Source organism: Mugil cephalus, chromosome 17 (genome assembly GCF_022458985.1).
Source record: "Mugil cephalus isolate CIBA_MC_2020 chromosome 17, CIBA_Mcephalus_1.1, whole genome shotgun sequence".
Taxonomy (NCBI): domain Eukaryota; kingdom Metazoa; phylum Chordata; class Actinopteri; order Mugiliformes; family Mugilidae; genus Mugil; species Mugil cephalus.
Window position 1 is genome coordinate 6,876,108 of NC_061786.1, and position 68,455 is coordinate 6,944,562.

Sequence of the window (68,455 nt, forward strand, 5' to 3'; positions counted from 1 at the left end):
TGGTTCTGGACAGAGGGAATTAAAATTCTCGACAGAATTGATAACAGAAGCTTGTGAGGACAGATAATCTCAACTCGAGTCATTCTAACAGACACTGCCCCCTAGTGGTGTCGTGGTTCTGGTGAGTCTTGAAAGTCTCCCAAACAGAATGAAGCCAAGTTAACTATTTTACGGATGGATTTAAGTTTGGTTAAAAACATAAGAGGATCCATGTTTAGTTCCCGTTCAGAAGGTGACTTAAGAAAAAATTGAATTATGGTTCTGGTGTAGTCTGTCATTTTACCATTACATCTCAGTAAAGCTGGGAGTCAGGTTAAATAAATAAGTGGGCACAAAAGAAGCAATAGAGGATGAGGTATGTTGGGTTTCCCATAATGCATCTCAAGAGGTTTTCAACACTTCATTTAGGTCTGAACCCAAAGTGTCATCAACCACGTCGGCATCCACCGCAAGGCGAGTGAAGTGAACCTGCAACTAGGACACGTCAAGACTGCCTGGATGTTTTGAAGAAGCCTCGTGAAGGTGACGGTGTCAAGCAGAGAAAAGTCAGTTTGCAAGAAAAAAAAAATGTTTATTCCTTGTAAACCTCACAGAGCGAGAGCGCAGCCAAGGTCAGACCTGGGGAAAAACAGAACAGTGACTGTGGGCATAGAAAACAAAAAACAAACAAAACACTTCTCTATACTTTCAACAATCAGTTGATCAAACAACCGACTAAACTGTTATTTTCACATCTTCATGAAGCTGATGACAGTGAGCTGAGTGTGGGGGGAAAACAAAAAAACAAAAACAAACCAGAGTCAAGCAATTTTCTCCCTGCAGCAACAGAATAGTAAAACCAGAAACAGGAGGCAGGGAAACACTTTGAAAACGGTCACTTGCCCAATGTTGCAAATACACATTCACGAAAAGAAATTTGACTTTCTAGTCCCTTACTTTTAACAACACGGTCTACTACGAACAGGTGACCACTTCCTCTACCTTCTTAACAGAAACTCTCATGGCGTGGTACTCAGCTGGATGTTAGAAGATTTGCAGTACATTCTTGAACACATTACTAGAGAAACAGGCGTTCCAGTCTTGGCACACGAACTGAAGTGGAAGATTAATTAAATTATTTCGACGGCAACATTAAAGTCGCCATTTTCAACGCTTTGTTTACATTGCACCGCACCATCTTTACAGTGTTCCCTTTCGAATAGTTTTTGATGAAATCAAGAAAATAGGGCACAGCAGTTAAACCAAAGGATTTGGGGTTTAACTGCAGCGGAGACGAGCCTCAGTTAGGACTTGTGATGAGCTCTATGCTAAGTGGTGGCTACCATCATGTCAAGAAACTGACACATTATGCAAATAGAATCAATTAAAACTCTGTAATTTGTCGCCGTCCCGTGTATCTAGTAAATTTTACTTGTATAATGAGGGAGCAGCTTCCCAGTCAGTGGCGAAATCAGTAGGCAGTCCCAAACAGAAAAAAAAAAAAAAAAAAAAAACTTATCCCACTCCACTGGCTGGGGTCAAATTCTTATCCTTTCCAGCTTAGCCAGATGTTTCACAACTAATTAAGAAAGTGCGGGTGGGATTTCATTATCAAACTCACTCTATGTTCTCAACTCAAGGCACTGTGATCATGACAGCTGATGAAAGATTCTGCAGAGCACTGAGGAGATGTACACAGTCACTCAACACTCTTTCAGAAAATACAAGCAGGTCCGAGTGTCGGGTGAACCAAAACGTCGTCACTAATGCTCAACATTTGCAACCGCTTGGGTTCACCGAATCTGAAGTTTCTGCCTCCGACCCAAGTTCCTTTCCACCTCGTTGCAATCAACGCTTCCAGCTTGTTGAAACCAACACATGAAATTTAAAGTGAACAAAACAGAACCACACAATACACTTTAAAAACTATTAACCGCCACACCCCAAAGCAGCTGGGAGCAGGGATAATTTGGTGCCTGATTGTGAATTAAAAGAATAAATTAAACGGAACTGTGCCATCTTTGCACTACATTCAGCTGGTTGTGCAGATGTTGACATAATTTCTCAGGAGAACGACAAATCGGTTTAAATCAACCGGATTACAGGTCAGGCTGATGGAGAAATGAGAACTCTCTTTCCAAATTGAGGAGGGAATAATCAACCTAAAATATACAGCAGCTACCCCCCCCCAGGACCAAAGAGCTGGTAATTGGTTGCGGTGTTGACAAAAGTGAGCGCAACACCTTTGAGATGAAGATACATACCCGATTCTGTGAGGTTTCACTAAACACTTAAGAGAAAAAAAAAACCTGGGCCTTCCTAGTTGAGATGGGATGTCCATTTGAAGTTTTTTTTGTCTTTTGTTTTAACTACAACAAATACAGTCACACAATACAACATCCTTCTGACCTGGCAAGGAGAGAACAAAAACCAAGAAAAAAAAAAAAAAAAAACAAAGTTCTCAGCCGAAAGGTGGTGGGCCAGCAGGAAAACTAAAAAAAAAAAATGTTGGGAAGATGGATGGAGGGGCGGGAGAAGCAGGGTGAAGCGTTCACTTTTTGAGTGGCTGGTAAACGGAGGCGTTGGGGTCGAGGCCGGAGGGATTGGTGTCCATGAACTTTGAGGAGTAGTGAGGGGTCACGGGGGTCATGCTGCTGGTGTCGGCTGTGTAGGAGATGCTGGGCATGACGGCCATCACTTCGGCTATCTTCTGCTTCAGGTCTTTGATCTCCTGGTCCTTCTGCAGGATCTGACCTGAGAACACATCAAGTCTGGTCAGTCTGAGAGAACTCTGACCACAGGTTTTATCACAATATTTCTAAGAGCATTCACACGGTACAAAAAGGTGTCTTCATGAATATTTTGTAAACCTTGTGCAATCTCCAGCTGTCTCTTGGCGTCTCCGAGTGCAGAGAAGAGGTCCAGTTTAATCCTGGTCTCTGCGCTCAGGCTGTTCTCCAGGTGCTGGGTTTTGTCTTGCATTGCTGACAGGGCTGACATTAGCACCTCTGTGTCTTTTTCATTTTCCTTGTATTTATGAAGCTCCTGAAAGAGAGAAGAGATCAGGACTGGAGGTTAACGTCTACTAACGCTTTGTTTTCTTACCAGGCAATTACTGCACACTGGTAGCACTATGCACAGTGACATTTGCCCTAGTGGCATTTTCAAGTTGTTAGATGAAAGAACATGACAACTTCCATGAACAAAATGAATAGAATATTCATAAAGAGAGAAGAAGTATTTCATTATGAACTAGTCTGTAGACGTGGCAATAACTGGCTCCTCCTGGTAGGTCTGTGCGAAACTGTCCAGTAATCTGTTGGTGGCTGCTTGTTTAACTGGCTTTGATGCTGACGATGACAAAGAGCCATTCTCATTTAGGTTCAGCCCGATTGGATTCAACTATTCATGTTTGATGCATGATTCTCATCATAGCGGAAAGCAGAAACAGATAACTAATGCAACAGCTAAAATATTATGTCACAACTCTGTTCATCTAGACCTCAGCATGAAAAATGTTATTTTTTGCGGTCTCACTTCTTCTGTTTTTCGGGAAGTAGGTTTTAGTGCAAGACGAGCTGCAGACATGTAGATTTGCTCTAAACCAATATATACTGGAAACAGGGTTCCGAATTAATTTATTCATTTAAATAAATACACACATACCTGCACTTTTACTTCAAGCTCTCGGATCTGGTCCTCCTTTAGCTTAATATCCATTGTTAATTTCTTACATTCTGTTTCTAATTCAGTGATCCGCCGCCGCAGCGTGTCTGTGCACTCCCCTCTAAAAAGACAAAGAACGCACAAAAACAAGGTGTTAATGATGTACGACGAGCCCTCTCACTCAGAACTTAATTTCCAATGTTAAATGTATCCCACTGTACCTGGATGCTGCTGCTAGTGCTACTGCTCTGGCTGCTGTGGCCTCCTCTAACTTCTTTCGCTTCTTTTCGTCTGCGAGCTGCTTCTCGGCAGTAGTTCGTGCCTCCTGCTCTGCCTTGAGCCTCTTCTCCAGTTGGCCCACTGCCTGTTTGTCCTTTTGCTTTGCCTGCACAGCAGTATGGAGCCTAGCGCACACACACACACACAATCACAAACATATTACAGCACAGCACATTATCAGAAAGAAACCAAGGAGAGGCTGGTCAGCGTGTCAAACTGGTGACACTGACACGTATCCATCAGTGCATCCCTTGAATTCTACATGGGCAGATTTTATTTTAGCAACCTAAGTTAATTTTATGTTATTTTGTTCCGTAGATTAACATCTTTTCACCAATTACCTTCCAGGCAGACACTCTAACAACTAATGAAGGCTGCAAGACAAGAAACCAAATCATAGTCTCCAGCTAGTAATGGTCTAATACCATCCTAGCCTTGAAAATACTCGCTAGATAGTGTGGCACCACCTACTTGTTCTGTAAAAGCTCATTCTCCTGGCGCAGCTGGCCCAGTTCAGTGCGTATGGAGCGCTCAGCGCTGCCCAACGAGCCTATCTGGCTGCGTAGGTCCTGCTCCACCTGCCGGCTGGCCTGCAGGTCTGCCTTCAGCTTTTTAACATCTTGCTCCAGTCTGTTCAAGTGGGGATATGAAAAAGAAGAGACAATCACACATTAAGCATGATGGAAATACACATATAGACCTTAGTATCAAATACATGTTATTGGTACACGATTACAGATGTTGTGGTCTAATGCTTCAGATAGACATGGCTGTTGCTGTCATGACATGTTAATATTTACTTTACTAGACTTGGAGTAGGCTATAAATAACAGGAAGACGAGCTTAAATTTAGGGCTACAGACATTTGTCTGTGTGTAGTCCTTACTGGAAGGCCTTAAAGTGACATACCAGCATTACAAAGACAACATAAGCTGACCTGATGGAACATACTACGTGCTAGTAGCTCGACGTTTCACTGAACAGAAGCAGACTCTGGGAAAACATTTGTCCAGATACATGACAATCTTACTGCTCACCAGAAGCATTCAGTTCAGATGCTTTTTGAAGTAATAACCTAAAAAGTGAGTTTACTGAACCAAATAAACAGGAAGAACAGGAAGAGTGGCATCAAAAAAAAAAAAAAAAAACACAACACAAACACTCATGCTGCATAACAGTAAACCAGTGTTCATTTTAAGAGCCATTTTTGATTTAATCTTAGTCTTCAGACTGAACTGTTTTAGACATATTTTAGTCATTTCTATCTTTCATAGTTTTAATAAACACTGCACATCACACCAGGAACAGAAGGTCTGGGTTTGTTGTTTACGGACACCACCGAAAGCCAAAGTATAAAATAAACAAAGCCTAAAAAACAACAGCCTGCCCATGAGTTTTGTTACACTCAAGTCCGGGGGCAAGCTATGCAAGACACTCTCTACGCACACAACGTACAAACACACTTATACAATACTTTGAAAGTACCGTTACTAAAAGGTTTTGTTGTATTCTGTTCACGCAAATGTTAGCTAGTTCAAACTTCCTGCCACACTAGATCCACACCCACACACCTTTGACTAGATATAATATACAAAATACTATGGGCTACAGGACGGACAATAGGAAAACTATTACAACAACTCATCAAAAGCTGTGATGTACAGAATAAAAACGACATGCCCTGACCAACACGCCTGTGTCTAAGCCCGTTTTTCTTACCTAACAAGTGCTTCAGGTTTGCTCAGCTGGTTGTTGGGAATACAGTTATCTGTGGGATCCTTGTGGGACCCACCTGATGTCCCTTTCCCCACTGGTAACTTGTGCTTCTTCTCATTCTTCCCCGTGGAAGAGGAGGATGATGCAGGTGTGGGCACGCTGCCGTTGGTGGCGCTGTGGCCACGGGGCGAGGAGTTGATGGTTGCAGCATTGCTGCCAGCGTTTTTGTAATTTTTGGAGGATGAGGATGATGAGGAGGAACAGGAGGAATTGTTGTCCTCTTTAAGCAACAGGTTCTCTGTGCTGCCCTGGTCTGTGGTCAGTCTCTTGTTGTTCATATGGTTCTCCATATACTCCATCTCATGGAGTTTAGAGTCCACTGATGATGGGAGGATGTTGTTGGTGTTGTGTTGCTTTTTAGCCTCCCCGCCACCTCGTCCCTCTTTCCCTCTATACTCTAGCTCTGGTAGTGGCGCCGATGTCTTTTTATTGGCTGGGCCGCCATTCTGTGACACGGGCGGTGTGTCTACTTCAGATATTCCTTTACCTGCTGCTGCGACTGGTGCTGTTGCATGAATAAAGACGGAAGTGGAAGAGATACAAATTAAATTTGATATGGTTATAGTTTATACTTTCTTTTGATAGACAAGTCCCAATATTTTCTAAACATCCCTTAAGGTAACTGTGAGCACGGAGACAATTCACATGAGGTGATTTTTAATCAATTTGAAATTAGGGCAATTTTTTTCTCACGGTACAAGAAATCTAGATCTACTTTGACATCTTTACCTGACCACACCCAATGGTTAGAGCCTCTTGTGATCATTGTGTACACTGTGTTTGTTTAAACTGTGAGGCAGGTGCACCTGCAACCACATACTTTGGATAGAAATGAAAAGCTGCTTAAATTAATGAGGGCTCGTTTGAGAAGACGGATGCATGACAACTCAACAAGACCTTGACAAAAGAACGGTTGAGATTAAAAAAATATGTTTCAATCTAACTGCCATCCAATCACACCTCAAGGGAAACTGTAGCTGGATAGTTCTGGCTGTATGAAATTTAAAACCCAATTCAAACATGCGATTATCAGTCCTAATCAGCCCTTTTACAAACGAGATGTAAGTGTAAAAGTGAAGCAGTGCCATACAGGACCTTACGAGACCAAATAACTAAGCAAATGTCCCTTCCTTTTCACAAAACAGCCTGATTACTGTCTGCCATCTCAAACAGTGGCACAGGACAGAATGAGAGGTGTTTCAGTTGCTATCAATGAGTTATCACAGACTTAAGGTAGTGAGCTAGCAAATAGGGCGGCGGAGTAATCGGATAATTCAATAAGCCTTGGCATGTAATCACATAATGTGATTTGATTGGTCAGTTCTAGAAGGTAGTGCACCTGAACCAGGTGCTTCATTTGTCCATACAGCATTGACTCTTACCTTCTTCTGCTTCTCGCTCTTGCCTTTGAAGCATCTGTTGCTCTGGAGGCAGAGCCTGCTGTAGGAGCTGCATGTAAAACTCATTCTCCTTCTGCACCTCTTTCTGCTTCCGGAGGCGCATCTTATAGCTTACATAGCTCTTAAAGCCAAAGCCCAGTGTGACCACAGGGTAGCCAATGCTACAGAGATGGACACAAAAAAGCACAATACATTCATAAAAGTAAAATCATAAAACTATCCAGGAAACTATTATATATTAGTATAATATAAATGATAACTAACCTACAATGATACAGGTTAACACAGCCAAATCCAGCTCACAGTCTTATTTTCATAATATTAATATTAAAATTGTAGAGGTAGAAGTGTAGATTTTTTTCATTATGGTAGAGAATGGTAAGAAAACCGTGGTTTTAAAATGACTCTACATCACTGGTAGAACAAAACACGCCTTTAAAAACGGCTTAGTTGTTCCTATTTGTACAATAAGCCACAATATATGCGACAGTGTAACTGACGTGACTTTACTGAGTTTATGTGTGGTATAGCAAAGACTAAAGCTGTGTGATGCTATGTGGAACCAAGTTAATTTTGATTTCTTCATTTAATTCCGCTTTTACTCTGTATCAGTCTGACACATTTAGTCAGCATTACACACACACTTCTAAAAATTGAAGCCCATTTGTGACTCACCAGTGTGCAGCAAAAGGACGACATAAGTCCACATGGAAGTTCTTCAGGTCTTTGAATCTGATGGCTGCCTCTATGTAAACAAAGAGTATCCATAGAGACACGGTGGGTAGACAAACCCCCCTCTCTGTGAAACAACACAAAGGGAAGCAGCACAAAGACGTTAGAACCAGGCATCATTATTTATATAACTTTAACACTGTCAAAGCCATAATTTTAACATGCATCAACATGTATAAAAATACATTTGCTCCTTAGGAAATATGACCGGATGGCCCAGTACAACACTATTATTCCAAATAATTCCAAATAAATCACAAAATTTAGAATACACGGGATTATCGAGTTTACTTCCCTATAAATTGAGACCATTTGTGGCATGAAACTTCCTGAATGTTCTCAAATGTGACTTTCAACAATGCGTCCTAGTCAGTGGAGAAACCAAAAACTTAAAAGTAATGTCAGATTTCACTTGAAATTAACCAGCAACTGCCCAAAATGTAACCAGGATACAGACACTAATCATTGTCTCCTTGGCTGTATTGCATTCAGAGGCTATGGAGTGGTCGGCGATATTAATACTCCAGTGACATCCGATGGCTCTGAATATCACTGGTGAGTAAAGTTGGAGAGCTCAAAAAGCAACTGAAGGACCACCCTGTTTCTCCCTCCCCCAACAGGCACTAGGATTTCAATCCGACACCTGGCTTTTGGTCAACACAGGGGGATGCCGCTAAATCAGACTGACAACTAATCCGCAGAGCACAGATCAATTACACACGCGATGTAAAATTCTAAGAAACAAGCCAACTATTTCCAAATAAGACGTAATGTGCATGGGCACATTGCAGATTTCACACCTGCTTTTCTGTGAAACTCTAAGTGGAAGTTATTCTACGAATTAGTGCCATCCATGACTAACAAGAATTTATTTTAATGTTATGTAAATAAACAGAAAGACTTCACTTTGTGTCTAAATCCTTTCTGGTTACTACTGCAAGCAAAAGTCAAAGTCACAAGGTAGCTTTTACTGCCATCTTACTGTATAAATCTCTAAAAAAAAAAAAATGCTTGTCAAATCTTATGTGGCGTGGTGTGGTTTACCGTTAGAAATATCAAGACAGCTAAACACAGCACAGCCTTACCTGTGTGCCAAACATACTGCACCCACACATAGGTACTGGCAGCAAAGAACAGCCATTGCACAGGGATGAAGAGGAGGCAAATGATGTCCGAGGTAAACGCCACACACACGAAGAATACTGAGAAGGCCTGTTGGAGAGAGAAGAAGTGATTAAGATGCACTACACAGAAAGATAGATGTAGGTTACTTGGCCGCGTTAGTATTTTACATTCAGTTGAAAAGATCAAAACATAAACTGCTCTCTTATGGTTTGCCAACAGCTCACCTTACGCTGCTGGACACCATTAGACAGGTGTTGAGTGCACATTCTAACATAACTAATGTATAACAGTCTAATCTGGTGTTAAATGATTAAATTCCACATATCACTGATGGAAAATAATGTCATGATTTCATGAATATGACGTTTTTGATGCCCTCTTTCCCTCTACAGTATTTATGAGACACATCCACAACGACAAAACACACACCTACACAATACATTTCAAGAGCCAGCTGTCCAATCTCAATAACAGACCCAAGGTGAAATAAAACTATGATAAATGGACATCGTATATGTAGATATCAGGTAAACTAACACGTAAGATTCTCATTGGATCTGTGATGTACATGTAGCATTTTGATGAATAATGCAGCACACAACATGAAACAAGCATGTCCTTCTTGAGACTGAAGGAAATTAAATCCCTAACGATGCATCTATGGACACACACAAAAAAAAAATCACTGGGATCAATCAGGTGGCGCAGAATGGTATCTTAGGATCAAAGATAAGTTTATTAATAGTAGCCAGTGCTAAAATCACTAATTTGGCGAGATGATAAAAGTGGCGTAAGAGACCTGTTGTTTTACATTTTGCAATACAACACCCTTTAACGGTTCACTTGCGAATTATTTATACATTGCACACTTTCATGTTTAGGTTGGTTATAAATTATTTTGAATCCACAGATGCAACACAATACTGTGTGCGCCATTCTGCTCGTTACACCCCACTGTTAAAGCAACGCCCTGTAGTTCTTCTTTTTAATGTACATTTCAGCAACCAATGCGTACAGAAACTACAAAGTATATTCATCCCTTCTCCTCATCTTATACACTCAGAGAAACCCCTTTATGCTCATGTGACATTTAAAAAAATAACATATTGACAAACTTTATAGCAGTGTTGAGGACGGACCAAGTATGGAAAAAACAAAAGACCAATGTGCAAAATTGAATTATCCTTGTAGTCTATCTATCTAAGCATCTATCTATCCATCTAGTCACCTCTGAGACAGTGAGTCCCAGCACTCTTCTTTCTTGTCATATGTTTAAAAATACTTTACCAGTTTATTTTAAGTATAATTCCACAATGCTCTTTCTCCATTGTTTTGAAAGCATAATAAATGGAAGGAGGTAATTACTCACCAGCCCCTGGTATCTAAAGGAGTCGTACACACTCCGGATGAAGAGCCAGAATGGCCAGAGGTACTCAAATCTGAACTCAAGAACAAAGTCTGCCAGTAGCACCAGTGCCCACACCACCAGGAACTTCAGGTAGAGAAAGGTACTAAGGGCAAAGAAGAATTAGAAGAATTACATTAAGAAAAAATTGAACACTAATATACACTTTTAAAATAGACTTGTTTTAACAAAAATGTTCCTCATCTTTACCCTCTACACTAAATATATAGCATATTCCCATTACTTGGAGTGTGTGTGCATGTGTGTGGGATGGACTGAGTGTATGATGCATGTCTGAAGCGTACTTCTGCAGTTTGACAGATTAGATGCCATCTGAAGGCAGTCTGAAAGAGTTCTATAGCAGCACTTCTGCTTCTGGATATGACAACAGTGCCTAACCACAGTATGTTCTTATCATTTGTGGTATCAGTTACGGCACGAGCATATGGATACAAAATACTGCAATTTCTTGCGTTCTAGGTCATGTATTTAAAATAAATAAATAAAAGCTCAACGTGTCTGACCACTTTTTCTTTGTTCTTACACTGAGACACAAAGTGACACAGTGAGGGTGTTCTTTGATCTCAAAGCATGGCTGTTTTGCGGTGGGACACCTGTTCAATAATTCAGAGACTGCCCCACATCTCTATATCTGGATGCCACGTGTGTAACTGTTGGCCTTTCACGTTTGGCTCAACAGATACATAGGAAGCCACACAGAGGTGGAACCTATCAGGTGTGGCTAATAAGGACAAGCAAGCAACTTTTTTAGCTTGGACAGCTTTATAGAGCAACACGAGTCGGACCAACTCACTGCAGTCTAAACGGCTGATGTTTATAGTCAATGTTTACATAGCTTACATCAGTGTCGTATGAATAAATCTCATGTGCGGCCGGTGGCCACGAGAACACAAAGCTGCTAAAGCGCTGACCTAAGTTACCTTCGCTAACGGGAAAGCGGTTCATTTTGATAAAAGCAGCAGATGACAACTTGACGTGGGCAGCCGACGACAGACAGTCGTGGCTGTTTAATTCACATTTGAAGACAAAGCCACTACCACGCATGTCAAACGACAACAGTGTTGTAAAGCAGACCTTGCGACATACATGGTTCAAGTCAGGCTGTTTTGGGGGCCTAGCGCTATAGTTAGCCTAAGAGTTAACGTTACCTGCTAGTGTACAGTGAAAACACACGGCTAGTACACAGTGAGCTACCACTAGCAGGTAGCATTCAGTAAGCTACTATTAGCAGTTAGCATAAACTGAGCTACCACTAGCAGTTAGCACTCGATAGGCTACTGACAGCAGTTAGCACAAACTGAACTAATAGTAGCGGGAAGCATACACTGAGCTACTATTAGCAGTTAGCATACACTGAGCTAACAGTAGCAGGTAGCATACATTAAGCTACTAGTAGCAGTTAGCAGCTAGCTAGGTGAACAAGCTACCTAGCAGTGGCAGTTCATTGGCAACAACAGCACCCGTAGGACTGTGTCCGTTTTGCAGCTACAGAGTCACCAGCTAACGCATACAGGGCCCCCCCATTATTGTCGTGAGGAGGACGCCCCCCCTCCCATAAGTTACCTGCCGTATATACCCTCGGTGATTCGGTTCCGTTTTAACGGCCGTCGGAGTTTGCTGCAGTCCGCATTGCGCCGCTTCATCCTCCTCCCCTTGGCTTTGGCCTTCGAGTAACCACTGTAATCTTATCCAGTTTTCTTGTGTATGTGTACGGACAAAGACAATAAATGAAGTGCCTGCAGTATATGTCGCTGTTATTATTTTTTCCCCCACTGGAAACAAAGAAATAAATAAAGGAGTCTGTTCGGGAACCTCCTCCTTTTATGTTAGCGCAGACTCAATAAGCTCAAACCGCGCTGTATTTCACGTACGTGCACTTGTCAGACGGCTGGCACGTCCAATCAGTTTCCCCAGGTCTGTCCGTCGACGCCTCTTGTCTTGGCGGACACAGGAAAGGACCAATCATGTCTCACCGTGTCCTCTCACTCAATTCAGCTCCGCCACACACAGCGCAGGGAAGCGAAGGGGGCGTGGGACGCTGCTTGTGGAACGGCTACATGTCAGACCAATCAGAGGCCTCTGGACAAAACGGGAGTCACTCATCGACCAATCGAATAATTGCGGAGGCGGGGCTTACTTTCCTGGAGGTTTTTGCCTTCGGTTTGTTATGAGCTGAAAATATGCAGTCTTTGGGACAGGATTCCCTTTGTGACCGATACAAAGACACCCATTCCTGCGTACGTGGGTTATTTATACCAGTCCCTTTGTGTGTTGTTCATTGACAGACTTGCCCCAAGGCGCTGAACACCATCCATGTTTTGTTACTAGGTTAAAATATGTGCACGGTGCGTGCGCGCGTTTGATTTTTTAAAGTGAGCGCTGCTGTTAGTGCAGCATATAACCTGATGAACTTCACCATGAATGTTCTTCGTCAGTGTCTATAATGTAGTTGGTCAAGACATAATTAATAAGTAGTTTTTACAACTAATATTTATATGCACAGATGATATTCTATAACTCAAATCGTCTTTTAAAATGTATTATAATTTCTGCTGTTGGTTTGAAATGTCTATCTATCTATCTATCTATCTATCAGTGTGTGTGTGTATATTATTATTATATATATTTATTTATTGATTTATGTATGTATTTTTATGTTATATTATATAGTTATATTTATATAAACGTTCTTCTCTTATGCATAACCTCATGTTGCCCTGATAAAAACGAAACGCTGAGCTCTTGGGAGGTTGCGCCCATTTCCAAAGCGTTGGGGCACCTCTTGCGTCACTTGGAAGAAAAGTGCGCTGCAAACATCACCAATGGCTCCCAAATACGCACCTAGTCTACGCTCCCGTCTGGCACCTTTGTTGCTTTCTCTGCAGACAGCCTTTATCATCATATATGCTCTTTTCAGTGAGATAAAAAATGAGGAAAATAAGGATGAGAACACCTTTGGTAGCATATACCCAGGTAAGTTTTATTTTTACTTTTTGAGAGAGGGGGGATTTAGTCAGTGAAGATAAGCATTCAGGCTTAATTGACATTTGTGAAGAAAACATGTTATAAACTAACTTCTTATACATGCTTCAAAAGACACAATAAAGGAGAATGTGGGGAGTAACTGCAGTTATTACTGTCAGGGAGTGATAAGCTCATAGCTGTTGATTAGAGGAGATGTTGTTCTTCACAACAGGGCTATAGGGAACTGGGTATTGTACTGCTTTGTATTTTTTTTTTTATTTTTTATTATTATTATTTTTTATTTATTGTAATTGTGTGCTTCATTTGCAGAGTTCCAGGATGTGAATGTGGTGTTGATTCTAGGTTTCGGCTTTTTAAGCACTTTCCTGGTGCGGTATGGTTTCAGTGGCTTGGGGTTCAACTTCCTTGTGGCCGTTGTGGCCACCCAGTGGGCCATCATACTGACCAGCTTAGAGTCCCTGTATGACACGGGAAAGATCATCATAAATTTGAAAAGGTATATATATATATATCAAATGTATATCTTGTTTATTTAACTGGCATGTATTAATCAGAATCAACTGTTCCTCAAAATGTGAGCTGTAAAATTTTTTACTGTCTTCATTTTTCCATTATTGTTTCTAATGTTTGGTGTAGCTTGGTAGTTGCTGAGATGTGTGCAGCCTCTGCCCTTATCTCAACTGGAACCATGCTGGGGAAGATGAACTCAGTCCAACTCGTTGTTGTTGCCCTGCTGGAGGTGTCAGGGTTTGTCTTAAACACATGGGCCCTCAAGATTCTACTGCAAGTAAGCAAGCTGTTCTAGGAGTAAAGATCTGAGGTCAAGAATCTTCTCACCAAATACTTTAGTCTGAGCGTGCCATGTCCTCAGGCTTGCTCTGCTTGTCTGCTTCGTGTAGGTCCAGTCTCCGGACAGCATCATGCTGCTTCATGTCTTCGGGCCCTTTTTTGCACTCATGCTAACCTGGATGCTCTACCGGAAAGGCTCAGAGCAGAGATTTGAAAAAGAAAAGCTCGGGAAAAAATCTGGATTGTTCTCCATGTTAGGTGAATTGTATATAGGACTTTTCCGATTAAACTTTGAGATAAAAAGAAAAGGCTTCAGTTGGATATTTCTTAGTAGGCAGTCACTCTGGTGAAGCATAACCCTTCTACATCTTATACTCTCTGTTGTCTCTGTTCTCCAGGAGCCGTGTTTCTCTGGATGTTTTGGCCCAGCTTTAACTCTGTGCTTCTGGATGCTGGAGGCCCGTGGAGGAAGTTGGAGGCGATGTGCAGCACCTACCTGGCCCTGGCTGTCAGCACTGTGACAGCAGCTGCTGTGTCCGTCCTCTCCCATCCCAAGGGAAAACTCGACCTGGTATGATCTGACACTTGATATGTTAACATACAATGTCGTTACGCTGCTTCATGAGTAGAGTCAACACAAGCTGGGCTTAAGGGAGATGGTGTCCGGTTTTGGAGCATGTGTAGCACCAAAAACTGAAATAAGTCAGCCAGTGTGCTTGATGTTGGCGAGATCTAACCTAGCACATGTCTCCACTCCACCAGATCCACATGCAGTCATGCATCCTTGCCGGTGGTGTTGCTGTGGGAGTTTCCGTGTCAGTAGTTCGTGAGCCATGGGTAGCCATGACAATCGGATTTGCTGCTGCCATTGTAGCAACCATTGGTTTCCATTATCTGAAGGTTTTCATCAGACACCATCACCTCAACGTTTACCTTTAAATTAAATCATCTCTAAACCATCACAACTCCTGACACTTGCTTTTTTTTTTTCCACCCCAGGTGCACATGCTACTTGCATTTCAGTGCCATGACACCTGTGCTATTCTGGGCACGCATGGACTTCCTGGTCTGCTGGGATGGCTTGCGCGTCTCCTCCTGCAGATAAAAGACTCCGGTGATCACGAGGCGTAAGAATGTAACAGTCATGCGACAGAAGTTGAAAAGGCGCGACACCCTTTGTAATCGCTTCTTTGTTTTGTAGGGCTGTCCGGTTTGCCATAGTTGACATTTGTAGTCTCCTTTTTACCATCAGTCTAAGTTTGTCCATGGGAATCATAACAGGTACGTGTTTTCTTAAGTGTGGTTTTTATTATGCAGCAGTTTAGCATTATCATAACAGAAGGAAACATGGAGCAATGCAATTAAAGCATCTGCATGAATCAAATCATTTTACTTTGGAATAATTACGGGGAGTCACCTTAAGTCATCTCTTATTAAAGGCGTGTAAAAACATGTAAGATGACAGGTGTCTACAATTGTACTCCAATGCCGTTTAATACACTCACTTGCCAGCTGATTTACACTAGTGAGAACAAATTCATTTAACCATAACTATCCTACACTTAATCTGAATACCGCAGTCGTGAAGATAATGGCATTCAGACGTTACGGTTCATAGCAATATTAAAATGTATTGTGTTTATTATTTTGACAACAGGATTTTAGGCAGCAGGCTAGGCTAAATAACAGCAAACACATTTGTGTTTAATTCAATCACCACAAACTACATCTTCCAAAATGATCATCTAGTTGAATTATCACCTTACTGATGCATAAACTGAAGATGAGAATGATCATGAAACTAAGATTTAGTGCAGGACTGTTACAATGTAATGCATTTGTTTTTATTAGTGTACTTAATGAACTGGTAAATGAGTGTAAGTTATTTTCTGAATGACTATTGTCTATGTCACTGTTTAAAGGGTTCCTGCTGAAGTGGAACTTCTGTCGACCTCCTCAAAACAGGAAATGCTTTGATGATCAAGCGTACTGGGAGGTATGTGGTCCTGTTGTTTTTTTGGACAAAATAAAGTCTGTATGAGGACATTTAAATTAAGGCAAATCCGTAAATCCGCACTGTCGTGTTTTGCAGTTTCCCCACCTTTTGGTGCGCAAGTAAGAAGATGAAAACAGACCTGATCCCGGAAGTGCGAAACATTTTGCCGTTAGCTCACTGTACATCATTTCCTACAATTTTTCTTCTTGTCATGAACAGTAGATAATAGATGCTTTGTGTGTGCATGAGAGGGATGCAAATCACAGGCTGAACTGTGGAAAGAGGACCATCAGACTTGTTTACTGTTATGTGTGTTTAATGCTGTCAGTGCTGAATTGGGTGATAAACAAGTAAAATGAATAATTGTTGCATTTAAGATACAAATCTCCTCTCCTCCTTTGTTGACTTCTGGTCAGCAGTGTGGGCTACTTAAATTTCAATAATAAAACTTTATTACTGCAAATTTCAGAGCCGATGCAGTGTTATTTCAGGAAAAATACCAACAACCCCATATGGTTACATTCAGTAAATGCGTGTAAATTATGAAAGATTGCTGTCGATAATATTTTGTACCATTATATATAATTACAAACTTTCCACCCAAGATGGTTTAAAATGAAGGATGTTATACAAACAAGTCTACCGAAAATGAAATGTGGACAGTTCAGGGTAGCAGGGTACACACTTTTTGTTGTACACAACACAAGTTGTAAACCATGTTAACAACGTGGCAACGCAGCCTGAGTCAGAATATTCAAACTTTCCCAAGCTCTATGGAAATTTGTGCTTAGTAATGATTTAGCTCCTATACAGCAAATTATATAAATTAAACATGTTCACCTGAAAGCTAAGAAAGTTATATGTATAAAGTGAATAGACACAGAAGTATATTGTCTCGTATAATTACAGAAAGCAGGGTGTATAACCATAGACATGTAGAGACACGGAGTTCATTACTGCCAGAGATCCTCTGTACGCCCGAACTTGAAGACCAAACCCCTGAATCAGAAAAACACAAGCATAACATAATCACTATAACTCCTCTGACTCCATTGAAACTTAAGCATGGCATGGAACAAAGCTGCCACAGAGGACTCGGAACCTACCCAAAGAAAATGAATGCATTTTGGAAGAAGATGGCGATACCAGGGTAGACCACAGGTTTCTCTGCAAAGACAGGATTAAAGAGGATACAACATTATACATGGCTAACATAGCAGGTGTTTTATTTTCCGACCCACCTTTGAAATCAGGATTGTCACAAATATTCCCAAATTGCAGACATTACAGAATCTGAAAATAATAGTGGAACACAGGCTATTTTTTTTAGATTATATTGACAGGTCAGGGAGCACTGAATGCACCACCTGGTTTGGTCTCATGGGAAAGCGGATGTAAACAAAAAGGAGACCGAAGGGCAACATCTTGCTGTACATCTGCTAATCCAGAGTGCTGACTTTGGAGGACAGGTCGATGAAGGCCATTACTCTGGCTCTTCCACACCCAAAACAATTATGTTTACACTTCACACTGCAGTACACAATTACCCAAAACACGCCACAAAACCCCACAAACAACAAACAGCAGGGTACTTGATGGCCACAAAATGCATTCTGGGACACCCGGCTGTACCAAGTCCATGTGAGTTACTTTCCAATGTATCATCGCTAACTGTGAGGGGCAAGTAAACATCCAGATATTTGGACTGTACTTGGTCAGATGCACACTTTGAATTGCAGCTGTACTTGGGCAGCGACTGATGACGTTTTACAAGAACAGAAAAGAATGCACATTGCTAAACGTCTTCTGTGCCACTGTGAATATCTGTCAAAGGTAGCATGCTAGTTAACAGAGGGCTAGAATGTTTACCATTTCTTGTCAACACCATCAGCTGCTGTGTGCCATAGGAGACTAGTGGTTCTACACTGGTTGTTTTGAACGTACTGACACATTCATCCTGATTTTAAATCCTTCATGTATAACATGTTTATCACTCATGGGGCAGTCTAGATGCGTCTGCAAGCGGTTCAAGGTGTTTAAGAGAGAATATGTGAACTCTCTTGTGGCCAGACAACCTGTGAGGAACCTTGGCGCTGAGCGCGGTCAAAATGGATTTCTATGCCGACGGTCAGGAGGGACAATCTGAGAGTAAACTGCCAGGAAACACTTGTAATCCCAGATCAGTAATAGGCAGCATGTGGTATTTTGCATTGATCTGAATCAGTCTATACAACATTTGTCTCTCTTCATTGTATTGTATGTTCGACACTCTGGAGATGATTAACGCTGTAAAACCGCTCTCAGTGGCACGCCCCATAACTAGTCATAAAACGGTTAATCAAACTGAACCTTGGTGAACAGATAAACAGCACTTACGAGGCACGACGAATCCTCCAAACAGGATCCACATGGAGGCAATGAGGGAGCCAAAAGCCAGCATGAAGCCAATGAAGAGCCACACTCTAGCGCCTGCGAGAGGAGATAAGACAGGGCGGGTTACTAGGTGATGTGACACAGCACTTCTTTTTTGCTTCTTTGCTGCTTGTACAGCAAAAAAACAGAAATTAAGGTAAAAGTGAAACTGAGGAAAATAATCCTAAGAGGGAAGTTCATATCCTATATCATACACACCTGTCTGTCCCATGCAGCCTTCGCTGTAGCTGTCTCCTCTCACTTGGCCATTGGAAACAGCATTTATCCTAGATGGTTGAAATAAGATGACATCAGGAGCTAGTAAGTTACTTTTATCTGAATTACCAGCATTTAAACACTTTAATCCACAAGCCAAGGCCCCACTCAGCGCATGGAGATGTTCATTGTCATGGAGATGGATTAGTCATTATCACATGATTTAGGTATTCAAATTTCAGTCACGTGATAACAGATGTCTGAGGACACTAGACCAAAACACAGCATCAGCTGATGAAGTCATCAACAATGTTTACTGGGTCATTCACATCCAACACCAGAGTCGATCCTTAAACAGAGAAAGGGGTAACAACTCCCACCTTCCACATACACATTCTCCAGCTACCACATGACTGAAACTCTATACATGAGTCACGTGATAATAACTACCCCTTCATGTGCTGTTGAGGCAGGACTCGACGTGGAGCTTTATGCTTCACAGATACCAAATAGCAGCAGACCTGTGAAAATTCCCTTCAAAGTGTAATAAATGTAATATTTCCTTCAGTCATAGGAAGTCTGTCTTACATGAGAAACGCCACCGTAGCTATGACCCCACACGTATGGTAGGCATGATGAAACTCTCCCTGCCCGGGGTATTTCACTGCAGCGTCGATGATGATCCACCAACCAGTGAAGAACTGCAATGACAAGATCTGACGGTTAAGCTGAGGAGTTCAATGATGATGAGAAGTACAAATATCTAAAACAGATGCACATAAAGCACTCTTTGAGCAGCCAACACTACTATCTGTAAAACCAGGGTGAATAAGTGGAAATACCAGGACTCCAGCAGCAACAGAAGCGATGGTGTTTCGTCTCTCTCCCCAGTCCACATTGCACTCACAGTCTCCGCACCGGATTCCGTCCAGAAATCCTGACATGACTCTGCAAAAGGGCGTTCGTAACAACGAAACTGTAAGTCAAAGCAACATCACAAACACGCAGTCATCTCAACAACACGAACACACACATTAACACACACATTAACACACATATTGGTCGTCTGTTTGTTCGTAAAGCCAGATAACCCGGAAAATGGACACCTGGAAATCAGTGTATACTTTAATGCGCAGTCGCCGTACAGGAAGGATGATGCTCATGTACTTAGCACCCACAATTCTGTAACTGCCAATTTATTCTCGAAATCTGCAGCTCTTTAACACCTATTCGACAATAACGCAGTCGACTTGTCCCGCTAAAAGTTACAGAAACTGAAAGTATTACATCAAAGGGGGTAAAAGGCCGTGTGATCTCATTCTTTTGTTCAGCGCTTTGGTACTAGCAAACATTTCCCTGAAGGTTTCTTCTTCTCGCTACGAAGTCGCTGAAAATAACATTTGAACTGCAACGACAACGGCAGTCGTGAACAAAAAAGCGCACACTGACCCTTTTATTTGTTAGTCATGTCATTTTCAAACGAATTCTTACCTTTTATTTTCGGTTTTTGATGTGGATCCTTTGGATAAGCCCGACTTTGCTTCCGATAGAGCTCAGCCACGCACATGCGCATTTCGCCCACACCCATTTGATGAGGGAACCTCAGAGACGCTGTTGATAATGTTGCCTTCAAGTGCTACGCGTAAAATGTAGACTTTTCGCGTTTCACATGAGATATTTAAAACCTTTATGTTTTTTATGGTGGAATATTAATGGGTTCTTCTTATTATTAAGATGTCTTCGGTTTAATGTGAATTATAATAATACTGAATTATTATCATTATTATTGAAATACTGAATGTGTTACTTTTGTTGCTACTTAGAGGTGCGACGTAATCTGTGATTGAAGGATGCTCGGTGGATTAGCATAGTTTAGTCTATATGCTGTCACCTCTACTATTAAAGCAAAGATCAGCAAATATATATGTAAATATAATAAATGTGACAGAATGAAGGCAAACGTTTGTCATCACACTTTGTTTTTCACTGTTCATTGGGTTATTTAGATGAGACTAAGCAGTGAGGCAAAGCTAAACTAAAAAATTCCCTAGCTAACATTTAGCACAGTTAGCCTACATTTAGCACACTTAGCCCACATTTAGCACAGTTAGCCTACATTTAGCAAAGTTAGCACACTTAACCCACATTTAGCACAGTTAGCTAACATTTAGCACAATTAGCACAGTTAACCCATATTAAGCACAGTTAACCCACGTTTAGCACACTCAACTCACATCTAGCACAGTTAGCCTGTGTGTGAGACAGTAGTGCACGCTTACTCGCGCATGTGTGTGGTTGTGCGTCCTGCAACTCTTTGTATGTATGGGTACCTGTAACTGTGATAACATAAATTCACATTAAGAGGAGTCCCTGATAATAGAATTGTCTCAGCTGCGGCACAGGCCTGCGGGTCAGGGGTTGCCATGGCAACTCAAGGTGGTCGTCAATGACGACAGAAGCGCGCTGGGCCAGGACAGAGACAAAAGGGTGATTTTCCCCCTCTTCACTGGTCTCACATTTGGGCTTGGTCTGACAAAACGGTAGCTCCTATCAGAAAAACACGTAGACTGTGGGCGTCGTAAGACCTTTCTAAAGGATTTGATATGTTTCTTGTCTTTCTAGAGTAAATATTTTGTTTAAACAGGGGTCCCTTCTGCTTCTCACACAAAATCTTTGCATTACAGTCAATCGAGAACACAGAGGGACGTGACTGTGAACAGAGGCCCGCTGTTTAAATTCTGTACGTCTCATTGCTTTACCGGGCACATTGTGAGACAGAACAAGTTTGTCTACAACCGTGGGAAAAATCACGTGTCTAATTTCTAAATTGTGGCTGGAACAAATGTGGAAAGAGAAAAGTTTCAAGCAGTTTCACACACGTGCCTTCACTCTGGCTGATGATGTCACGCACTCTAGCGCGAATTTCTACAAAAATGATCATGGTCATTGAACAGTAATTGATCAAAAACTATAAGACCTATCAAAACGTTTATTAATACACCAATACACAAGACTTGTGTCTACATTTTAAAGTTCAAATGATTTAAATGAAGCCTCTAGTTGAAAGTATGCCTGAGCCATAGACCTTTGCTTTTTTTTTTTTTTTTCGTCCGTCCCATTCATTTCAATGGGAAATTTTCCAGTTTTTCACGACTTTGGTCGCAAAAAATTCGTATTTCATACAGACAAGTAATAGCACACTGTTCCCGATCAAACTGCACATTTTGATATATAACTCAAAGAGCTGTAGGACAAATTAGCTTTTTGAGCTGTAGGACGAGTTGAGGGATGAAAAAGAGGAGGAAGAGGAAAAATAAATAATAATAAGAAACATGCAGTATAACAACAGTGCCTCGGGCGTTGCCCCGTGGCCCTAATGAAATATTATATGCTTATTTGACGAAAAAAAGTAAATCTATTTGGTTATATTAAAACAGAAACCAACAAACAGTCTTGTATTGTCGTTTAACCAGTAGATCTTCTTAAAGCCAGATTGGAGATTTGCCCCTGTGATAGTGTGTGTGAGACACATTGGCCTTCATGCCTCCTTTAATATTCACCAACTGTAATACCTGCAACTACAAACAGAGCACACAGAAAGCATTTGGGTCTGTAGGATGAGTCAGCATGTACTTTATTAGTTCTGGAGTCCACATTGACATACTGGAATATCAAGTTAGTGGTGCACAAAGTATACATTGGAATCGTTATTTGAAATTAACATTTAAAGAACTACGCAGATACTTTTTATTCATACATCTGAACATACCATGCTAGTTGGTATAAATGAGTGTACTGCAGTCAGGCGAGCAAACACAAGCTGACAATCATCTTAAAAGAGTCCAAGCAACTGCAAGGCCACTGATATGGACAGGAAGATTACTCCGAAGTATCCGATGTAGCCATAAGCACCATTCATCCTCTTGGCTGGATCTGAAATGAAACAGGACAACAGCTGCTGTTTTAGGATATACAGTATGGACTAAATCAATATCTTGCTGTTAATACATTACAAGGCAGAACATTATTTGCTCTAAATACACATTATTTAAGAATTACCACCATTTAAACCTCTCAAATTCGAGTAAGTAACCTCTGGCTTACATAGTATTGTATGTAAATGATTAAACAAAACTAGGTGAAGGTGGAATAAACATGCTCAGACAAGATTGCAGTCTGAACTGTGACACACCTTTACTGAAGCCTTTATCTTGCAATGCTGCAGCACTTTTGAAAGTAATGTAATAAGGTGTTGTGAGTTTAATGTCTTACAAGAATGACATGATTAGTAGTTTTAACACCAGCAATATTGTTGTTTATACTCCCCACTTTGACCCAATCACTATTTTATTATAAGATAATCCTTTATTATATTATATTATATTATATTATATTATATTATATTATATTATAAATTGCAAGAATTGATTTTGTTCTTCAATATTACATACACATATCATTGTTCTTACCTCCAGTATAATAGCCCCAGGCATAGGATAGCCTGCTGGTCACCCAAATAGCCCCCAGCACAGATGCAGATAGCTAGTGAAGAACAGACACACACACACAAACACAACCAGAATTATTGTCAGAAAGTCAGGGATGATACACTTTAGTGGAAATTGTGCTTATTCACTGTGACACAATCTTTTGCACTTGGTATCTGTACAATCTATGCCAAAGATCATCAGGCCTGCTTTTCCCTCCCACGCAGTAGTGTACATAACAAGAATATTCTTGCACACTTGGGAAACGATTAAGTGTGCAGAATTATAATTACCGGATAAACAAGGGCTGCAATGGTCTGGAAAACAAGCCACTGGGGGTACACCTCGAGTGTGTTCTGATGCGCTCTCTGAATGCAGTTGAATACTTGCTCCTTGTCGCTGTACATAGTGGGGTACTGCAGAGTAAACCAACACACGGATTAGGTTGTAAAACACATTTAAACGATTCCTGTGCGTAAAATATTAACTTGTGTCCAAATAGTTTTCATTATTATCAACTAAAAATCAAATTTTAACTACCTTGACATTGTACTTCTTCCTGGCAGCCCCAACCTTAACTCCCAAATACGTCAGCATGAACCAGCTGTAGAGGTAAGTAAAGATGACATATCCGAAGTCGGGCGGTAACACGGCGAGTACACCCATGTTTGACTGATAGTACAACAGCCCTCAGGTTTCGAAGTTAGCTGAGCACGGAGGACTTCAAGTCGCGATGACAAATTCCCTCTCGAATGAGGATGTAACCAAGTAAACAGAAAACGGGGTTATGATAAATATCGCGAGATCGCGTGCCAACTACAGCTCTCGTTATTTGGAATTAAAGGGCTACTCCACCGACATCTTTTTAAGTCGATGTTCAAGTTCAGTCTGTAAACGTGAACATTTCCCCCTCATAAAGCTCTAATAGTAACATGTTTTTATAGCGTGCAACGGCTGGAGAGTACTGGATATTTTCAGAATGACGTATCTATGGGTGAATGAACTAGCTGAGTCACAGGTCGCAGGACAAGTTTTAAATCTATACATCTGTCTGATTAACCAATTTTGTTTTATTTTGCAAAATCTATGCTAGTGTTACTTCTCTCAAAAGATTAATTGCAGCAGATCACTGTACACACATTGCGATGAAAAAAATGATAAAAATCATCCGTTATGCATCTCTGTGTGTGCAAACTCTACAGTAGGCTATGCATGCTGTTCTTATCGTCACTATGCACCGTAATGAACATGAAACATACTGTATGAAATGGCTTCCACAGTAGCCGTGAAGACGACAATATTTTTGTGAATAGGCCCACCACATTCTGACCCATGATTTGAACAGAACTAGACATGTAACTGTATATTCCATATCCATATTTGCGATTGCACAGTCGAATATTTACATTGTTTTCCGTACAATTCCATTGTAATTAATATTTTCCTTTTTACGAGCGTTTCTTTTGTCCTTTTGAATGCTGTTTTTTTCACTGAGCATCTTGAAGAGCTGTAAAATAAAATCTCGTTGAACATGTTCTGCAACAATGAATGTTCTTTTTAATAAAAAAAAAAACAACCAAAAAAAAAACTCTGCTGCGTTTCTAAGCTCCTCTTGGATGATTAGATCCTTTTGAACTACAATTTCAGTGAACGGACGAGACAAATGTTGAATCGATTTACTCAAACTTCTTCGACGTCAAATCCTCTAACACATCAACCGATAGTAAGGGCGCATATAGCGGTATCACCTTGGGGGGAAAATCAGTCTGCAGAGGACTAAAAATAAGGACTTTAATCTGTGGCGAAATGGCTCCTGTGAGCGGAGTCGTTACAAAACATTCGGCTCGCTCCGAGCGTCACGTGAATGGAAGATTCGAGCTAAAAATCCAACGACGCCTCCTCCGAGCTCTCATTCCACGGACGACCATTGAACGTTCATCTTCGATACGGAAACCGCAGTTGCGCTTTCGAAATTATTTGACTTCAGTCAGTACATTTCAGTAATTCTCAGCTATATTATTGAACTATCGTTTTCTGATAAAATTGAGAGACGATATCCTTTACATACATAAATCGTTTACGTCAACGTTTTTGAGAACAAGGTTTCAAACGACAGTCGACCTGGTAAGTTCAAGAGTTAGCATTATTTTGTTTTCTACATTAACGTTACGCTACATTTCTACGTTTGTGTGCCAACGGTTATTGACATTGTTTTGTTTTTTTACTTTTATAAAACTGCAAGGTTTACTGTAGTTTGTTCAGCCATGGCCTTTTATCAAGAGTGAAAGCGGACGTTAGGTCAAGCTAGCTCGTCTGGCCGTTCATGCGTCATTCTGGAAATTTCCAGTACTTTCCAGCCGTTGAAGTTACGCAACGTTGACTTGGTCGCTAGGGGCAGCATTGAGAAAACAACTGTTGTTATGCAACAATAACTGGGTGTACACGCTCTAACCGATAATATTGTTAAACGATTTCTCCAAAACATTTGCGGATACATTGCAGCTATGATTAGCAGAGAATATTTACTGCATCAGTGTGTCTTTTCTCTTTTACTCATGCACATAATATTCTTATTTCAGCCCGAGGCAGAAACTTAAACAATGGCCAAGGGAACACAGTCTCACTCTGAAATGGCCCAGGCTCGTCAGAGTGACGGTCTCAATGTGATCTTTGATCAGAAGAGCCCTGCTTCATCTCGCTCCCGATCTCAATCCACCAGCAGCAGCAGCAGCAGCGGCAGCAGCCACTCCTCTGGCTCTCACAGGGGACGTCGCAGCCACAGGGGACGTTACAGCTCATCCTCGTCGTCATCTTCCTCTTCTGCATCTTCAAGCAGCTCATCCTCTTCTCGCTCCAGGTCTCGCTCTCACCCCAGGTCCCGCTCTCACCCTCGATGCCACAGACGTTCCTCCCGCTGTCGCTGTGATGACCATCGCAGATATGGACGCGGACGCCACCGCGCCTCTCCACCACGGCGTTACAGGGCCCACTCTCGCTCATACAGCCGCTCACCCTCGCCCGACAGATATTCACGCCGCAGACGCTACAGGTCTCGCTCCAGGTCCCGCTCCAGGTCTTACAGCCGCTGGAGCAGCTACAGAAGAGCCGAGAGCAGGTTTAGATGCAAATTTTCCCGATCCCCATCCAGATCCTACAGGGGCCGGTCCAGATCGAGATCCCCAGTACGCTCTGTCAGTCTGAGCTTGCAAGGTGAGTTGATTAGATAAAATGGGAGGTAAATGACATTTGTCGTTACTTTGGAATTGGTACCATGTTTTAATCATGTGAGTGATTAACGCTTCTCTCTGTGTTTTCCAGATAAAAGAGAACTCCTCAAAACTGCAAAGGTCAATGCGATGAAGATCCTAGGAGTGGAGAAGCTGGAACTTCCTGAGAGTGTGAAGCCGATCCTTTCAGAGCAGTCAGAAGAATCCACACGTTTTTCACCAGAACCACTGGCAAGGGTGAGGCAAGGCCCTGAAAAGACTGCATCACAGGTGGGTGTCTGACAATGAACGTCCAGTTTAACTGGAACATAGCACACACTAAAGAGGAGACTGTGATTAAGGCATTAAAGTGTTTTTCTTCTGCTCCCACTAGATGTAATGACAAGGTAAGGGGCGTTGATAATTTCGGGAATAGTTGGTTTTCCATATATAGATTACAGAACGATACACTGATCGTTGTGTAAAAACTATTTTCAACTTTTATTGCTCCTAGCTGTCACATTTATCAAAGTTTAGTTGTCTGATTAGTTTGAGGTCTTTGTTGTGTTGAATTTGTGTCTTGTGTTAACCTTTGGACCCGCAAGGGAACACACATACTCTCTGTATTTATTCCTGTCTTCATAGATAACATGACAGTGGTCTCCTTCATCGGCACCTGGGATAAAAGGGCTGTCATGTGACTTGGGTGACGACAATATGTGTTTGCGTAAAAGGTTGACTGACGACTCTTGAAATGATTACATTGTGCATTTTATCAAGTAGAGGCTCAACAAACACAAATTAATTCACATTTAGACCTGATGTACACTTTCCATACAGTTGCTAATTGCACACATAGAATCCACTGATAAAAGAATTCAGATATTGTATTACTAATTCAGCTTCATATACTGTGTGTGTAGGAAGTAGAATTTTGACACTACAAATGTATTTTGCTTGCAGTTGAAATGGGTCATTGTTATTTAGCAGAATCCTCCACTCGCTGATGGAGCGCAGAGCGTGTGGACTGCATTATAGTGACTATTCCTGTCAAGAGAACTAAAAAAAGATGAAGAACTCCTCTCCGTATGCCAAAGATAAGTTGGTACACAAGACGTGTGCTAAGGGGTTGGGAAACATGCGTCACCATCATTCTGCCACTGTAGACAGAGAAGACAACCTTCTACATTTGTTTGACTTTTTGTTTACATTTTTGTGTTATTCTGTTTCGAGGTCTTTCCTTGAAGTATTCATTAAGTGGTTGGGAGGGGCTGCATGAGAGCTGCAGTTTGTTGAAGATAACATTTAAATACCGTTATGTGTTCAGAGATGCTTTACAATTTTAGTAATGGCACATGTAATATGTGTAAACGAACTTCGCAAACTGTCAAAGCTCACTCTACAAACAGTTTCACACTCGTGATTAACTGTCCATTTGTCCTGTCTTTTTGAAACAGAGCAGTGAGGCGGAGCCTGAAGTGTCCAGCTCTAAGATGTCCCCAAGAAGCAAAATGATCTCTTTCAGCATGAATGTAAGCGATTGAAGATGTTAAGGATATTTTTGAGTTTTTGTCATTTCTCTGTTAATGTTGACTAACATTTAAATAATTTCTTGTTTACAGAACTCTGTGGCGAAACCAACGGCGTCGTCTCCATCTGGTGCTCGGCTAACTGCCAGAGCGGACAGCTATGAGAGCAGGAAGCCCTATGGCCACTGGATTCCAGTCAAATCAGTCCCGAGCTCTAGCGCACGCAAACACACTTCGAGCGCGTCACACTAGTGTGGCAGCCTACGCTGGCAGTGTAAATACTGTAAATATTTTGTACATATCGTGATCAATCATTTCATGGTTGGTGTTTTCTTTCAGATGTTAAAGATTTAAGTGGGAAGAAGTGAAGAATTCGTTCAGGTGGGATTATTTTCTTTCCATTTGTGTATGGTGCTGTTTATAGATTCAATAAAGATATTTAATTAAGAAATTCTGTTTGTGTCGGTTTGTTTTTGAAGGTTGCTGAAGTTTCAAAATAAAATCTTGTTAGGATATGAGAGCACCTGCAGTTCTGTTCGACTACAACTGTGGAGTGGACTCTACCTGTTGATTACATGGTGTAGTAATTAAAAATAATCACAGGTTTAGTGTAAAGTACAAGTTCTGTATTGCAGCCTGAAGATGAGTACTTAAAATGGTGAATACATGTAGCAACGGGTGAAGTTGGCGTTGGATCTGTTGCTGTGATGTGTGTGAAGTAAAAACCAGTTTGACCACATGGTGTCAGCATTTCTCTACATCACGTGGTAAGAGATGGGATTCTTCTCAAGAGGCTTCTCCAGAGCATTTTACCCTTCAGGCTTGTTTGGTGCGTCTAGTATGAAGAAACTGTCGACATTTGAATGCAACAAAGCCATCACTAGTGTCTCAAAGAGTGATTTTCCTACTGTGCAAACTAAAACTGTCTGCTTTGAACAATTTATCTGCTAATAACCGTACATCATTACTCTTGTTTTTGGTTACTTGTGGGAACCCAGATTATCATCGACCATCTGTTGCCGTCTGCTAACACAAACCCTGAGCATGTTCCCTCTTGAGCAGCTTGATAATATCCTGCTGTTGTGGCTACTTACCCTGGAGCTTGTGTGCGTGTTGTGTGTGTTGTCCTCGACAGCTTCTTGGCAGTGGTTAAAAATACTAGTGAATTTATAGCTAATTTATCCACCAAGAAGTGATAAATTTAAATCAGGTTGATATTCTGATATGTATCATAATAGTGTAATGAAAGAGGTAGAATCACAGCGTATTGAATGTCTGGGTGCCAGACTGCGTGTCTCCTGCTGTAAACTGAACTGTAATTCTGATTAATAACTGCGATGGGAGATATCACATGCAAATACATATAACACAATAGGTCTTTGTGTTAGATGCTGTTTGTTTGATATAGATCAGCTACAATTCTGTGCACGCTTTTTTCACCAGGAAAGAAAAGTTTTCTCCTGTCATTCATAACTTATTAGTCCAGGTTGTTATTTTAAAAATAAGGAGTATTTAATTAAATGCATTTAAATGCATTTAAAAATAACACATTCACTGCGTTACCTGGCAGTTGGCTGTAAAAGAATCAGAGGTGTCAGACTACCAGAGACACAACAGAGAATTTATGCAGTTGTTCCTTATTCCCTGCCAATAACCTCTGGCTGATCAGATAAGACTACAAAAGTATCACAAGCCAAAAGGGTTAATCCACTCCCTAAGAGCTTCAGTGCAGATATCAAAGGCAGCTACCCTCTACCAGCAAAACATAAACATGCACCTTGGCGTCTTTGCTCCGTGCCCCTTTGAGGAGATCTCCTTAAGGTATTCTGAGGGGACTGGCCTGATTAAAACAGACGGGGACGCGTGTATCCGTCTTCCCTCTAGAGGGCGCAATGCCACCATTATTCAGACGCCACAATGGTCGGCCGGCATGGGAACCTGTTTGCATGTCTCCTCTCCAGTCACAAGGCTTCCCTGGTCATGTCGCAGCTTTGGGCAAGTTAGTGCCGAGATGCAGACGATAAACGAGTAAATTGAATTACCCGTTTGTTGGTCTTTATCTCTCCGTGCACCTCCACTGAAACATTTTTTTGGCTGACACGTTCTTCCAAACATGCCCGGGGGTTCGAAGGTTGTTAGTGGTAGTTCATTCTCACGCTCTTTGTCATGAGACCACACGCAGCCAACCCACAGAAAAACCAACAAGTGTGCAAGATAATTGGAAGTGGTTTATTTAAAAAAAAACAAAACAAGAATAATAAGAGTTGTTTAAACTTCTAATAATGTACAAGAATACACCAAAATATTACATATGACAAGATCATTGTATCATTGTATTTCTGCCCAAAATGACCTCAGGATTCTGTGAATGTCTTTAGAGACATGTCTATCAATACACACTCCATTTAAGCTTGAAAATAACGCACAGCAAGAAGAAAGAGGTGCATCCAAGACTAAACTGAAGCGGCGAAGCAGTGAGGTGACTGGACCTACACGGCCGTACCTCTCTCCAAGTTCTGTTTGATTTCTGCCGTGTATTTGCCGTAGAAACGCTCGGCCTTCTTGTTGAACTTGGCGTTCCTCTCGTTAATGTAGTCGATGTCGGCGTCGTCGTTGTAGGCCCTGCGTCGGCTGTACTTGGCACGCTTCTCGATCCTGACAATAACAAATTAAAAAAAAAAAAAAAATCAAAAAAGTTAGTGGGGGTTTATAAACCAGCGCTGCCACTGTCTGAGGCATATCAAATAACAGTAATTAGCTACAGGCAATAGTCTGAGGTCATGTATTTGAATTTGGAAACCAGAATGGCAATGGAATACATGCATACATGTACACAAAATGCTGTCAATGTGTGAATTCCTACTCCTGACTCACTGGATCTTCAAAACATTGTTGCGTGTCATACTCAGCTGAATCCTTGTTTAATGCCCCACACAGTTGCATCTCTGTGCTTAAGGCTGTCTCACATGAAGAACAACTCAAAGACCCCAAATATAAACTACTGTCCTCCTTTCTGAAGCAGTTCCAGAAAGGTTTCACACCCAATATTGATTGTACACCGTGTTATCCACTTTATTATGGATGCAACTTCCTGTGAGCAGGCAGTGAGCCACTGGTCGCTGGCAACATTTAATTCTTTTCATTTCTTGACGATTTTTTCAGTGTTTAACAAGGACTTTGAATTATACTTACAATCAATCAGTGCCTGCAAAACTAAGACGACCAAAAAGACTCTGAGACCATGTGTGAAATGTAATTTGTACGTATAAAATGTAGCGTGTTTTGCCCTTTCCTTCTTTATCTTGGCAACTTTGTTTGTATTTTTAGTTTTTGCACTACTGGATTTAATGTGAAACATTCTGTGAAATGTGCAATATTTTTAATAAAGTTATGGGAGGAAAAAAGAAGCCGGTCACCAAGGGTTGACAGCAGTGTCACAAGAACATCAGCAGGTGTGATTTCGTGTGTGTGTGGAGGACACTGTAGTGTTAGTATTACCTTAACTTCAGTACAGACATAACAAAATGTTAATGCAGTATTTTAATCTTGATCTACATGATAAATGTGACCATCCTTACTGCTATGTAGGTACTGATGCTCCTCAGAGCTTTTAAGATGTTCACTGCCTTACAGGCGGTACAGATTTAAGAGAGTAGCTAAAAATGCTACTGTATGTTATCTTTGGACACTTTTTCATGTCATCCCCGTCCCTCTAGGTTAGTACACAGCGGAATTGTAACATCACGTTTGAGCAGTTAACATGTAAACAAACACTGGTTCTGGTTCAAACCGGAAGCCGCGCCCATAATTCACGCAAGGGCTCGTGAGGGATAGGCATAGGGAGGATCCTTGGACCAGAATTACCAGAGAGAGATTCTGTTTACAGCAGCTTGCATTGAGATTTAAACTCTGGTGTTGGTTTCTTAGATCAGACCAGCCCTGGTGCACACACTGGCTACGTTTTCATGGATGTACCTCCTCACCCTGACTGTAACCGCTGTGATTAGGTTCCAATTAGATGTGTGTTTACATATCCCATAACAGCAATCAGCATGTAACCTTTTTGACATGTGCAAAGCCCCACTGGATTCATTTAAAAGAATAAAAAGAACCAACCCAAATTAAGCGTTTACATGACTATATTTTCCTACTGAAGGAGTCATCAAAGGTTTACATGAGGTCTTTTTATTCTGATCAAGCTACTATTTGGATTATTAGGAGAATACTAGTGTCCACGTCTGGGGTCACTCAGTTGGAAACTGATAAAATCACAGCAAAGGTCTATCAAGCCAATCACATCGTCAGGCTGTTATGATGCAGTGAATTCATTTTTTTCCTCTGTGTTGGTTGAAACCTGCCCCATAATGAAAACCAAAAGGATCCTGGCTACATCCAGCTATTAACACCCATTCATTGTTTGGTGTTTCTCTGTCCAAGCATTCAATCTCAGTTACCAAGGTTGAGGCTAAATAGTGCTGTTTTTCTGTGTTTCATTTCAATCCAGTGGTTTCGCATCTGTTTGTTTGTTACTGGCACCAGCCGGTACAGGGGGTTTTATCTGAGCAGTCTGCCCAGTGAGTCAGGCTGGTGTTTAACGGGTAGACTGGGACCGAGATAAAATTATTTGAGGTTCAGAAAAAGAGGAGATTATTACGGTCTGTTGAGTGTGACTTACTGTTTCTCAACATCCTCCACCATGCGATCAATGCCGTCCTTTGTAGGAACGTGGGTGCCGTGGATCAGGCTATTGGATGTGGGGTAGAAGTCCTCACCGCTGTAGAGCACCAGCAAAAGAATTAGCAATGCACAACCACAGATAATCCTCATTTTGATATAGTTAAACTGACTTTTCTATTGCGTCATTGTGATTATGAACATTTAATGAGGGAAGATGATGTGGCTTCAGGGCGTAATGTGACGGTGAATCCTTCACGGTTCAACATGTCCAGCTTCTAAAGATGAAAAACCTCCAGGCACTCGATTCGTCTTTGACCCTGGCATGCACGCGTTATGTTTTTTCCCCATTATACCCAGGGAAAATGAGGCATACATGCAGTTCACATATAGAAAATGCTTTGTGAACATGTGAGGGGGGAATTCTAGACAGGCTAGTTACAGTTCATATTACTTGACGAGAAGATTTCACAGCTACGGTCTTAATAGCAGTGACATTTCATGGCTTATTTTTATAGCCCTGTTAAAGACATTTTCAAAAATGGATGCCAGTGGATATTTCTTCCCATGTTGAACCGTGTGCTTATCTGGATAAAGAACGTACAAATACAGCAAAGGAAGAAGGGACAGAGGCTCAGCTCACCATTCCTCCCGTTGCTTCTCGTAGTTCTCCAGGTTTGGTCTGATTTGCTTGGTGAGCCTCTGGTACTGTCGGAACTGGGCCTCGGCATAACCTGTAGTCCATTGTGCGTGTGTGAGAAGGGGGGAAAAAAAGAGTCATAATTAGCGGAACAAACAGCAAGCAGGCACGAGGCTCAGCTACGCAACCCGCGGCTTGTTAAGGAGGGATGACGAGACAACTCTGCTCCTCCCTTTCCTCTTTCAAAGACCCTCTGGTGATCATTTTCCTCCCCGGAGGTTTTAATTCAGGGGAGGTTTTGATGCAACAGATGGCAGCCATATTTAGAAGACACAGCAAGTCATTTTTTTTTTTTAGGAGATTAAATTGGGAACGGTTTGAGGTGATTAGCATCCAGGTCCTTACATGCAGTCAGTACTGCTGCACACTTGACCACAATGTAGGAATTGCACAGTGTCATCTCCAATACAGACGTTTCACAGCGGAGCACAGAAGCGGGAACTGATTAACAATCACATGCTACAGCACAGTAAGACTATTTACTCTTACAGTGAAACACTATTAAATTACGGTTTAGTAAAAGAATAGCGTGACAGTAGGGTTAGGCATGTCTAAAGCTGTTTGATCTAATCACAGATGACTCCAATCGTGCTTCAAATTGCAACTATAAGCACAAAAAGATTCTAAATTTAAGTCATTAAGCCATGTCTATTTCAGTGCATTAGACAGTGTTAGACAATCTCATTAGATGTAATGCAAGGGTCAGAAGAACCTACTCTTCTAACTGGTAAAAAAAAAAAAGCACAAATCAAGTTAGATTTTCTTTAATTACAGTTACATAACGCTCTCGTCTTGAGTCTTTTATTTCACACAGTCACTTCTGTCGTCTGTCATGTAACTGAATATGTGCTGGTGGCTCAGACAGTGGTAATGTTAGTGTAATGATCTCTGCACCTTCTTTAACGCAACCTGAACTCTAGTAAACTCTAGTAACGCGTCTAGTTATGCCTCATCTCTTCTGCTGATTCATGATGAAAAGACTGATCCATGCACAGAACTGCTGAGGTAAAGAAACACAAAATGTGATGTTTAATTGAAGGTGATGAAGGTGACTATGTTTTGAAATGTAGTTATTGAATTTACCAATTACATTCCCTTCCTTTAATAGATGCGGCAGAAACAGACACAAAGAGAGCAGGGTAACAATGTGCAGCAAAGATCAGCCAGAAGTTGAACTAGCGCTGAACCAGGGCTGCTTGGGGCATTCTGTCAAAACCACTTGGCCCTTGTTCCTAATTTGCGATCTGTCTAATTTCTTATTAGGCATATGTAACCACAGAGTACACTGCAAACAATCTGAGTCTGTTTCTAGGGAGGCTGCCAACCTGCAAATCCTGTGTCCGGATTCTTCTTCTTCTTCTTCCTCTCCCATCGCTCTGCATCGTCAGCTGTTACTTCCAGCAGTTTCACTCTGTCATAGTTCTCCCCACGGGCAGCACATTCCTGAGAGTCGAATATTATATTTTATCACGGGAATCAGAGTCACACATTACATCCGCTTCTCTTTTTCATTAATTTAAGAAACAACATGGAGACAACCTCTCAAGTATCGCTAAAACGTTTTAACGCTCTCATGAGGTGGGTTGTCAGACATATCGATATAAAAGTTGAACGAGAATGTATGTGTAATGGCAACACAGCTATTGAAATCAATGCAAACTGGTGTAGAGGGGGATGAACAATGGAGGATTTTCTGTGTATGTCCAGCTACTAAGATATGCAAGTAAAATTAATCTCTGAAAAAGCACAGCTGTTGCTGTCTGTGCCACCCCACTGAGTAATTACATTTCAGGAGAGGAACACATCAGGTTACAGCGCAAATATAAACCAGGCTTTACTGTATATGACATTAAGATTTCTCTATTTAATTACAACTCAGGGCTAAATTTAGGTTTTAGGCACTGTATAACTGAGATTCTTGTCCATCACCCAATTAAATCTGCACCGTGATCGCTGCTTCAAGTTTACAACACAGACACACAGGGAGCTTTTGTGTGCTCGTAGTTCATGCACATATTGTGTTGTACATACACTGACAATTCATGTAGCTCATGGATTTATGGTGTGTGAAAACGATTCAGTAAAGTTCTCTGGCAGGTTTGTTCAAGATTTATCTTTCTTCAGTTTGTGGAACTATTCATTAGTTTATACAGCGATCCACTGATCTTGAGATGACACTGTTCCACCAATCAGGGCAGCTTATTTGCGCAAGACAAGCACATAATCCAATCGCTGTCAGAATTGTGCGATCATATAAATACAGAATTGTATGGCTCCGAACATTGTTGTTCTTGGAAATGTTCAGTTTTCAACCTATAAGACATTTTGGGTTGGACAGTAAAGGAATTTAATTACCAGAAGTTTGTAAATGTGCACTTCATCAGGTGTTGTCATTCAGGTGTTTTCATTTTGGAGGCTGTGGTTTATAGTACAACTGAAATGGACTGGCACGTTTCCATTATTTTGACTATTTTAGTCAATGGACTAGGCCAAAAGAAACACTTTTGTACTTAATTCACTTCAATTTGACAGCAACACAAACTACATCCTCACAAATGATCACACAACACGTTCAACATAAACTGGACATTACACCAGTCATGAAGGAATTTAAAGCAGAACTGTCAATAACATTTATGAACCAGTTCTACCTCCAAGGTACGTCTGAGTTTATGTACACACACAATACATGCATGCACTTTGAGCATAAGAAAGTAAATATGTTGAAGGATTTCATGTAACTGAAAATATTTCTGTGCCACACTGTGAGGAAAAAAAAAAAAAAAATATATTTATATATATATATACACACACACAGACACACACCTTTTTCTTTTGATCTTCAGCAAGCTCCCACTCCAGCCGGGCTTTCTTGGCCTCCCAGTTAGTGGGAAGTTTCAGTCTCTTGTCCTCCTCCACAACCTCCTGGTGATTCAGTTTACGTGCTTCGTTCTGCAGTGGAAAATAAAGCAAAAAAAATAAATAAATAAATAAATCAGAATGGGTCGATCTGGAAGATCCACATGGTCACCTACCGACAGATACAATTATGATCATACTACTAAAACCATAATTCCTTCTATTGCTTGTGTCAGACGTGTCTCTAGCCAGTCAACAAGTTATAGGAAACCTTCTATAAATCGGGGGTTGGGTTCTGTAGCAGGACTTTACTTCAATATGGGCGACAACAACTCACCCGTTTAAAATGTAACTCTCGAAATTTTCGTAGTCTCGCTTCTCTCTTCTCCGAAGCCATAGTTTCAGTCGGCTCCTCTTCAGTGGTCGCAGACTGTTACAAATAAAGACAGTAGGCATTTTATATGGAAAACACTTTAAAAAGAACTTGACATGTCAACCGAAATCATAAGACGAATTATAACAGCGACGTGTTAACGGTGATTAGCACCTATGCTAGCATCGGTTAGCTTCGCACAAAAACAAGAGATTATAAACAGCAAGGGAACAGATAGACAGTGCGTACCAACAAGAAACGAATACAACCCTAAAAATAATAATATTTATCGGGTAAAATATGTCACATTCTCGAAATAATTCTGTAATTTCCAGTTAAAACACCAACCTCACTACACGACGCCATTGTTGTTCTACGATACCGGAAGAAGACCGGAAGTTCAAATCGTTACCGGATATTACGGTAGAGATATGCGCACGCAATACACATATTAAAAACAACAACAACTACAACAATAATACTACTAATAAATAATAAACCAAAGAAGAAGAAAATGAATATTTACATAAGCCATAGTATACTGTGCTTTAATGGTTATATATTATTTTTTTGTACTTTGACTGGGATAACCTTTTATAAGCCATTTTTCCGCAACAGCATATTTTCTCTTGATTTATGACGCTTTTATTTTTGCCCAGCGAGATAAATGCAGATCAGTACAGAGATTCTAATTCTAATGGGATTATTTTTCCTTTCATTATGTGGCCTTTGTTTTTATTTTGTCCACATAACATTAAACCTTTACTCATCTTCTAAACTGTCCTCTTCTGTAAAATACAGTGACCAGTGTCATCCATTCTGAAACACCTTGTCCATAGCTTTAGCTGTCATTTTATTCAGCTGACAGATTTAGTGCTCTATGTCAGATGAGTAAAATAGAAGTAACATGAAAAAGGGGAATACATGTAAGTTATATGAGGATATTTTAAACAAAAATGTACTTTATGTGTATGTCAGCTTTGGATTTACTTTATTCATCTTTACCAAACAAGAATTGTAAATTACTGGTGTGCACTCACTGGTTATGCCATATAACAGAATAGTTACACTGGACAACTACTGACTACTACAACTAACTACTGATGATGACCATAAAAGAAAAACTATTATTCTGATGTTATTATGTTTTCTCTTTCCTATAGTCTCTTTTTCTTATTAAAATTTTATCCAGCCATACACGTAGAGCTGTTACTGTCTCTTTGATGGTGTTTTTTTGTTTTCATTGACTGAATCTCTTGTCAATACTCTTTAACTTTAAAAAGACTATCCAGGATCTTTCTGATATTAGTTGGAGTCATCCTGTCTGACAACCGCAAGTTGGTGTTGTCATTCCCATGTTATTAAAAACAGATATAAACCTGTTGTATCGCCACAACAAAGTCCTAATTATTTCTGTAATGTGGAATCAGTTGTGTACACGTTGGCTCTTTTTTATCATGTCACCATGGCAAACGTAATTGCCAGGCATCTTGCAGTTTACAGTAATGTCTTTGTGTATCATTTTAAGCCAGGACATTTGCCCCCTTTTGAAGTTTTAATTCATTGAAATGTACTGCTAGGCTAATGGAAACTGGCATGACACACACAGATGACGATTATGAATATGACTGGAGGTTATGAAGCGAGAGGCATGAAAGGTCAAGCGTAAAGTCATCAGTGTACCGCACAGAGAGTCTGTTTAGACTCTCTTAAACTCAATTGCTATGGTCGTTTTTAACTGCTTAGAAATGGAATTGCATATATAATAGCGACGCATGTTATCCCCGCCCCCAAAAAAACACAACAATCAATCAAAGGCTTGGTACATACGACCTCAAAATATGATTCTATGATCTGATCAGAAGGCGAAAGTAAACATTTTCAAGAGCCATCTGAACATGTTTGACTTGCCAAAATGGATGAGCTCCCTGTTTGATTGCATTATACTAATAGAGCTCTTTTGGAGGATGTAATTAAGTGGAGTTTATAGTCTTAGATTAAAGCATCCTCTAGATCACAGGCAATGTTAATGGAGTGATGCATTTTCACTGGAAACCAGATGGGAGCACATCACAACAGAACAAAACATCACTGGCTACAGTAATGGGCAGGGATCTTCATAATGAACAACCCCGAAATGAGTAAGAGAGAGAAATGGAAAGAGAATAAAGCAAAGTAGCATTTTTTCAGTATTTAATCAAAATATTCAATAGAAGTGAAAAGACGAATTGCAAAACAAACAGGAAAGGAGACTTAAGGATATGAGTTTTAAATACTAAACAAATGTTAGAGTTTACATTGTGTCTCATGGCTGTGTGATGTGTCGTGCTGTTATTCAGCTGATTCTCTCCTTGTTGATGTCGTCCACACCTTATTCACAGTGTACTCGTGTGTTCGCATACGTCACCAAAGCTTCTCTGGAAATTTCAACATGTTGCGCTTTCTGTTCAGTGGCAACTGAAAGAAACGAACAAACAGCTTGTTACCAAGGAACAATGAAGTCACAATCTTAATGTCTAATATTCATGTCAAGTACAAAGACCGATGGTGTGTCAGATTTAACAGCACTGACGTTAACAAAACTTCAAACTACGGATTTGTCTGCAAAACCTTGAAGTTTTCAGTTGTAACAGGATCAGGTCTAACACACTGTACATACAGGTTTGGATTTTTTAAATTGTACTTTTAAATAACACCCATGTGGCTCATGTAAACTGATTGAGTTAAACTTTAGTAGCATCTGTTAATATAGGCTTGTTTTTCTACTTGCATTAACAGCCCTCATTTCTTTATGTCATATAGTGTCTTTAGAGCAATCAAGTATATTAAAATGCCCCTTGTATACAGCCTTAAAGTTGATATATCTGTGGACCTACAGTATGTGTGAGCAATATCATAACTTTAAGACTGCTGCAACAGCACTTTGGTCTAGACAAAGGAAAATTATTCTCTTCGGCTCCATCCAAGTGCTTGTCACGAGCTGACAACAGCTTCATAACTTTCAGAGGTTCGCTCTCAATTTGAAATCCAAACTCTCCGTGTGACAACCAATGTTAGGATCTCAGCAAAGCTGTCTCAGTCATTCAAAGGAAACTAAAATTTAGTGCAGCGCGACATGGATCTCACATGTGTTCGGGCCACCCAAAAATCCCCGACAACCGCTCCTTAATATTAACTTTTCCAGTCAGGCAAATCAGGCCTGAAATAGGGTAACATTATATCTACAAATAAATTGCACTTTGGGGCACATTTATAAATACAGAGCAGGCCTCATGGTGCTGCGTAACGGCTTCCCATTAATCAAACCAGACGTGATTTTGGTTCCGTTTGCTTCATGCTGTGACTGAGACACTATATGTTTTTTTGTGCATAGGCATACATTTGACTGGCGCTGTTATCTTGCTCTTAATAAGAGCTCCTCCAGATAGCACATTGGGGGGGCAGGGGCTCTCACTGAGCAGGCAGCTGCTTCACATCTGGAACTTAATATAAACATCATGGCCAATAAAATCATTCCATTTCCTTAATTACTATTCCTGTCATTTCCGCACTAAATGAAAAGTTATTAATTCAGGGCCAACACAAACATGCTCCTCCAGTACGAGGAGCTACTCCTGAAGCGTCGCCACCCTGACTACAGGCCGCTGTCGCTGGAGTGGAACCGCGAGCTCCCGCCTCGCTTGTGCCAGCGCGCGCGTGCACGGGGAGCGGGCTTCCGAGGCGCTCGCAGACGAGAACGGAACAAAAGATGGCGTCCTGTTTTCCGTCTCATCCAAATGTTACCACTGGTGCCAGCGTAATCATGACAGGCAGTACCCGGCCTGTTTCATCTCTCCCCTCCGCCCCTCCCCGCGTGCCCCTGCTCTTGTTTATTTGCTGCTGTGTGTTCAACACGTGCACTGCCATTCTTTTTCCTCCGAACCCTCCCCTTCTCTGACATGCCTGCCAACGCCGCGTAGTCCGTGTTGGGCAGCAGCTATGTTAACACAGCGGGTGATGACTTCAGAGTGTGCCAAAATTTTTTTTTTTTTTAAATTGCTGCAACTATACATGTTCTAGGAGACTGCAATTTTTCTTGGGGTCATATGTCATCAGGCAGATTTCCAGCTGAGACATTCCTTACAGCACATCATTATGGGCCATCACTAACAGTCAAATGCTTTCTATTGATTTCAAAGCAGCCATTAAATATATATCCAAAGGGTATATGTGAATATGGAGCTATTTGGACAGGGAGTCGCTGCAAAATGCCCCACACCAAATACATCTTTGTGTCAGCACAAAAGACAGTGTATGTGTACCCTTACTGAGCTTGACTCAACAATTACCAGCCTCCCCCGCGGGCACAGGAATGCTAATATCATGCAGATCATGACGTATGGGATTTGACACGGTGCTGTTTGCTGTGATTTGAACTGAGGACGTTCATGGGGCTAAGAGAGGGGAAGAGGATTTGGTGAGCGGCACACACGCTCACACAAAAGACGGCACGTATGCACTCCAATACCACCAGTTTTGTAGTCGATGCTTTTGCTCCACCGCACACAATTAAAGTCCCAATTAAAGGCCATTATGGGTTTTCCACTAGCAGCAACCACAGGGAGAGCAGCTCCACGGCCTGTACATTGCGGGCACACAGATGTCTCCTGTGTTGTCATCCAAAGGAACTCAGACTGATCCACAAACTTTATGATCATAATTACTGATCAAAATTAAAGTGCAACAACAATATAAACTCAGAGGGCTGCAATAAAAATATATAAAAAAAAAGTTGATTCCGGTAAGTGGGGCCAAGAGGGACTATGTCAGAGGAAAGTGTTTATGAGATGTTCATCCTGAGGAGTATAATAGTGAAACAATGACGGGCGCCGGCTGGAGCCCCATCTCATCTAACCCATTAAACTCCCGTTCGCCACAAGAGGGAGCCATTTCCCTCATAATTTACCATAAATGACAGTCCCATTAAATGTGAGTGATAATATTAAATAAAAATGCCACATTGTCATGTTTACTCTTGCTCAAGCAACCCCGTCCCTGTCTCCCACAGCCACAACCACTAGTAGATTTGAGTTCTCACCCATGATGAAAGCACTGGGCTCCCTATCTGCTGTAAAGCATCCATTCACCACCATACCCACACACAAGTTCAACACAAGTGTCTTCCCTTAAGCGAGGCCCAGAAGTGTCATGGGTTTCCGCTTGTGCGTTCCCATCCTCTTACCCAGTGACCTTAATGAGAGAGTGAAGTTCTCACTTGGCCAAACAATACGCTGTTGTAGAGGGCTGTGATAAGGGATGGCCAGTCAACAGCCTCTGGACATGCAGCTGTGCGAGGCGAACAGTCTTCCCTATCTGTCCCTGGCATGACACCCGGAATCAGCTGCCAGATCAAATAACTTCACACAGTCACACACACTTGTCAGAATGCGCGTGGTCGGGCAGATGCAGGCATGCACACACGCACACACACAAAAGTGAGCGTTATTCCCAGCTAAATTTGTCGTCTGAGAACGAACAATCTGTTTAGCGCAGCGAAAAAAAAAACGAAAAAAAACTCCTTTCATCTCGGGTCTGAGACGCCGGTGATCTAATTCTAAATCTGATGATGAACACGCCAGTGCCAGACAAATAAGTAAATAAATAAATAAATGGGACAAGTGTCAAGAACAACAACGCTGCCACCGATGTGAACTGCCGAGTGATAAATGAGCCCTTTCTTCCTGGACAATATGACATCTCCTCTGAACTATATGGGGCTTAAAGAGATCTTTTATATTCATGCACAAACTGATTTTGTGAGGCAGAACACTTTAATTTAGTCATTTCCAAGGTGGAGAGCCCGTTCCCCTGGGAATGATGTAAAGGCAGAATTTGCAACGGTTTGAAAGAAACACATCTTCTTTTGACATATTCACCGGGTCTCTTAGCACTCTTAATCTCACCGTATATTCCTTGCACAGCGACTATAAATGCTTTGCTCTACCTCTGACATATATAATTGTGCATATGAATACATCTACAGTTTTATGACAGCTGCACAAACTCAGTGAACGTGATGCAGATGATCCAAAGCTACAAAATAGACCATGACAGTACATACACATTAACGGTAAAGTATAGTATAGAGATCCTGATATACCCAGATATGTTCTGCTTTATTGTTCCTCAAACATTTCCTTTGAGATCGTGTTGTAAGATTTTGCTTTGTGGCCAGTTCCGAAATCATCTCAGCAACGCTGAACTTTTCCCTCCAAAACAGAGGAACGTCGGATACTAGCTGCGTCAATAGCCAGAGCAGGTACGAGGACACAACATCCTGGTAAATGGTGGCTGCAACGCTGTGCTGTGAACCGCTGAAGAGACGGCTGGTGGGCAGGTGAGGAACCAAAGGAACCAGGCTGGCTAGCACAGCATCCAAATATTAAAGCGATGAATCAGACCAGAATCAAACTAGAGGCAGATGAGGAAAGAGAGGAGGACAGAGCAATGGCACACAACCAAACCATGACAACCAAATACAATTAATGACAAAACCAATTGCTGCTGTTAGAACGAGCTGAAAAAAAAAAAAAACACAGCATTTTTAAAGTGCAAAAATTTCCAATGTGGTTCTGTTCGGCCTATCCACTTTTAACGGGTCTGTGGGCGACTCGCAGTCATTAAAACCAGACGCACACGTGGGACCTCTGCACAGGGGAGGGGAAAACAATGACAGATACTCCGGAGTCAATGAACCTCCTCAGCCTCAGACGATCTGCAGTCTGATGTTGGGTTACGTGTGTGAATGAATGAGGTGTTTCCCCTGATGCAGGCTATAATCTGACCCTCCTGGGACGAGCGGGCCGATGGCGGCGGAAATTTAGGACTGGAGGTCCACTTTTTTTTTAAAGCCTCTTCGGAATAAGAGGATCGCGAAAGGAGGGCAAACAGAGAGGCAGGAATGTGGAGAGAAAAATAGAGGAATATTTGCAGAAATGGGGGGATGATAAGGGAATAGAAAAGGGAGCATTAGGCAGGACGAGCCGTGTGTAAACAGACTATATAGAAACCAGATAGGGGCAATCCTAAAGGTAATATACAGAGAGAATGCGTTTAGCAGAGTCCATTAAAGCCAAAAGTCTCAGAGGGAACGCTTCGAGCCAGACGCGGGATTCTGATGGAGATAGCCAAGACACTCTTAACTCCAGGTTAGCCTCTCACTCTGAGTAATGGACTGGGGTGTTTTCAGTCTCCCGTGGCCCCTCGCGAGCCCCGGCCGGCCCCCCGTGATGAAGTTAGAGAGGGAGCAGGAGTGCTACGGCACAAAGAGAACGAGCTGCGCCCGTCTCCTGTTGCCGCTGAATGCAATTTCGGATCGTGTTGCAGCGGAAGCACAACTGACAGAGGAGGAATCTATCGAATTCAGCTCAGACATCACAATAATATTGAGTCTTGTTTATAAACACACACGTTCAGGATGCTGTGGGAGTATCATTCGTTTGAGACGTTCAGCGCCCTCGGAGCAAAGTCTGAAATAGGTGTGAAATTGGTCCATTTGATAAGGCCCGCTGTGAATTTGTTCTGGGCTGACAGGAACATACAGTAGCTTATCAGTTTGGTAGTTTGCGTGCTCTTTTGTTTTGTCGTTCTCAATGCGCTCACATGAAGTTTTAAAGGCAGAATTTATGTAAGACATTTCAGTCTGTTGGACGGACACAGCCTTTCATCTGCATGTCACTTACCCGGGTGGAGACGCAATCAGTTAACAATCATTTGACGAACAGGACAAAATCCTTCCTTTCCTTTCATGTCATTCATTTCGCCCCCATGTCTTTTCCCCGCCGCTAAGCCGATTCTTGGCAATTCCCTCCAGTGCGACGCCATCGCTATTAAAATGCCATCATCCTCGCCTGCCAAGCCATAGAGAATGATGTCACTTCCAGCCTTGGTCATGGTGGTTTGGGTTTGGCCACTGGTGCATGTGACAATTTGTGCCCTACTAAGAAGGCCTGCAGCTTCCAGCTTGGCAGCCTGCCACGACATCCACACCCTCACACGGTTTCACTGTAAGGCACCCACTGATACAGCGGAACGTTTTCATTCACCAGAACACTGTGCCCTTATTTCTGCTTGATCGCTGCAACGCGGCCATGGTGAGTATCCAGCCCCGGCTCATTTTCCTCCCCTCTCACGCCGCGCATCGTCTCCGCTCCTGTCATTTAGCCCGCGGCTTTGTAGTCGCGTTGTGAGGCGGAAAAGGGAGCCCGTGAGCGGCTGATGTATGGGTCCCGGAGAGGAAACACAGCGCAGGCGATGAGAGAATGTGGAAATGTACGCATGGCAAGATGCCCGCTGGGCCTGGCCCACGCGGCACTGTGTTTAGATGCAGCCTTTCTTCTTGCGCCAGGCGGGAGGGGGTTAAAGAGGGCACTTGGGCTTAGGGAGGGGGGAGCTAAGCGAACACATGGGCCTCGGATCAAACAGCAGAGAGGCAGTGGAGGGTGGTGGCGCGAGTTGGTGGTTCTGTGATGATTGGTGAATTGACTGGATGTTTCTAATTTCTATTTCATATGTGATTAATTATTGCACAAATCGTCCATGCACTTCTGTTTGGATTTTTTCGTGCATCGGTTTCCCAACCCCTGCTCTTGGAGCATTACTGAAGCATTTTATGATAAATGTATAAAAATATTAGATGCCATATTTCATTTCCTTCATGGTACCTCACCAAATGGCGCACAAATGGAAATAGTTTCCGCGCTGATTAGAAGGACCTGAAAAACCGTTTTCAATGGAAAGTATTTATAGTTTCAGTTATTTTTTAAATTGCTACTGTACACTCATGTGTCCTAGCAAGGGATATTCTATAAAATCATCTTTTTTTTTTTTTTTTTTACCATGACCAACGTCTGTAATTTGCCAGTCAACAGTGTCACAGTCCAAACTCTGATTCTGCATGCTGTATTTGAGGTTGGGAATTTCACACACATATTTGCGATGTGACTTAGCGCAGGGGCAGATGCCTTTGTTGTCCCCTTAGCGTCTCATTATCCCAGCCCTTCCAGCTCAGGCATGTGGGTTTTGAGCGGAGAACCCCAGCCCAGAGTGTGGTGGCGAGGATGGGACAAACCAACCACCACTCACACAGGCTCTGGTCGGATGGGGAGAAAGGAAGACGACACTCATCATTTGGAGGTTTGGGTCTGATTGCTTCCCCTCGCGAGGGACTTAACTGTCCCCACTGGGAATGCGGTCCCTTTTACACCCACGCCTGGAGACAGAGGAAGAACGAGGTGTAAAAATACAAAAATAAGTAAGAAATACGGCTGCGAGGAGCAGAGCTGCCAAAGTGCAAAACAGGGTCACTAAGTCAAGAAACAAAAACAGCATCAATAAAATATGCATGAATTCAGTCTATAAAAAGAGACATGCATTATATTGTGGGAATGGGTTATGATAGTGACTAGGTACTCATTATGGTGGGGAGGAAGTTAGTTTGTTTTTACATATTCAACCGATATAAGCTTATACAGTAAGCCAGTTTAGATAAATTTCATAACTAATGTCAAACCAACTTTTAGTCTGAACTAACAATTCATTTAAGCTGCTCACCTAATAATACTAACAAATAGACAAACATACATCTACTCTGACGTTCGCATTATCTGTTTGAAACTTTATGACTTGGTAAGTTTTAGTCATTTCTTGCCACAGTGTTCAGCTGTTTCAAACTAACTTGACCAGTTCCAAAACTAAGGTTTTACCAGATGGCTAAAAAAAACTCTCAAATTACACTGTTTGGCGTGCAAAAAAAGAAGAAAAAAGCCAAATGTTTGTAATAAAATCACCCAAAAAGGTGACGTAAGTAGCAGGTTCAAAGCGTGTTTCTGCTGCCCCAAGTGGCCACATTTTTAATTTTGCAAATGTAAAATGTAGACTGTATGGCAAATAAAGGTGGACAAACCCGGAAAAAGGTGGACAACCCCTCCACAACAGGTTTTTGAAGCTTAGTGTGGCGGCTCCGGTAGTTCAGAAAATCAAGAAGTCCCGTAGAGGTGTCGGTGGCTTCACTTTTCAGGCCCAGAAAGTGCCAATTTATTTGGACGTGCGATGTGGATCTTTTGCCTTCCCATTCTGCCTGTGAGAGCAATTATATAAACACTGTCTTGCATACAAAGGAGCAATACACTGACAGGTGGTTCAGTGTAGTAATGTGGGAACTGCATTGTAGCGTTCTGGGAAAGAGGTCCAGGATCTGAGTTCCAACCCTCACCTACGGACATAAGCTCTTGGTTGTGATCAAAAGAAAATCATTGTGAACAAAAGCGGCTGGAACGCGCGAGAGCGAGGGTGCCTCCTGAACACCTTTGAACCTTTAGAGGTTTGGCGGGCATGGCAGGCCAGGAGGTAGATCCAGAATTTTCTGTAGGAATTATACATCTCATCTGGCCTATAGGAACGCCCAGGGATCCCCCAGGAGGAACTGGAATGTGTTGCCAGGGAGATGGACGTCTGGAATTCCTAGCTTAGCCTGTTGCCACCTTGATCCGACCTCGGATAAGAAGACCTCAAAAATTGATGGATGGATGGAAATATGAACGTGTACCCACACTCTTGTTGATCACTTTGTCTGTAATCCTTAGTCTGGGCAAGCTTTCATTTCTGGGACTTTTCTTGGGCTCTTTCCATCTACTGTTCGTAATTAATCAGCACTGTGTGAACTTGTTTGGCAAGGGCTTGCATGTAACCAAGATTCATTTACGTATGTTTTCTGAACTCCAGCTTTAAACTGTGCTCCTTCAAAAAAAAAAACAAAAAAAAAACACTTAGAGTGAAATGAATGTTAATGTGGTGTTTTGGTGGGAATTATGTTCTTGCATGACAGACATGTCAGTGTAAGTCCTTGATCAAAACCAGACATTGTTCTGTTGATTTCTGACCATACCTCTGAAATCCAACCGTGTTTGAAAGCCGACCATATTTCATAGACAAATCCATGGGTTAGAATACATAATCAATGTAGTTTTTGTCCGCTCTGTTGCTCTCATACCCTCCTTGCCTGCTCGTCTAACCCCCTTGTTTACGGTTGAATGCAATCGCTTTATTGGCTCAGTCGTTCCTGTTCTAAAACTAATCATTTCTATTTCCTTGTATCTTATTTCATTCATTTACTTTAATCACAGTCTATGGGAGGCGCCAATGACTCCCCATGAGTAGCGTCTGCTGGAGAAAGCAGAACTTTTGAGAGGACCCTTTTCAGCTGGCACTGGGGTAGAGACATCCATACTACTGTATTTAATGACCACGCTGGAGTTCAAGCACTTAGAGCTCATCTTGGAGGAGCAGGAGGTCCTTTTGATCTTTGAATCCTGCAAATGAAGTCAAGGGGAGAGACAGAGACAAATCACCTGCGGTTTTGGAAATCATTTAGAATGGACTGGCTTTCCATACTGATAGGGGGTGAAAAAGGCTTGATCTTAGCTGGAGCGGTACAGCTTCAGATTCCCATCTCCTTGTTTGCGTAACTGTGTGTGTGTGTGTGTGTGTGTATGGGGTTTCCCTGAAGAGTAATAGACTCAAACTATTTCAAACCGAAAAAAATCCTCTACTCTCAAACAATGTAAGCATCAAGCCTAGCAGCATGTGGATGACTGTGATCGCTGAACTGCCTGGCACTGTGGTAGTCTCGGCCAGTGAAGAATTATGGCCTTCGTCTGCTCCATTAATTAACAGCCATTCAGACAGGAAACCAGAGCCAGCACTTCAGTCTCCTTTCATGTCTCATCCCATTTGCCTGCAGAAACCTCATTTTTCATTATTTACTGTATCACTTCCAGACTAGAGATCATCAATAGTGTGTAAACGAAAGGGGGGCAAAATCTTTTTTTGGGGGGGAAAAAAAATAAAAGCAAAAGCGTAGAGGAGTTTGCTGTTGAAATATTGTCCTGACGTGCGTGTTGTTAGTGAAACCTGCAGTGGGCTGTCGCTGTGTGACATTAAGAGGGCAGGCTTGTTCAGCCACACATCCAGGCGTAACAGTAATGAACCTCTGGGACTCTGAGAGCAATAGGAAAGTGGACGCAAGTGTTTTATGATCTGGCAGCGCCGCGGACAAAGCAAATAATCGCCAGACACAGAGGAGCAGGTAGTTTCACTTAACCTCTGCTCGGGGCTGGGCGCACAACTTAACTGGAAGCACATGGCCGCAGAGCACATTAGATAGAGGGAGAGAAAGAGACTGATTACCCCTGATTATGAATGACCCGCCAATTAAATATCCCTCACAGTATAAAGGTGTAACCGAGCAAACAACCTAATGACACTGTTATCCCTACAGTAGCTGGCCTTTTGCTGGTATACATAAGCCTACTGTAGACAGTTACTCGAATTACCTCGGCCGCACAGCAAGTGGTGAAACACAGAAAAGACTTGAGGAAGTCACAACTCTGGTTGGTGTACCTGCATGGTCAAATGCAAGAGAAAGCGCGCTGTACATCTCGTGGAGTGTGGTCTGCTGTTTACTGGATGTCTGTGGCCTGTGGCTTTGTCTCCATCCCATTAGTCTGTTTGGTGTTGTTCGCGTGCTGGCTGGCCCTCCGGTAAAGGCTCCTTATCGGTCGGCCACTCTTGAGGGCACGGCAGCCACAGAAACCCCTGAGAGGGTGTAGGATGGATGAGGCGAGCGCACGACGGCAACTAAGAGAAAAAGTGCATCTATTCAGGTATCGCAGACGTTGTGTACGTTCGCTTGTCTGATGGCATTACATGGCGATAGTGTGTAAAGAGGCGCGTGTGCGCTGAGGTTGAAACGACCATCCATCTCTGGGACGTGGAGCTGCCTGCCACACTGCCCAGGTTAACTTCTCCTCTGGCCCAGCGCCACTATCAGGTTCCCCCATGTGGTTCCACTTAGACCGCCAGGGGCTCCAGCTACAGTCTGCAGACAGCCTCTTGGGCCACAGGACCCAGCTCAAAAAAAAAAAAAAAAAAAAACGCCCCAGTGACTGGATGTGTAGCAGGCTCAATAGGCCACATCATGGCGCACACCTCATCACTTGTCTTATGACCTCTTTGGTGCCGGACTACCCAGAGCGAATGTGTTAATGTCCACTGACATTATGGGCTTCTTTGCTCCAAGTGAATGATGAGTCGGATCCGGATGGACCTCCTTACGATATCTATGAAATGATAAAAACATGGATGAATAAGACGGAGCTTCAGTGAAACACAACAGCAAAATAAAAATTGAAAGGAGGAATTTTATGATTTATGAGACTTGGTTATGAAATTACAGCTTTCTTAAGACACACCCTACTGTATATGTTCCCAACTCTTTCCGCCTCACGAGTCAAAGCCTGTCCTTCTCTCAGCGCCCCTCCAAGCCCTCCTTGCCCCCCCCACACACACACCACCACCACCACCACCACCACCGCCACCACTTACAGTCTATCACAGTATATTTTTATTGATGAGGCCTGACAGCGCCCCTATTCCAATATAGCTTAGGACATTTGATCTGTACACCCCACCCCTTAAAAACTAAAAAAAAAAAAAAAGAAAAAAAAGAAAAGAAAGGAAAAATGTGCCTCTGCCTCACTCTCCCAGTCCAGAGACTGCACTCCATAACAGCGGGTCCTAATTTCTCTTTCCAGTCATGGAATATGATAATTTTCTTATTTGCAAGAAATATCAATTGCTCAAGGCGGACACATAATCATTGGGGAGGAAAGGAGAAGCTACCTGTGTAATGTGCTTAACAGGCTAACCCATTTAGCCGCAGGCGCTGTTTGAAAATGAGAAAGTGCTGATGGTCAAAATCAATTTTCCCTGTGTCCAAATTACTCCCTGCCCGGCTTAGAATTTCACCTAAATGGCCAAACCTTAAAACACTGATACTAATTCTATCATATTAGAGCCTGGTCATATAGTTGAAGTTATTGCTAATGCTATTTTGTTGTATTTATTGATGTAGCGAGATGACTCGAAGGCCAGAGAGCAAAGAGTTCTGTTACTGCTTTCGTGTTTCTGTTGAGATGCATATCAGTGCAACTCAGTGCATGCACTGCGCATGAAGTCATCAGGCTTTAACAACGTATTAGGACGTTTGCTGCTCATGGGCTCACAAAGCTCACTAAACTGGGGAGAAAAAATACATAAAGCTTTTCTGTTTTATGAAATGCCGAAAGCTTCTTGGAAAGCAGTGCCTTCTGCTGGTCCTAAACATCTGATAACCGACCGTATTTTCTGTGTTTCTTAGTAAGTTCTGAGAAAGGAGGTTTTCTGTGAATGGAAATGGCTTAAAGAGTTTCCTGGCATTACAGTCGCATTATACAGTAGCCAACATTTGTGTAAAACCTCTACAAGTTTCTACAAAACAGTGTCAAATAGCAGGCTTAGAAGTGTTGGTGAGACGCTGCAATTTCTAATATAATTTAAGAGGAAATTCTTTTGGAAAAGAGGATTACATAAGGATTACTTGCAGGTTTTAGTTTGCAAGTTTTTGGTTTCTGCTCAGGGAGATTTGGGGTAACATTGAGTAAGTTGTATCGACAAACAGGAAAATCCTTCCTTTTCTAACCACAAATAGTTGAGTACTCTAAATGTAAATGAATAGTTAATTTTCAGGTATCAGTAATAGATTTGGGAATTAGCTAATTTGCTTTCATGCGAAGGAATAGCCTCTGTAAACGCCGAGCACGAAATTGCAGCCAGCAGCTTTGTGCTTTGTGCGGAATAAACACAGCTTCTAGTTTATGTAATTTCTGCAGGAACCCTAACCCCTTAACCTAAACCCAACCCCTAACTCTAACCAGTGTTCATGATTCGCCATTGTTGAAAGGGAAGCAGGAAGTAGAAACAAAAGTGAATCCTAGCATTTGAGCAGCATTTTTACGGAGCAAGGCAGACTAACAAGTACACAAATATAAATGGCTAGCATTGGCAAAGGCTGCATGCCTGTAGGTTACGCCGCCTACCTCCTGCAGAAGTATAAACCACACTTTAGATCAGGGGTCTTCAACGTTTTTCCCCCAGACTGATGGAGAGATTAATTAGGGACCCCCTACCTATTATATGTGTTCTCTCTATATATATATCTATATAAAATTTTTAATCAATCAAAGATTTTGCGACCCACCCCTGCAGTACCTCCACGGACCACCTAGGGGTCGCGGACCCTCTGTTGAAGACCTATGCTTTAGATTACATTAAGTATACAGGGTGATACTGAACTTCTCACTTAACTCTCTGCAAGCAAGTAAATCAGAATATGTCTAAAACTGAGCCATGAGGGTGACAAAACATTTCTAACTGTGGCTCCCAGGCCAGACTGCAGCTCACTCTTTCCGCAAACAGTTTACAGCAGTCTACTGCAGTACTATACAGGCCTATACTTACTACAGCTTAAAAAAAAAACTGTCATTTGCTTTGTTTTTATTAATGACATGTAATGACTGCTCTAGAAAGGTGCTTCAGCAATTAAATAAACCCCCGTTCCCAAATGGTGAAGATTTAGACCGCCTCAGGTTTTCCAAACGGGAACCCAACGCCCTGACAGTTCTTTCCAGGAAAATATTTTTAAAAATTAACAGCTTCTTATGAACTCAATCAAACTGACCTCTTTTGTATTCACGAAACTACCATATAATTACTGGGCTTATTCTTAGAAAGTTAAATAAACCCGGAGGCCTTTACCAACTGTGCCCGGTGTATTTTTACTCTATTTTTAATACAATAAATACATAATGATGCTTTCAGGAAACGTCTCAGGAAATTACTAGTTACCTATAACCTTTTTTATAACTTAAATTATTAGGAAACAGAGGCTGGGATCAGACGGGTTGCCTGCTTTTGTCATGCACACTGTGAGGTTGTCAGAGAGTACTTGTGTTGTCGCCAGCTCATCTATTTTAAATCCAAGACTGCGCCTGCACCAGAGCTGTACCTTCAGTAATGACGATGCTTTCTGAGGCCTTCTGTTCTTCTCTGTGTGTATAAATCTGAGTAGGATATTAATATTTGAGCATGTTTTCAGGTTTACAAATGCTAACGCGTCTTCCTGGTAGCACATTTAAAAACCCAATGACATGACTTTGAGTGACTTTGTCGGCACTGTTGAAATACATAAGGTTGAAAATTAAATGCTGAAGTCTATTAAAAACACTACAGACCATTACTGTAGCCTGCACCATTCACTCACAGAGACTCGGGACTTGCTCGAAAGGAGACGAGATTTTGCTTGACTGGGGCAGAGCGGACTTGACTCCCCCCCAAAACAACTCTGGTCAGAACTATAGATCTGTGGATTCGAGGTTAGGTCGGCTTGTGGCTGTGGCCTGTCCACCTGGGCTAGCCGCATCATAAACAACAGCTGCGTGTCGGCTCTGCTTCTGTATCAGCATCGCCACACTGGCCGCTGGCTGGAGCCACACGTGCGTATTAAATCCCTGAGACTTCCTGCAGCAGGACGGGCCTCTAAACACCGAGGCCACTGTCCAGGAAGTCAAGGTACCCCACTGTGCAGACAAGACATTACAGGGTGACTGCGGAGGAACAAACAGCTCGGAGGCGTGTCTTAATGTGCGCTTTGTTAACACGGTTTCACTTGCAGCTTCCGAGATAATTAATGGCTTTCAGCATTCCCCCTCACACTTTCACTGCCTCCGGGCAAATTTCCAGAGCTTGCGATTACATATCTGTTGCAGCCCTGATTTATCTGTTTGTCCCTTTCCGCTACTCAGAACGCAGGCCGGCCTAATAACCTTTGTCAGCTCTTTAGGCGTGAAGAAGGTATATTGTAACCATTTGGGCAGAAACGGGGCAGGCTTTCCCGATATTGACTCAAACACACAAAGGGGAGAAGGAGGAGAGGCGCGGAATAAAGTGACACTAATGGAACACTGATGACAAAACAAGGCGCGCACGGGGACCACTTTCTGCCGTTTTTAATTCTTAATGCCACCGCCTCGGGTTTCAGCATGTCTTGGGCCGAGGCAGGATCTTGTGCCCGGGACGGATCTGGCACGAGGATTAGGATTTCTTCGCGGGGAAATGGTCACGTGATTTACTGTTGCCGGAGGGGCTCTACAGGTGCCAGCGCGTGAGGAGGGAGGGATAAGATGACCGAAAACTCGTCTCTTTGGAACCGCACTGCGCTCCTCACCCCGCTCCGGCATCAGCTCTATCGTGACTGGGCCGAGAGACCGGAGCGTCACCCTATACTTTGAAAACACACTTTGATGGCAATTAAATATTAATATGGGGAATCATAGCCTGAGAGCTGTATCCGCATTACACGGGGCATGCAAATCGCTCCAATCAGTGAGCCAACTGAAATAGCATCTGGAGAATTGTATAAATAAGACTATGCTTATCTTTAATATCATTAATATGGACTAAACCAACTGCGGAGGGAAAAAATAATATAAACCTGGGTAGCAATCACTGTAATTATCATTATTTTGCATGTGAACACATTGTGGTGTCTGGTTGCTTTGACCGCAAGCACATCCACCTGCATCGTTGGCCAATATTAACAATTAAACATACCAAAAAGAGTTTTTTTTTTCATGACACCGAAAAGTGAAACACATAATCTGCAGAGAAGAAGGGTGTGGCAATCAGAAAAAATCAAAAAAAAATCTCTCTCTCCTCATCTCCACTTTGCATGAACACACATTCAAACACAGTCATCTGCCTTTTCTCTTGGTTTCTTTCTCCATAATCAGGCCTGGTTTCCTCCCAATAGGAAAACATCCCTCTTTCCTCCTTGTCTGCGTCTGTCAGCGATTCTGTGTGGGCCTGGACTCAACTGAGCCTGTGGCCAAAAATATCCCCCCATGGCTCCTCTGAATGGGACAGGCCACATAGACCACAGGCACACAGCCCTAAAAATACAGATCAGCCCAGCCACAGCTCCACTAGTTCATTCATTAGGACAGAGCAGACTCCGGAGCTAGCAGAGTCTGAGCCGCACGCACAAAGTGATGCAATGTTGAAATATCTGTAACAGAAACTGCGGAGGGGAGAAAAAAAAACAAACAATAACTGTCTAGCATGAGACAGCTTCAGATCTCATCCACACCCGAAGAAAAAGCCTGGGCTACGTTGCCAAAAGTGAAAACTTCAAAAAAATAAAAGTGCCAGATAAACGCGTTCAAATTTTAGCCCGGAGACAAAAACTTCTTCTGGCTGTGATTGAATATTGAGCATTGGCGGTGGCGTGGGAGAAATTCATTAGAAGTCGTAAAGCTGTCCCACTCAAAAGATTTATTGCCCTTTGGCTGGCTCTCACAGATAACTATCGTCTCGTCACATATTGCCACCCTTTATCTCCTCCATCTAATTGACAGGCAGCGTGAGACATAAGGTGAGAGCGTGTCATTTCTGCAGTATTGTTTAATAAAGGCAGGTCATGCGTCTGCATTCCTCCCCTGCCACTCAAGCGCTATGCTTCCCTGCAGTGAGCGATGCCAACCTGAGAGCTGGGCGACGGCGCGCTGTGTGGGCACCGTTTCTTACACATTCCTTTCCTCCGACTCGCCAACAGACGGGGCAGGCCCGGGCCAGATCACATGATGTGAGTGTGCACAGGAATCTATTTGTGAGGCAAAAAATTTGCAAACTTGTTTTCACGGAGTTTCTACGGCCGGGCTCCGTATCTGTGTTTGTCAGGGTGCGCGGCAGAGAAAGCCCGCCGCATAGTTGCGTTCTTCAAGTATGTGTGTATGTCTGAGTGTGAGCGCGCATGTGTAAACAGCTGGCAAGCCTCGCTTGTGGTGCTGTGTACACAGAAGTGAAGGTATTCTGGCTGAGGTTACGAGGTGGGTGGGGGGGTATGCCAGGGCTGAATGAGGCATTTAGTGCTGACAGTTAAAAATACCCCGAGCAGGACCAGCGCCGCCGCTGCAGCTAATGCTGCCGGAGCTGGCCTACGCCGCTCGCCCCCCCACGCACACTCTCTTCATATCCACCGCCTATTTCAGGCCTGATCTGGGTTGCGGCCTAGCATGCTAAACCTGATGTAAGATAATGGTTAACCAAAGGTATGAGTGCAGGCCTGGGAGTCCTCCCACACATGAAGGCATGTGGGTTCTGTATTGGCATGAATCAAATCGTTTGATATTCGAAATTAAAAAAAAAAAAAGCTTTATAAGCGCAATGTTGCAAAGAAGTTATGTCTATCTACACCGAGCAATATTACAGGCAGAGGAAAGATTAATGAGAGTGTGAGGGAATTGTTACTGAAACCTGACAGCTATAAAACGTATCAAACGACACATCAAAATAAAGTGAAAAATAGATAATTAATCGTATCTTCTCTTTTAAACTCCAATCAGTCTTAAAAACTACATTTTCAATGTTTCTTTTGTTCTCTTTTCGTACGTTTAGCACAGGATTGCAAAGACATGATGTTTAGGTTCATCCCTGACTTTGGTGGCTCCTGGCAGACATACAAACTAATGACTAGCCTGGACCAGAGTGGGAAAAGAAAAGATTATCGAGCTGAAACCTAGTAAAAATGCTTCATAAAACCAACACAGCAGCACAACCACTACGCACAAGCGCCTCAGTAGAAAACATCTTATACATGACAAGGTGACAGCAGCGTCAGTATTTTTAGCATATTCTCGCTGGTTGACGCCTGGAAGCCGTCGTTGTGTTTTTCAAACGAGAGCTAAAAAACTCCCTACAACACTTATGCTAATTTCTAGTACGGCAACGCTTGTTTTCGGTGCATTTTCAAGTTCTAATCAGTTTGTATGCGCACATATAGACCTGTACCACTACACAATGCAGATTTCTATTATTGCTACACTCTTTGTGATGCTAGCAAGTTTTTTTTTTTTTTGCTCGTCAATAATCCAGGTGAATTTCAGTTCCAATCAGCACATCTCATTTAATTGAAATCAACTCTTTCAGTGTTATTTACTGGCAGAATATGGGAACGGACATTTTTATTAATATTCCTAATTACTCTGCATATACCTTGTGTGATGAACAATCTGATTAGGTAAATGTTAAAGACTAGACTAGTTAAAGACTAACTTTAGTCTCAAGATTAATCGATAACTCGCAAAAGCGTTTGTAGCCTCTCAAATTTAGGGACTTATCTACTGTATATATGCTCCATTTTACTAAAATGTATCGATGTACCTTCTTCAGATTATGACTACAATTTGTCAGTTTTGGGGCTCCACCTTTTAGAAGTGTGTAAAAAAAACTTGCTAATACTCAGAAGTTATGGAGCTAAAGGAATATATAAGTTCCCACTGGCTCAGGCTAGGCTACTTATACAATGGGACTGAAACAACAATTTAATTTCACTGATTCAATCCGGCCATTAAATCATTTTAGTCAGAGGCAAATGGAGAGCCGTTTGCTGTTTATCAAGCTGAAAGGCTTCCTCTCGCTCACTTAATGATAGCATTACAGTAATATAGGTGTTTACGATAGGTGTGGGGCTTATTTAGAGTTAATAAAACATTCTCTTTCCTATGTAATGAAGGATGCTGTTTGACATAAGTGCTTTTTGTTTGTTCTGTTTGGTCTCAAGTGTGAGGAGAGGACCATTAACTTGAGACAAACATTTTTACCAGTGGTTTGTGAAAGCCTTCTCTGAACTGTGCGAGGGGAAAGGCACTCATGCATGGTTTCTTGGCTTTACTTTGCTCAACTCCGAACAGCCGGGCAGAGTCGGCGATGCCCTTTTTAAGGTAAAATCAGGTCTTTCGAACGCTGAAGTGATACAAACATGAAAGTGAGGACGAAGTTTTAGTCAGAGTTCTTGTTTTTACAGCACGTAAGTGAATTTAGAGGAAAAGAAAGTAGCTTATTAACATATGGCCTGTAAAGGAATACTTCAGGTGTTTGCTTTTACATTATTCATTCATTTGAAGCAAACCAGCATCTTTCCAGGGATTTTGACATTTGGACATGTATGAACGCTCACAGGCTCGAAGTTGGAATACAGAAGGTGGAGCTCTTGCAGGAAAAAAAAAAAAAAGAAAAAAAAAGCCATCAGTATGTTTTTACTGGGGGTGTGCTGTTAGAGGGGATATGGTTGACAAAATATAAAACAGAATGTGTGTTTTTGTGTTAAATTTGATAATGTTCCCCTCGGGTTTCCAGGAGCCCACGGATTGGGCTGAGTGCAGAGCGCACGACAGAGCTTCAAAAAGGCAGCTATTTAAAAGTCCCAGTTAACAGGACCCTCCAAACAGCCAAACCGCTTCAAACGTCAGCCAAACAAGATCCACATTGTTCAATGGCATGCCCAAAGTGGCCATAACCCAAGCACGGGCCCATAAACAACTTCTAATTGGTTTAATTATCATATAATTTCAAAAATATGTTTTAATATAGGGTCTATCCTTTTATTTACCCAGAGCGAAGTGGAAATAAGACTTGGGCCCAGTAACAAATTCAATATGTTCATTATGTAAACACCTTAAAGAGCTGGAAGAGTGAGGGGAGAGAGTGAATGAGTCAAAAATGTACAGACTAAATAAAAGAGTCTTCACTGAAATTCTGCACATATGCAACTAGAGTCTAAACTAAATGTTTGGTGCTTTGCAAGACAACCCAAACACACTGATGGATAGATAAAACACGGTCCAAATCCCCCTCTGTCTTCGTTGCTGTTTTTTTTCTGAGGGAGCTGACAGATGATGCACAGAGGAAACCGACCGAGTGTTGCACAACAACTGCTTCCTTCCTGGATGGAGGCACGGGCGGCGCAGAGGGATAAGAAAGGAGAACGGGTCGAAATCGACAAAGAGGCCGTTCAGGAAAATTTTGCCAGCTCCTCCCTTCAAACTAAATAAACTGCCCGAGGACCGCTGACGCCCCTAATCAATACTCACTCTCTGGAACCGAGCTGTCGAGTGTTGACACGCAGAGGACAATTTCGTGCCTCCAACACCGAGCGGGCAACGTGCGAGAACACTCTGTACCACAATCACAACACACAGGAATGCTGAGCGTGTTTGCTTTAAATGCTGCTTTATTGGCGGTCTGATGTGGACGGCCACAAATTTCTGACTTGGAACAACAACAATGAGGACATGTAAATGAGTTGGCAAAACCCGGCCCTGCTTATGTCTGCTCATGTCTAACGAAGCGGGAGCTGTGGTTACAATCAGAACACCTATTACAGAAATACTACATGAGGCCGACTACAGTGTGTGGGATGTTTCGTAATAAAGAGCTGGAGGGAAGTAAAATTTCACAGCACGATTATTTGACAAGTGGGGTTATTATTTTGGTACTAATGGTTTTCTACCTCCAGGATTGATCACACACACACACACACACAAATTTTTTATTTTTTTTAAAAATCACACATTCAACCCGTTAGGAACTCTCTACTAGATCAGCTAGAGGAGGACTCTGGTACACATGCTCCGTAAATACGTGTAAATGAGCCCACGGAGGCTTTTTTGGCACCCGCCCAGTGAGCATGGGATCTCATGGGACCGAATCAGGCACCATCTTTACGGCGTATCTTTAAATGCAGCACATGTCATTTCAAATTACAGTAAGTGCAGTCTGGAAGCAAATACTTGGGGTTAGTGTTGCATCACTGTGTTACATACAAAATCATAACAGGGATAATTCAGAGACGCCATTAAGCCTCCTTCAATATCAACTGTTATCGTGCCAGATTTGTGGCCTCACAACAATTTTCAGCAGCGCCAGAGTTGGGGATAAATTGCCTTGAGTCATCGGATTCCTGTTAGGGGAAATGTTTGTGGAATGATTGGCAGCAATACCAGAACCACTATTTAAATGGTCAGGGAAGATGAAGTACGAATAAGCGTTCGAGGCATCAGGTCTATTCCAAGAGTTAATCTGACTGTCAACAACGTTAGCCTATGATCGGGCCCCTCCAGAATGTTACATACCACACGCCATGCTTTTAGGAGGGAAATGGAGTAATAGCAGGAACCCGATAGTGTTTAGATGGTCAAATAAGCCGTTCAGCAGATCCAGACATTTTCTGTTTAACGGTGGAGGAAGACGGCAACGTTCTCGCTCTTTTGCTTGGTATGCAACTAACTTAAGAATAAAAGCAGATTGTTCTGTTATAACCAGCACTTTCCGTGTGATGCTCTGTTTTTATGGGACGACTGGGAAGTAATAGTTACACCGTGCACACACACACACACACACACACTGAAGCAGCTTTAGTTTGGAAGCGCTGCACATCCTCTCTCGCTTTGTCTTGGGCGAGTTCTGAAAATGTGCATTTCATTTGCAACTTTGACCTTGAGACGACGTCATAATTTTCAAAACAAGTTCACTCCTCATTAGAGGCGAGAAAAGTAATGGAGCGACAGGGGGCAGAGAGGGAGAAACTGAGGAATAAAGATAAATGGGACAAGAGGAAAAGAGACGAACAGCGAGAATGAAAGGGCGCTTCGGCTGATGTGGGCCAAATGACAGGCGTTGGGACACGAATGTGAAGACTTAATGGGCCTGGCCTCTGAAGTGGGCCTCCTCAGTAAAATGAAAAGCCTGTGGAGCTGGCTCCTGTGATGGATGAAGCGTTGCGCTTGCCCGGCCCTGACAGATTCTGGGAAAGTGCCTGAGCCTTCTCCGGTCCTGATAAAGAAATAAAAGTGGAGCCAGCACTGCTAGTCTTGCTCCTGAGGTGACAGAGCAGCTTCAAAATGTGATGAATTTGCCCAACCAGATCAGTCATTGTCTATAAAGCAGAACGGCAACGATATAAGCAACGTGATTTGCCTTGCTCCCTTTTGAAGAGAATATAAGATCACTACTTTCTCAACGCAACCACAAACATAAACACGCTTGACCTTGGTGGCAAACGTGGTATCCTTTTAAGTCTCCCACCCAGTGACTGTGCTGCAGACTACTGATACAGAGGCTTGGGACTGAGCCCACATCCCTCTGTTCAGGAGATGTCTCTAATCCGGTTTCTAATTGGAACCATCTCCTCTCACAGTGACTTCACTGGAGTCATCGCAGAAGTGATGGGGACCAGATGGTGAAGAGACGGTGACAAGTCACTCCTGAGTCTCTCTTCTCATCCATGTGGTTTTGTTTCTCTTGCTTATCTTATCCGGCAGATCGTTGGGATTCATCCTCCTTCGCCGTCGCCATCAGAACATTATTTATTGCCTTTGATTTGCAATACAGTTGTCATAGACTAAATCAATGCGCCTTCCCTTCACTTCACACGTCCCTCGTAGTGGCCATGATTGACCCTACTGGATCAGTTGTCTTTTTATACAATAGATAGATTGGTTTGGCCTCAAAAGATCACGCTATGATTTTAGTAAAGTGGCTTGTGGTAGCCGAATCCTTCTGCAAACCTTCGCCCTCTAATTAACACCAACCCACCCCCATCATTTCCCAAAAGTGATTCAATACAGCACCAGCAGTAAGTGTTGCTGACCTGGAGAAGGTCGAACCTCCTCAGCCCTTCACACTAGAGTGCAAATACATGCAGACGAAGGCGCACATTGATTCCAAGGCTTGGTGTTCATTTCAGATTCCTGTTACGATCCATCCACCACATTGATTTCACCATCTCCCCTGATTAGGCAATTGAGGAGAACATACCAACGATCCAATGGGCGTGATCACAAAGACTTGTCCCGAAGGACGAGTGATGAAAAGAGGAAAAAGTGTGCAGGAGACACAAGGACAGACATTAACCATTAACTAAGGCTTGTGGGGAACACTGCTTAGTTAACGGTCGCTTACTGACAACATGTCTGTTGAGACATGTAAAGCATGTAGTTTACACCAAGAGTGTCGATAGACATACCACTTGACACTCTTTGTCATTACTGAAACAACAGCGATTTTGAAATTGAAACAGACTTCTCATTTGAAGGTAATGGCTGATAGTTATTTCAAATTGTGTCAGCATTGAAAAGGACAAGGCTATTGGACAACAGCATTTCCAGTTGACTTTTGTGTCAACTTTTAGTGTTTTATGTATTTTATGTGTGGTTATCATTGCTAAAGGCTAATGCTAAAGGTACTTGAATGGTCCAACATGCCCACCAGTCAATGGACCGTGTTGAAGATATAAATAGAAAAAAAAGTATTGGTGCAAGTCCAAGTGTTTTATTTTAACATACAAGGCGTACAAGCTTAGGATTTAAAAGCTTTAAGGACCAAGAGTAACAAATGTGTATGGTGCACATTATGGTATAACACTTACACTAACTCTGGATGGAATGTAAACTTATCCAATACCAATAAACACATAGACAGAGTTAGCCTACAGTTTGATAGCATCCAGAACCAAAGCACACACTGTGGAGAAATAGCCATGGCTGCTTGGTTTCAGCTACATGCTAACACTAGCTGTACATTAGAGCTGATAAATGCACAGTTTAATCTAATCCATACCCTCTCGCTACTGTGTTTTGACATTTGATAAGTCTCAAAAACGCAGCGTGTCCTTTTCTTCTACAGTGACAAAAATCGAATCATTTGCATACTTTTGTGTAGTTGCCAAGCTTTTTTTTTCTGGACAATTGCTGTTTAGCGGTTTAGCAAATGTCATTTTGTGAATGAGTTAAGGGTGAAGGTATGATCCTTCTATGCCCACACTGGCACGAAACGCATGATTTGCGGCATACACAAAGCAGTATGTGTTCTGCTCAATGATTTCAGACCTGGAGGTACAGTGAGCAGACACAAAAACCTGTCTAGTCCCACGACACACATCACATGCAACGACCTGAAACGGCTCCTAAACACACAGTCCAGACCACAGAAGTGGATCCAGTCACAGCAACAGAGGAAAACTGTCCAGGCATTCTTCCCTGTCTGTGTCAACAATGACACACCTCTGCCGCAGCCTGTCCCCTCCCTCCTCCTGCATGTCTTTAAAGTACTGGGTGAAAGAGAAAAAGCAGGCCCGTGTCATATTATAAAGCCAAAAATGCTTACGGTCCAGACTGCTTTTATTCTCGATGTTTCATTGTCTTTTGCTTTGTGCTAATCCCTGCTTTGCTTGGGGTCTGTCTGTCTTTCTGTCTCTCTCTGGTTCCTCTTGCATTCTCTCTTCAGAGGAATAAAGCAGCAGTTGAAGAAGTAGCCCACCCTAGGGGTTGAAAGCTTGTATCCCATCCAACCCTGAAAGCTGTTTTCACTCAAAACATTGTCAGCGTGCCCAAGCATGTCAAAGGAAGTTATTTGTAACAAGGGGGATAGGGAACTATCCTTTAGATCTGTCATCAGGCTTTGGAAGGGAAGCTCGCTGCTCACTGGCCGCACACCTCTGTCAGCCAATCAGACGCCAGGAAAGGAAAATAAACAGGAGGCTCTGTCCCTGAATGGACAGCTCACACCGGTGGTTTCATCATCCTCCTGGCGTGCCGGGTGCGATGGCGACAGTGTTTCTAAGAATGTTTTCACTTTTTTGTTCCTCCAACCTCATCTTTTCCAGTGCTAACCACTTTTAAACACACTGCATGAAACATAATTTTTGTCTGGTAACAATGACTAAAAACAAAAATCACTACCCATTACATAATAGAGATGGGTTCGACAGATGGGGAATGTTTCAATTGATCCAACTCAGCAGCATCGGGGTCATAAAACACACAGAAAGCTGCTTTTTTGTGCTGAATATAAGTTGGATGCACTCTTCCACATGAGTGAACCGAATTTAGGACCAGTATATATGACTTAAGGGAGTTTACTGTATGAAATGGTATACATTATTTACAATTATGTTTTCTTAAGTATGTAATCTCATCAAGATAACAAATGTTAGGTTTTCATCAGCCTGAATAAGCCTTTTATAATTACAGAGGGAGTAGGTCTTGTTCTTTCACGATGTTTCTACAGAAGCCCAAAGTTAAATTAGATCAGATTAGATTAGATTAGATTAGATTAGATTAGATAGATACTTTATTTATCCCGTGGGAAATGATCATGGACAAAACAAAAACCGACAGAAGAACTTTCATTTTCTTGTTTTGTGTTTTTAGTAACCACATTTGGCTCTCTTTAAAGCTTGGATGGCAAAGGTGAGAGATTTTCAGTTGGTGCAATATGCAATGTCACCACTAGATGGCATTACATCGTACACAATGATCCTTTAAAGTGCGAAAGGCAGACTATCATTTGTGTAATCTATCTGTTTAAATATATGTTTCTGTTCACACATTTTTAGAGATCGAGATGAGCTGAAAACATTGTCACAACAGAATATCTTCTGTGAAAGTATGTGCGTGGAAGTGGAGGTGTTTGTGATGGAGCAACGTTCCCACAGTTCAGCAAGTCCAACCAGCTCTCTGGAAGTAGGAATGAACTTTATTAAAAGATCATAGACACAACATCCGTCAATATAAGAAGTCGTCAATCAAAGGTGGGGCAGCTGCCATGCTGTGCGTGACGTTGAAGGAAGCTGGAAAGGCATCACAGAAAATGACTCACACTTTTCCAGATTAGTTGGTGCATTTCCTTTATGCCTCCTCTCCTCCCTCGTCAGGAATGTCAAAGCAATCAGAGAAAATGCGAGTGGCTGATAATTCAGTTGATCGCTGGCAAAGAGTCAACGCGAAGATGAACAGGCAAATATCAGTATTGGACTGTACAAATACCATACCAGCTGGCAAGCTGGAACGTGCAATGGATGACAAACCAGTCTGCACACACGCAAGCTTAATTCACAAGTGCCATCATTCAGAAATCCACGGGCAGATCACACACACACGCACATCCAAACTCCCCTAAGACAAGCTGTGCCCAATCAATTGTTGCAACCATTATTCAACATGTGTGGCTAATTTGTCCCTGGCAATTTCCATCATGGTCGGGTGATGGTCTACAGAGAGAGATAGAACAAAACTGAGTCGGTCACATGACAAGTCCCGACCAAACCATCGCAGCCACAAACACACAGGATAAATGTCAGCACTCTGACTAATCTAACCTCCTATTCTGCCTCCATCAACACAAAGCAGCATGATAAATATCAACAAGAGATAATGGTCGTGCTTGAGAAAGCAGCTGAGCAATGACTGAGGCCGGACTGGATGCTAACACGGGGGAGTTTGCCAGGTAGCAAATGTGAAACGTCTGATGTTGAAATGGAGTCGTTTAACGAAATTAACCCAGTTAAATGTTCTGGAGCCTGTGGTTGGCAGAATATAAAGAGAAGAGTCACTGTGCTCACACACATTTGTCAGTTTAGGCAGATGGACCAACAGAACTAGGGGCATGTGCGCGCATATACACACAAGCTTTGTGGGTAATAGCGGCTGCATGGGTGTTAGAGGGGCGCCACTGTGGTCGGACTGGGCTGTCTGGGAGCATAAAGTGGCCTTCTCATGGTTCCCCTCTTGCCTGGGTGGTCTGACTTTGGCGTTGGTGTGTGTGTGGACAGGGACGGACATACGCACGTCCAGCAAAGGTGAGATGAGTGAACGTGTGTGGTGGCAAAGGGTGGCAAGACAGCCAGGGAAGTGCCCACACATGGAGCGCCACAATTCCCACTGACCGTCCTACTAAGCATACACACACACACACACACACACACACACACACACACACACACACACACACACACACACACTCCCATCCATGTGGAACAAATATTTGGACAGAGACGGGCAGACCATGGGGCGTCTCCTCTCTTTCTAACTGGGCTGCTTCTGGTGTTGGGCCGCGCTCAGCCTCAGCACAGGATGGTCTCCCTGTGCCCAAACAGGACCAGAGGAAACCTCAGCCACTTTTAGAGTCGATCAACCCCCCCTCCACCAACGCCCCCCCCAGTCCTGCCCCAACAACTCTGGAGGCAAACACTAACAGTGAACCATCAGATGGCGGTGAAGGGAGGACAGCAGATTCCTTGGGTTTCTAAATTGTGGTTAGGGTGAAAAAAATAAACATTTTCTCATTCCAATGAGATTTCAACAGGCAGATATACTGCCTGTCGCCTTTCCAGTTACATTGAGAAAAAAAAGTGTCATTCTCTCTCTCTCTCTCTCTCTCTCTCTCTCTTATAAGTGCCAGGCTATTTTGGTTTCCCAAAATATTTTCTAAGACCTGAAGAGCTGCTTTTATATATCTGTCGCCCTTGCTGTTCGAAAGCGAGAGTGTCAGCTGAAAAGGACCATTCACTGCCCAGAATCAAAGTGAATAGAGGACCATATGAAACGGTCCTGTACTGAGAGGGAAGGCCACCTCAGTCCATAGAAGAAAATTAGAGCTCCAACTATCCAGTGAGCATTGCCTTAGACGTTACTGGCCATGTTTTAAAAGACCCAGATCATTTGAACCTTTGAAGAACAGTAAAACGAGACGACTGTTTGTTTAAGCGCTTTCTTGTATTCAGAGTCTCTGAAGCACATGGTGACTCAGTAGTAAACTCAGAAGGTTTTCACTTCACTGTGTATATTTCTTGTACGCCATTGCATTTCAGATGTAAAATTGTACCTTGTACTCCGTTAGCTTCTCTACGCACCCAATTTACACATAGGTATGAGTTAAACTAACCCACAAATAACCTATATGAAAGGATGATAAATAAGAACATTATAACAGAGATGTCATGTTAAATTTGATAGGTCAGGATTTTAACTGTCGCATGAGTATTTTAGCAGCTCCGTTTTGGTCTCCTCCTTTACTAAAAGTCTGGCAGCTAAATGCCCTGCTGTGTTAGCAAGGTACTAACTTTGTCTGTTATTACCGACGCACTGGACACACCTCTCACGCCCTGGAAATTAACTCCAAGGTTAAGTTGTTTTCAGTGTTAAATGAGTCATGAGATTGCTAGGGCTGAAGACGGGGGTAGGCAGTCAGTTATTGAGATTAGCATACTAAAATCCCCAAATGCAGACTCATACACCGTTAGGTTGTAACGCCCATGCTGCTCAGGATACAGTGAGTTTATTTAGGCTAAAAGTTAAACAAAAACGACAGAGGTGACATTAAAGTTGCAGGCTAAAGTCATACACTGTAAAATAAATAAATAAATAAATAAAAATTGCCATGAACCCCTCAAAAGTGAAGCTCCCCCTGGTGGCTAACTGCAGTATAGGTCATAAGCTCCACCTCCAGGTTAGTGGACACTAAAGTCCATATCAAATAATTTTTTCAAGGATAGTTTCTCATTTTAGGTGGTTAATATGATACAAATGTTTGCTCAAGTGTCCATTTTTCGGAAAAGTATAATTTTATGTGACACTATAAAAACAGGATGTGACAACATGAAGATTGGCAGCTACTACTGACAACCGTTCCGTAAAGCTGTTCCATAGGACCGTGAGAGAACAAAACAAAAATAAAAAATAATAATGAGTGCACTGTATAATCCGACGTTACTTGTAAATAGTGGAGGTAGAACAGAGCACAATGTTAAATATAAATACGAGTAGGTCAGGTCATTGATAACGCAGCTCCACTCTTGGAAAGTACTGGCTTCCCAGGACACTAGCATTAGTTTGGTCAATGGGAAGAAGTCGAGACACATTTGTCTGCAGTCTACGGCCAAACAAACAACTAAAATGCTTCATCGAACTCAACAACTAAGAGAATAATTCTCCGTAGGGTTCATCGGCATCACTGAACCCCAGGCCCCTTTTTTTTTTAATGTATAAAAGTTTTTTGGCACAGCTTTAAAGTAACGGGTGACAAATGAAAGAGACTGTTATGTATGGAAATACGCAAACCAGCCAGAGAAGTGCGTTGACTAACGCTTCCAGACATTCCTCACCCCTGCTCACAAGATGCATCGTTGTTTACGTGTTATTTATCTACCTCTTTCATGCTTGCAGGCCGTGTTAAGGCAGCCCCATTCATTATTGATCAGGCAAAATCCAAATGTCCTTATTGAGTAATGAACAGTTGTTCATAGACAGTGCATTAGTGTCAACAGTAGCACCAGGCGGACAGCACATATCTATCAGTCACCATCAGTCTCAAAGTGAAGAGACTGATTATAGGTCATTATTAAGCTGTATTGATTAGTGTCAGCAGGAGCTAAGAGCGCTGGAAAGAGACTGCTGCACTGTATAGGGAGAGACTTTTACAGCTCCCTGCACTAAAATACACTCCACTGCTTTAAAGCAGTTTAAAGTGTTTGACAGTAAACGCTTTGTTTAGCCTGACATTACATATCACAGTTTCTCACAGCATCTTTTTCTCCAGACCTGTGATGAGGAGGTCGTGTTTACCATCAAATTCCATCAGTGGTTTGGAGCTTTTATCGACACAATAATTATGGCCATCCATTCACTGAATAAACTTTTGAAGCGGTAGCTTTTTGAGATTCCATGGTCGCCCCAAACACACCGCTTTTGGGGGCAGTGGGAAGAGCTTACAGGCTTTGGAAGCCATGTGGGTAACCTACGCTGTACCACTTTGTCCAAGCACACAGTCAAAAACACGCACACACACACTATGCTGTCCAACTAATCATTATACCCGTCGTGCCCACAGCTCAAGAGTTCTCGGGTCCACAGAACATACTTAGTTGTGGTTGAAGAAGCACTTACATCCACTCAGCGTGCAGTCATTCCCTGCCCAAGACGCTGCCGTTCTGGTGGGGGATATCTTCTTTTACGAACTTCCTGCAATCATCCATCAGCCTTCTAAAAAGAAATGGGTGGGTACGGTGGCCGCAGTCTCTAACCTCAAATACAGCCTAATGCAAGGGGCCTTTCTGGACCAGCTCCTCAAGCCACCTTTGCATAAGAAGTGATGGCATCAATTATTAACGCTCCACTGGGTTTAATATTTAATGGTGGCGACATGTAATTTACACTTGGACCCGAGAAATCACGGGGTACAGACCAAAATAAACAAGTGTATTTGCAAGGGTGGAAGGGAGGCTGTCATATGAACCCCATCCAGTCGGCTCCAATTTCAC

The 68,455-nt window shown here is 42.3% G+C and overlaps 6 protein-coding genes across 8 annotated transcripts; 2 read left to right on the forward strand and 4 right to left on the reverse strand.

Annotated features, from left to right (window-relative positions):
- Positions 1 to 550: 550 nt before the first annotated feature.
- Positions 551 to 12,225, reverse strand: maco1b (macoilin 1b). Its single transcript, XM_047611473.1, has 11 exons — positions 11,947 to 12,225; positions 10,327 to 10,468; positions 8,918 to 9,044; positions 7,776 to 7,899; positions 7,083 to 7,261; positions 5,644 to 6,205; positions 4,396 to 4,554; positions 3,867 to 4,049; positions 3,646 to 3,766; positions 2,850 to 3,024; positions 551 to 2,733 (listed from the first exon to the last, which is right to left on the reverse strand). Exons 1-11 carry the CDS (start codon positions 12,024 to 12,026, stop codon positions 2,531 to 2,533), a joined length of 2,055 nt encoding a protein of 684 aa, XP_047467429.1. The 5' UTR covers positions 12,027 to 12,225; the 3' UTR covers positions 551 to 2,530.
- An 891-nt stretch (positions 12,226 to 13,116) lies between these two features.
- On the forward strand, positions 13,117 to 16,537 carry rhd (Rh blood group, D antigen). Its single transcript, XM_047611651.1, has 10 exons — positions 13,117 to 13,356; positions 13,678 to 13,864; positions 14,005 to 14,155; positions 14,268 to 14,415; positions 14,556 to 14,728; positions 14,920 to 15,057; positions 15,157 to 15,284; positions 15,359 to 15,438; positions 16,080 to 16,153; positions 16,250 to 16,537. Exons 1-10 carry the CDS (start codon positions 13,206 to 13,208, stop codon positions 16,274 to 16,276), a joined length of 1,257 nt encoding a protein of 418 aa, XP_047467607.1. The 5' UTR covers positions 13,117 to 13,205; the 3' UTR covers positions 16,277 to 16,537.
- Positions 16,452 to 20,433, reverse strand: tmem50a (transmembrane protein 50A). Of its 2 annotated transcripts, none has more exons than XM_047611653.1 (7): positions 20,273 to 20,433; positions 19,624 to 19,729; positions 19,370 to 19,482; positions 18,785 to 18,852; positions 18,530 to 18,622; positions 17,260 to 17,320; positions 16,452 to 17,152 (listed from the first exon to the last, which is right to left on the reverse strand). In XM_047611653.1, exons 2-7 carry the CDS (start codon positions 19,723 to 19,725, stop codon positions 17,107 to 17,109), a joined length of 483 nt encoding a protein of 160 aa, XP_047467609.1. In that variant the 5' UTR covers positions 19,726 to 19,729; positions 20,273 to 20,433; the 3' UTR covers positions 16,452 to 17,106. The 2 variants fall into 2 exon arrangements, with proteins under 2 accessions (XP_047467609.1, XP_047467608.1); XM_047611652.1 differs by having other exon boundaries at positions 19,624 to 19,757; positions 20,273 to 20,370.
- Positions 20,434 to 22,384: 1,951 nt separating this feature from the next.
- mgst3b (microsomal glutathione S-transferase 3b) lies at positions 22,385 to 24,163 on the reverse strand. The gene is made up of 4 exons (XM_047610689.1): positions 23,809 to 24,163; positions 23,562 to 23,684; positions 23,251 to 23,323; positions 22,385 to 22,714 (listed from the first exon to the last, which is right to left on the reverse strand). Exons 1-4 carry the CDS (start codon positions 23,932 to 23,934, stop codon positions 22,614 to 22,616), a joined length of 423 nt encoding a protein of 140 aa, XP_047466645.1. The 5' UTR covers positions 23,935 to 24,163; the 3' UTR covers positions 22,385 to 22,613.
- A 1,000-nt stretch (positions 24,164 to 25,163) lies between these two features.
- rsrp1 (arginine/serine-rich protein 1) lies at positions 25,164 to 28,454 on the forward strand. Its single transcript, XM_047610688.1, has 5 exons — positions 25,164 to 25,392; positions 25,848 to 26,478; positions 26,587 to 26,765; positions 27,932 to 28,006; positions 28,097 to 28,454. The coding sequence occupies exons 2-5, from the start codon at positions 25,869 to 25,871 to the stop codon at positions 28,253 to 28,255; spliced, it is 1,023 nt and encodes a 340-aa protein (XP_047466644.1). The 5' UTR covers positions 25,164 to 25,392; positions 25,848 to 25,868; the 3' UTR covers positions 28,256 to 28,454.
- A 1,757-nt stretch (positions 28,455 to 30,211) lies between these two features.
- On the reverse strand, positions 30,212 to 44,452 carry syf2 (SYF2 pre-mRNA-splicing factor). Of its 2 annotated transcripts, XM_047611922.1 has the most exons (8): positions 44,331 to 44,452; positions 38,907 to 39,066; positions 36,574 to 36,666; positions 36,204 to 36,329; positions 34,703 to 34,820; positions 33,321 to 33,411; positions 32,679 to 32,777; positions 30,212 to 30,658 (listed from the first exon to the last, which is right to left on the reverse strand). In XM_047611922.1, the coding sequence occupies exons 2-8, from the start codon at positions 38,916 to 38,918 to the stop codon at positions 30,493 to 30,495; spliced, it is 705 nt and encodes a 234-aa protein (XP_047467878.1). In that variant the 5' UTR covers positions 38,919 to 39,066; positions 44,331 to 44,452; the 3' UTR covers positions 30,212 to 30,492. The 2 variants fall into 2 exon arrangements, with proteins under 2 accessions (XP_047467878.1, XP_047467876.1); XM_047611920.1 differs by lacking the exons at positions 38,907 to 39,066; positions 44,331 to 44,452 and adding an exon at positions 36,958 to 37,030.
- Positions 44,453 to 68,455: the final 24,003 nt, after the last annotated feature.

Coding starts and splice junctions, on each gene's coding strand:
- maco1b (XM_047611473.1), bottom strand. CDS start 12,026: ATGAAGCGGCGCAATGCGGACTGCAGCAAACTCCGACGGCCGTTAAAA. Junction 7,262..7,775: donor CGTCCTTTTGCTGCACACTG/GTGAGTCACAAA, acceptor CCATCTCTGTAG/CATTGGCTACCCTGTGGTCA. Junction 6,206..7,082: donor AGAGCGAGAAGCAGAAGAAG/GTAAGAGTCAAT, acceptor TTCATGCAACAG/CACCAGTCGCAGCAGCAGGT.
- rhd (XM_047611651.1), top strand. CDS start 13,206: ATGGCTCCCAAATACGCACCTAGTCTACGCTCCCGTCTGGCACCTTTG. Junction 13,357..13,677: donor CTTTGGTAGCATATACCCAG/GTAAGTTTTATT, acceptor CTTCATTTGCAG/AGTTCCAGGATGTGAATGTG. Junction 13,865..14,004: donor ATCATCATAAATTTGAAAAG/GTATATATATAT, acceptor TGTTTGGTGTAG/CTTGGTAGTTGCTGAGATGT.
- tmem50a (XM_047611652.1), bottom strand. CDS start 20,369: ATGGGTGTGGGCGAAATGCGCATGTGCGTGGCTGAGCTCTATCGGAAG. Junction 18,853..19,369: donor GCTACGGTGGCGTTTCTCAT/GTAAGACAGACT, acceptor TCAACCATCTAG/GATAAATGCTGTTTCCAATG. Junction 18,623..18,784: donor AGGCTGCATGGGACAGACAG/GTGTGTATGATA, acceptor CTCCTCTCGCAG/GCGCTAGAGTGTGGCTCTTC.
- mgst3b (XM_047610689.1), bottom strand. CDS start 23,934: ATGGGTGTACTCGCCGTGTTACCGCCCGACTTCGGATATGTCATCTTT. Junction 23,324..23,561: donor TTGCAGCCCTTGTTTATCCG/GTAATTATAATT, acceptor GTTCTTCACTAG/CTATCTGCATCTGTGCTGGG. Junction 22,715..23,250: donor CTGGGGCTATTATACTGGAG/GTAAGAACAATG, acceptor GTTTCATTTCAG/ATCCAGCCAAGAGGATGAAT.
- rsrp1 (XM_047610688.1), top strand. CDS start 25,869: ATGGCCAAGGGAACACAGTCTCACTCTGAAATGGCCCAGGCTCGTCAG. Junction 26,479..26,586: donor TGTCAGTCTGAGCTTGCAAG/GTGAGTTGATTA, acceptor TGTGTTTTCCAG/ATAAAAGAGAACTCCTCAAA. Junction 26,766..27,931: donor CTGAAAAGACTGCATCACAG/GTGGGTGTCTGA, acceptor TTTTTGAAACAG/AGCAGTGAGGCGGAGCCTGA.
- syf2 (XM_047611920.1), bottom strand. Junction 34,821..36,203: donor CTGAAGATCAAAAGAAAAAG/GTGTGTGTCTGT, acceptor TTCGACTCTCAG/GAATGTGCTGCCCGTGGGGA. Junction 33,412..34,702: donor TCCGGACACAGGATTTGCAG/GTTGGCAGCCTC, acceptor AATGGACTACAG/GTTATGCCGAGGCCCAGTTC.